This window comes from Antennarius striatus, chromosome 8 (assembly GCF_040054535.1).
Source record: "Antennarius striatus isolate MH-2024 chromosome 8, ASM4005453v1, whole genome shotgun sequence".
NCBI classification, from domain to species: Eukaryota; Metazoa; Chordata; class Actinopteri; order Lophiiformes; family Antennariidae; genus Antennarius; species Antennarius striatus.
The window spans coordinates 12,387,545-12,439,595 of NC_090783.1; the positions used below are offsets into that span (position 1 = coordinate 12,387,545).

General features: G+C 43.6%; 2 protein-coding genes across 2 annotated transcripts; one reads left to right on the plus strand and one right to left on the minus strand.

The window, feature by feature from the left end:
* Positions 1-11,055: 11,055 nt before the first annotated feature.
* Positions 11,056-50,759, minus strand: fbxo8 (F-box protein 8). The gene is given in 6 exon segments (XM_068322335.1): positions 11,056-11,243; positions 42,419-42,510; positions 43,959-44,114; positions 45,377-45,468; positions 50,375-50,524; positions 50,655-50,759. Coding segments are annotated over 6 exon segments (783 nt in total).
* On the plus strand, positions 27,234-29,273 carry LOC137599672 (uncharacterized; the record flags this gene model as incomplete). Its single annotated transcript, XM_068320674.1, has 2 exons — positions 27,234-27,739; positions 28,898-29,273. Coding segments are annotated over exons 1-2 (882 nt in total), but the record flags the coding sequence as incomplete, so codon positions are not given.
* Positions 50,760-52,051: the final 1,292 nt, after the last annotated feature.

The window sequence follows — 52,051 nt, forward strand, 5'->3', positions numbered from 1 at the left end:
CTCACAGGAGAAGATGAAAGAAAGAAAAAAAAAAAAAAAAAGGTAGCACAGGCAAAGCTACTGGTGGAACGGGGGATAAACGTTGGCGGACTGTTTGTACTCGTTTTGCCGTTGTCCCAACCAGCGACTACGGTCACACTGTCGAACGTCCCCTGTTTCATCAGTGATAACTTCCTGGTTAGAAGAAGAAGAAGAGTAGCGATGCGAGCGGAGTCGAAGAGCGTGACGACAATCGTGCATGTTGCAACACCACAATCAAGTGCAATTCACCATGCCAATCCTCCAGAAAGCAGTGGCTGTAAGTGTAGATGTTTTTCTTTATGTTTAAGTATTATATTTGTGGACATTTTGTGGAGTTTATTTGTATTTAGAAACTTTATTTGTATGTGTATGAGACAACCTTACAGCTACCTACTTACCTGTTATGTGTACATTAAGTTAATTGCAAATTGTTTAAACTGTTTATAAGAATGTTTTACATATATTTTTTTTATTTTATTTTATAGTTTCACTCCAATTCAATGTGTCACCGCCAGTAAACTGCTGTGTGGAAATTTATTGAAGGAGCAAGGTCGCTCACTTCCTGGCTCTTGAAAAGGAGTTTGGCTGGCTGTTCATGTTAATTCATGTTAACTCTTGGGAAGTAGAACACAGGAAGAGAACAGTATATTATATTTTTCCAAAAAGTTGTCTAGCTGATTGATGAAATTTTTTTCTAATATTTTTGAAAATTGATCTAGTAAAGAAACCAGCCTAAAGTTGTTTACTTGTTGTTTGTCACCATCTTTGTAGACTGGAAGGACTTTAGCCAGCTTCATTTTATCAGGGAATATTCCATTTTTAGAAGAACTGTTACAAATGTAGGTAAGAGGCTTAACTACAGTGTAGATCACCTCTTTAATCATTGACATATCTATATTATTACTGTCTGTAGATTTCTTGCTCTTACATTTTCTTACTACCTCTAACACATCACTCTCACACACTGGCCCAAGATACATGGAATTTGGATTATTTTCAATGCCAAGATTTTCATTTGCCTCCTGTGATTGTGGTATTTGCCTTGCTAGACTTAGGCCTACATTAAACAAAAAATATTTAAATTCATTGGCAATTTCAATTGCATCACTGATTACTTTACCTTTATTTGTTTTCTGTTTTAAGAGATGTTTAGGGTTGTGTTGGTCAATCACTTCCTTAATGACTGACCAAGTTGCCCTAATATTTGTTTTAAACCTTTGGAGTTGCAGACTGTAGTAGATCTGTCTCTGTTCTCTTATAATTGATGTCAGTTTGTTTCTATATTGTTTGTACTTTCTTTCATTTTCTGCTGTTGGAAAATGAATGAATTTTTTATATAGCATTTTTTTCTTTCTGCATTTCCAGTCCACTTGTCATCCATTTATTTTGTCTGCTTTTGTGTTTCACTTTAATTTTCTTAATTGGACAATAATAATCAGAAATTGACATAAATGTGTCAAGAAATAGGTTATATGAGTTGTTAGTGTCTTCCACATAAACCTCACTCCAGTCATGGTCACTGAGTGCTGCTTTAAAAACTTCCATTGCATTGGGATGTCTTATTCTCTGTAACTTATAAACTTCTCCTTTCTTTATCTTTAAATTAAATTCAAATATGACAAAAACTGGCAAATGGTCACTTATATCTGTCAGCAATAATCCACTCTTACATTTTTGGTCAGTTAGATTAACAAAGATATTATCAATCAAAGTTGCACTGCTGCTGGTTATTCTACTTGGTTTAGATATTAAAGGGTACATTCCCATACTGAATATATTATTAACAAAATCTGTTGTTTTTACATGTTCAGAGGATTTAAGCAAATCAATATTAAAATCTCCACATACCAGCAGATTTCTGTTTTTTATTTTAGAATACAAAGCTCCTCGGTGGCAGGACCACGGGGGTGGATGAGATCTGTCCGGAGTTCCTAAAGGCTCTGGATGTTGTGGGGCTGTCCTGGTTGACATGCCTCTGCAACATTGCGTGGACGTCGGGGACAGTGCCTCTGGATTGGCAGACTGGGGTAGTGGTCCCACTTTTTAAGAAGGGGGACCGGAGGGTGTGTTCCAACTACAGGGGGATCACACTCCTCAGCCTCCCTGGCAAGGTCTATTCAGGGGTTCTGGAGAGGAGGGTCTTTCGGGAAGTGGAATCTCGGATTCAGGAGGGGCAGTGTGGTTTTCGTCCTGGCCGTGGAACAGTGGACCAGCTCTACACCCTCCGCAGGGTCCTTGTTGAGCCACATTTTGTAATAAATGTCCAAAATGTAATAACTTTTTCATTTCATTTTGTAATAAAGCCGCATTTTGTAATAAACGGCCCCAACGCATTTTGTTATAAATTTTGCCGCATTATGTAATAACTTTTTACATTTTGAGAAGATTATTGCAAAATGCACTTGCAACTTTTTTTATTTTCTAGGAAATGTAATAACATGGTGCATTATGTTATAATACCTATTATTGTTGTTTGTTAAACAATGAATTTATACAAGAGTGACTATTGTTATTTTTTATGCAATTTACCTTGGAGCTATGTAGCCCAATAAATCTATGTATGACAAAATATCCCAAATATAACTTTAGTTGCCTATTTGAAGTTTGGAATTATATAGGCCAATAACTTGTGGCCAAATTCCAAGCTCTACATGGTCTGTCACTCAGCCAGGGAGGGGAGGATGGGCTGTAATCTGATTTGCTACTCCATCAGTTCTACAAAGATCATGCACTGCTTGCATGCTTAATTGAGACAGCCAACAGAGTTCAACATGTTACCAGGTATGAAAAAACTGTGTCAAATATTATCTGTATAATTGAATATATGGAAGTTTAAAGACAATTTGCAGTTGATCTAAAGTTGTGTAGATGTTGTGCCCTTGATAAGAAATCATATGACTGAATTTAAACCTGCATTGTCCAAGTTATGCTCAATGCATTAAAAACAGTTTGTAAAGTAAAACTGAAATCTATGCCTCTAAGTACATATTGAAAGTTAATAACTTAAAGCAGGACACATTTGAAGGAAAACTGTGCATGTGCAAAAAAATTACACCCACGCACAATAGTACACTGCTCACAAAGTGAACATTTAAACAACACATCCTAGATCACAATGAATGAAGCATTCTGGTTAATGTATATATTATTTACATAGTGGAATGAGTTGGAAACAAAATACTATGTGCATCAGTAAGAAGGACCCACTGCACCAGCATATGGTCTTACACTGGGTGGAACCCTTCATTTTTTAAATTATTTTGAGTAGACAAGTGTACATTATAGGGTTTTTTAACAGGAGGAATGAAAAGTTATGAACCATTTATATTATAATGTCAATAAAACTTTGGGGTTGAACTTTTTTATGTCATTGTAAAAACTTAAACTGTACATTGCAGATCTTAATTTGGATAACACATAACTTGTTTTGGTCTAAAATGGTTTAAGATGAATGTAAAACTTTACAGTTCCAAGCTGTTTCAAAGCTTGCCTCTGTTCACCCCTCTCACGTGTCATTCGGTGGGTAGATCTTCATTGTGAACAACAGCTTTGATAGTTGTGCTTCACCCTTCACTGTAAGTCTAATTACGTAGTTTAATTTAGCAATTCACTTCTTAGTTTAGCCACATGGAGAATGTTGGATAAGAGACCAATACCTTCCCTGTGTGAAGTCACTGAAAACCATTGGCTGAATGAGGGAAGCTGAATACCTAACATTCCATGCCATGAATTAACAGTCAGAAATTGTAAGCATCGAAATAGCTAATAAAAGGCTAAAAATGTTATAATAGGGGTGAAAACAATACATTTGTTAAAACCTTGTTTTTCAGTATTGGTACAAAAGCTTTGTCCTCTTGATAGCATCCTTTACTGAGACAAATCTAGGGCTATAAGATAAGATCAACATTCATAAAGCAATTTGAATTACGGTACTGTGATGCCGCAGATGGTGGTGGGTTATCAAACTTGTAATTATTAAAATACCTTCTTAAATATTGATTCAAGATAAAATATTTTAGTACGTGAAATGAAATTCCACAAATAAAAGTGCAAAAAAAAGGCACAAAATGCAGTTTAGTTTTGGGAGTTAAACATTTTCCCTCTTTTGTCACCCTTGTAGGTCTGCCAATTATAACCCTGACCTGCACCCTGCAGGGGCTCGTTGTAGGCCATGGACAAAAGCAAGCAATGACCAAGAAAACGTACAACGTCATAGCTAGCAAGTTGAGAGGAGAGTTTCATGTTCCAGTTTCTGAACGCACAAGAATTCAACAAAATCCCTTGGGTCTATTCTCCCAGTGAGGATGGGCAGACTGCTGTGTGCCGGCAAGCCAGTCGTGCTAGAGTCTTAATGTTGATTGTATTGTTAAAAAGGGTCTAGATGATACTAAGGGTTCTGGAGCAAGAAAGTTGAGCAAACGACTGAAAATGCATCATAGTGGCATAAGTGACAGAAAGGTTCAGGAAATCGTAAACAAAATGAGTGGTGCAAAGTTTCTGAATAAGCCCCCTTTGATGACCAATCAAGCCAAAGAAATGCAAGATCAACACCAAATGGATCTATTGGACATGGGAAAAATGAAAATTAGTTATGGTGAGGCTTTATACCGTTACATTGTCACAGTGACGGATGTGTTCAGTTGTTACATGTGGCTGAAACCATTGAAAAGAAAAAGTAGTGTTGAAATTGCCAAACACCTTAACAAGATTTATCGTGAACATGGACCTCTCAAAGTGTTACAACACGACAAAGGGACTGAGTTTAAAGCGGTGAAAATTCTAATGAGATCTCTGCAAGTGAAAATAATTGAAAGCTCAGCATATCATCCACAAAGCCAATGAAAGGTTAAGAGGACACATAGGTGGCTAAGAAAGAAGATCATGTATGATCTGGTGAAATTTCATGGGAACGGAGTTAACTGGGTCAAGCACCTACCTGTATATTCAAGAGTGCTAAATGTGATGTTAAAGAAGTTTTAGGGTGGAGGTCTCCATTTGAAGTATACTATGGATGAAAAAGCAACAGCATAAGGCATCCTTTATGCAGTTCTCTATCTTCTGTTCGGAAGGAGTCTGTGAGGAATCTACATTCAAATTTACCATCCTTGAGACATCGATAAAAGTTTGATACTAAACGACAAAGGGTGAAAAGAATGGCAGGGAACACCTCTGAGCACTGTGCTAAACTAATGATCAGGCGTGCAGTCAAACAAAACCTATCACAACACTACAATGTTAAGGATGCTGTTTTGATCAGAATGAGGGATGGTGCCCATCGAGTCTCCAAAAAGTATCACGTAAGGCGTGGTAAAATTGTGAAAAAAAATAGAAAGCTCTCAAAATACAAAGTGAGTTTTAGGGACCCAAAGACCCTCCGACAAACACAAAAATGGTTCTTCGTGTCGGATATAACTAGTGCTACCCGGCTGCGAAAGAAGACACACTCTAAAAAACACAAGACAGCACCGTCAAAGAGAGGCCACTTTGGTTTCAGTACACACACACACACAGACTAGAGGAATTTATGTCCATGGAGTTAAGCATTCGCTATGACCCTGACCCAGATGGAAATGGTCAGTTTGCAGCCATGGCTGACGAGCTATCCACCCTTGGAATATTTACATCACCAGAAAACTTAAGAGATGAAATTGTCCAAGACCTCAGGAATTATCTATACAATGGAAATGGAACACTCATGTTCAACTTTATCGAGGGCAGTGACTGGGATGGATACTTGGAAAGAATGGGCCAAACTGGAACCTATGGTGACCACATTACATTGCAAAGAGCATCTGGAATCTTCAAGGTCCAGTTTCTTGTAGTTTCCTCTCTGGGAATCAATGCCTCAGCTATTGTATCAGAGTCAAACGTGTATTGTCACAACCATCCCGTGCTAGTACTTGGTCATGTGGCAGAGAGGCATGGAGAACATTATCTGAGTTTGGAGGGACCAGTCACACCATTTATAGAGCATGTTTTGGATGCTCAAGCAGGACAGTTATATGACAACAACACACTTTCACCACTGCAGCCTGCCTTACCAGATGAGTCTGACCCACCTATCCAGCCTGATGAGCCTGAGGACCCTGTTCTGACTACACCCCCTGTTCAGCCTGAGGACCCTGTTCTGAGTAGACCCCCTGTTCAGCCTGTCCTACCAACTGAAATGTTTCAGTCTATTATCAAAATGACCCTTGAGGATGATATGTCAATGCTTGGGACCTTTAACAGAGTGTCTCAACATTTTAAAGACGTTGCAGATCGATTCCATCCATCAATCTATCTAAGGGAAACATTAAGCCAAAGCCTTGGGTTGGACATCGTTGGAAAGCACACAGTTAGTGTACAAAGGTTGTACAAAGCAGCAGGGCACTTTAGTGGTGTGGCATTAAAACTCAAGGAGCTGTTTGGGAAACATTTCAAGTGGTTTATTGCTTGGCCGGTAATTAGACATATTAGACATGGACAATTTGAAATTATGGATATATTTTGGAAATAGAAATTTTGTTGTTGGTTTAGCCTTTTGAAGCAATTTCATATTTGTTTAAAATTAATCTTAGTGGAGAAATTTGCAGGTCACAGCAGCTCTCTAAACAAGCAGAAGACACTTACGTTGGTAGAACTTATATTCATTGGTTCATTTTTATTTTAAATTGGTCGCAAGCCTGCATGTGTTGGTTGCATTTAGTGTTGTTGAAAGGTTCTATAAATGAAGCTGTTCTTTACCTATCCATCAGCCTTTCTATTTTGTATGGGCATATGTTAATGTTTACGAATAGATAAAATTTTTATACCCAGAGTTTTGTTCTGTATTATAAAAAGCATAATAAGGTTTGTTGGAAGTTTATAACTATTCTTGATGTGGTTTTGGTATCCAATTAAAAAAAAAAATCTGCACTTTACAGAATATTCTCTGTTAATGCAACCTTTGAATAGTGTACTGATAGTAATTGCTAAGTACTGCTACTAGGCTAATACAGTGATACTACTAATAAACCTAGCTTTTACAAATACTTTAAAGTAAAATAAAATGCAATTAACAAACAAATAAACTATGCTTTAGAATTGTTATTAGTATTAGTAATGCACCATGTTATTACATTTCCCAGAAAATAAAAACGTTGCAAGTGCATTTTGTAATAATCTTTTCAAAATGTAATAACTTATTACATAATGTGGCAAAATTTATTACAAAATGCGTTGGGGCAGTTTATTACAAAATGCGGCAGTTTATTAAAAAATGAAATAAAAAAATTATTACATTTTGGACATTTATTACAAAATCCACCATTATTACAAAATGCGGCTCAACAGTCCTTGAGGGGACATGGGAGTTCGCCCAACCAGTCTACATGTGTTTTGCGGACTTGGAGAAGGTGTTCGACCATGTTCCTCGGGGGGTTCTGTGGGGGGTGCTTCAGGAGTATCGGGTACCGAACCCCTTGATAAGGGTTGTTCGGTCCCTGTACGACCGATGTCAGAGTTTGGTCCGCATTGCCGGCAGTAAATCGGATTTGTTTCCAGTGAGGGGTGAACTCCGCCAAGGCTGCCCTTTGTCACCGATTCTGTTCATAACTTTTATGGATAGAATTTCTAGGCGCAGCCAAGGCGTTGAGGGTGTCCGGTTTGGTGGCCTCAGTATTGCGTTTCTGCTTTTTGCAGATGACATGGTACTGTTGGCTTCATCAAGCCGGGATCTCCAACTCTCACTGGAGCGGTTCGCAGCCGAGTGTGAAGCAGTTGGGATGGGAATCAGCACCTCCAAATCTGAGACCATGGTCCTCAGTGGAGGACCATGGTGGAGTGCCCTCTCCGGGTTGGGGATGAGATCCTGCCCCAAGTGGAGGAGTTCAAGTATCTCGGGGTCTCGTTCACAAGTGAGGGTACGATGGAACGGGAGATCGACAGGCGGATCGGTGCAGGGTCTGCAGTGACAAAGCTCTTGATTTACTGGTCGACCTATGTTCCTGCCCTCACCTATGGTCACGAGCTGTGGGTCGTGACCGAAAGAACAAGATACAAGCGGCCGAAATGAGTTTCCTCTGCAAGGTGTCTGGGCTCTCCCTTAGAGATAGGGTGAGAAGTTCGGTCATCCAGGAGGGACTCAGAGTTTAGCCGCTGCTCCTCCACAATGAGAGGAGCCAGATGAGGTGGCTCGGGGGTTTAGTTAGGATGCCTCCTGGACGCCTCCCTGGTGAGGTGTTCTGGTCAAGTCCTACCAGGAGGAGGCCCCGGGGACAACCCAGGACACGCTGGAGAGACTATGTCTCCCAGCTGGCCTGGGAACATCTTGGGATTCTCCCGGAGGAGCTGGACGAAGTGGCTAGGGAGAGGGAAGTCTGGGCTTCCCTGCTTAAGCTGCTGCCACCGCGACCCGACCCTGGATAAGCGGAAGAAGATGGATGGATGGATTTTAGAATACAACTCTAAATTTTTTTTGTTGAATTCATCAATGCATGATCCAAGAGTCCTATAAATACAACTAATCAATATAATTTTCTTTACCTTTTCATCTCTAATATCAACTGTTACACATTCCATTAGGTCATCAACCGAAAAAGTAACTGTTTTCATGATTTTACACTGTATACCCTGTTTCACAAATAGAGCAACTCCTCCCTCAATTTTGTTATTCCTATTTTGCTTAAATAACTCATAATCGTCTACACTATCATTCAAATCTTTACTTTCACAAAGCCAAGTCTGATAAGGCTACAACACTGAATTCAGACTTAAAATTATTTAGGTAATCCTTCATTTTGTCCATATTTTTATAGAGGCTCCAGCTGTTGAAGTGAATCAAAGAAAACTGCTCAGTCATTGTATTAACTTCATCTTTGGAGTAATATTTGCAATTCATATTTAAGTTATTTGACAGGTAAGAGTCAGGATCAATGTCAGTTTCCAGATCATACGATTTGTAGTCTTCAAATGAAAATGGTTTAAAGTCTGTTTGGTCCTCCATTTTATTAGACTAGGTACTTCTTTTTTGCAAGGCTACCAGGTTTTTTTCTTAGCCAAGCAGGTCATTTTACTTTCTATCTTAGTTTTACTTGAATTTCTCCAAGTCTTCCATATCTTTTATAGTCAGTATTTTTGCCTGCTCCTGTGTTCCATTTAGTTTGATCATTACAGCTTCTAGTCCACGTGTCCTGGATCTTCTTTTGTTTCTTCAGCATTCTTGCCTGCCATGCCAGCTCTGCATTTTTACTTGGTAGATGTTCGTTCACATATACTCCAGAGCCCTTGAGATTTTTAGTTAACTTTAGCACTTCAACTTTATGTTTTCGGTTAACAAATCTTAATATTATCTTAGGGCTGTTTTCCTGCTTCTGAGGAAGAGTGTGGCATGCAGAGATGTCTTACTTTCAAGAGGGATGTCTTTACTCTGGAAGAAGTGTATGACTTGTTGTTCAAGAGTGTGTAGTTCACCTGTTGGAGCATTCTCACCATATTTTTCTTCTGCTGTAGTCCTGGCATAGCTGTGATGTCTTGTCACCAAACCAGTTATCAGCAAGTCATCCACTCTTCTTTTTAGTTCTTCAATCTTATTATCCTTCTCCTTGATTGTATTCCTCAGTTTTCGCACTTACTCAATTAACCTCACCAAGTCGTTCTGCTTCACCAAAGTACTCAACTCCTATGACATGAAGTTAAGTGATTTTTTTCACTTCCTCCATATCCGCTGCCATCTTCTTTGCCATCTTTAACTTAAATCAGGCTTTGTTGTTGAGACTTTGTTGATTAGTCTCACTTTCGGTCATCTTGCCTCGCGTCTGAATGTCTTAGCAGCGGAGCTGCGGAAACCATTCGGTGTTCCTGTCCCAGTAACGTCCAGTCGGTACCGTCCAGTCGAATATCGGAGGTGAATGAGAACGTCTCAGTCTGCCTCTGAAGCTCCAGACGCCACTTGAAAAATTCCCTCGAAGACAAAATAGCCCCAGTGGTGCATCGGCGCTGTCATACACACATTATACTGGGCTGGCAGGAATGTCTGAATTGAGTCCAACCAGGAGCAGCAAACATGCGTATGATTGATACAGAAGGATCCGAGGCAGTCCGTTCACTCTGCTGCTCACTCCGTCATCAACATGAGAAATGTCCATCTGTGATGTGTGGGTTGTCTCCAGGCTCCCCCCACCAAAAACATGTAGCTTTTGTGAATTGATGGTACCAAATTGCCCATAGGTGTGAATGTGTGTGTGCGTGGTGCACTGTCGTGACCTGAGTGTACCCTGCCTCACAACCCCATCCAGCTTGGATAGGCTCCAGCACCCCACAACCCATGACAAAGTGGGTATTTGACAATGAATGAATAAATGTTTTCATAGGGGTTAGTTTGCCTCTAACTTATGGTTACAAGTTGAGTGTTATCTTGGTTTAGTTCTTACTTTATTAACCACAAAGTAGACTGTCTCATAATTGTGATCATATTGTGAGCTTTTCTCACAATATGATCACAGTCTGACTTAGTACCTTCCAGTCTTACAGTATATTTCATTAATAAGACAGTTATGTGATCAATTGCATCTGTATTTCATACAGAAAATAATTCCTAAAAACTGAAGCTCACTTTCACTATCAAATAGATCAATTAAAGTTTCATATATAAAGTTTCATATACATACACAGATAGCAAGGACAAATTGGAACAAACATATGCACAAAATCACACATGGTAGGCACTTTTATAACATCCACATTAGTTAGTCTACTTGCAAGTGTGACAGCACCTATATTGATTAAAGGAACCTGTGCTGTAGCAAGTAAGCACTCCACTGAGTGCCATTTCAGTATTAGACTGTTTCCAATATTATATCTGATACAGCTCAACTACACACAAGTTCATTTCAGTGTAATAATAATAATAATAATAATAATGATAATCACAAAATGTATACAATACATTTTATTTGTGGTTAAAATTGTTAATATGAAAATCTATTTGAACTGTGAATTCTCACTTTGAAGATGTGCATCAGAAACAAATTTTATCTTCCGTGCAGAATTAGTATTTCTACTGAACAGCTGGAGCTATGCAGCAACATGACCAATCAGGTATATGTTGTCATAGAGGTGGCCGACAAAGTCATCTGAGACCATATGTGCAGCCCTGCGAGTATTCCTGATAAATTCCCTTTTTGACATTTTGTTTTTGACGTGTGGGCTTGTCAGGTCAATGGACAGCAGGATCAGACTGTAGCACAGCACATACACCTCATCTGCAGAGAGATGGTAATAAACAGTGATCCAACAGGGCACAGAATATATAATTTATGAATTTAACTGACTTTTATTGGCTTTTCTCACAATATGATCACTGACTTAATACCTTCCAGTCTTACAATACATTTCAACTGTATTTAATACAGAAAAGAATTCCTGAAGACTCAAGCTCACTTTCACGCTATCAATTGATCAATTAACCTCTTTTTAAAAAGTACTGCAAAAAGAACCCTCATGGATGGACAAAAGAGTAAAACAATAAGCACATTAAAGTATGTTGTACATGTTATGCTTAAATCATATCTAAATTATTAAGACACATAAATGCATATTGTATTTTGTAATTATGTAATGTCATGTCATGCAATATTACACACGTTTTTGTGTATATATTTCCAGAGTTACTGTGAAACGACAAGGCTAACTTTAATAAAAGCAGCTATATATCAATCTTTACCTTTGGTTTTGAAGCCAAATCCTACGACTAACTTCCTGCTATTTTCACTTTCCCTTTTATTTTTATTTCATGTTATTTTATTTATTTTTTTTATTTATCTATTTATTTATTATTAATTTTATTTTGTTATGTTAATTTATGTTATGTTTTAGTTTTGTTTGTTTTCTTTATTCTGTCTATATTTTTGTTTTAGTAATGTCCTGTTAGTGTTGTATGTGTCTCTTAGTGTAGTGTATGTCTTGTGGTATGTCTGGTGGTGTCGATGTTTCTTTTTCTCCTGGTGTTTATCTGGGATTTTTCCTCCGGGATTGATTCTCTCTCTCTCTCTCTCTCTCTCTCTCTCTCTCTCTCTCTCTCTCTCTCTCTCTCTCTCTCTCTCTCTCTCTCTCTCTCTCTCTCTCTCTCTCTCTAATCCTACTAGTTATGGATGGGTCAAAAGAACTGATGTTAACAGCATCAGGCACAGTTGTCTGATGGCTTGCTGACATCAACAAAACCCTCATTAGTAATAAAAGTGTAGTCCATTGCTAAAACTGGAGTAAAGGATGATTGTAAAATGAAACCTTAATAGTTTTTGCTTCATTATGAGCTAATAGGTCAGTTGTTAATTAGCTCCAAAATCACTAGTAACATACAGTTTTTGGCCTTCTTCTCTTAGGTTTAAATGTTTTTATTTCAGTTTATGGTAGGGCGGCACGGTGGCGCAGTGGGTAGCGTTGTCACCACACAACACAGCGGGTCCGGGTTCGAGTCCTGCTCTGTGAGGACTTTCCGTGTTCTCCCCGTGTCTGCGTTGATTCTCTGGCTTCTTCCTACCTCCAAAAAACATGCGCTTGAGGTTCATTGCCTTGTCTCAAATTGCCCGTAGGAGTGTGTGTGTGCATGGTTGTCTGTCTTTGTGCGTGGCTCCGTGATGCACTGGCGTCGTGCCTGGAGTGTCCCCTGCCTCACACCCTATGACAGCTGGGATAGGCTCCAGCTCCCCTTTACCCACTGCGGCGGATAAAGCACAAGAAAATGAATGGATGGATGGATAGTCTATGGTAAACACTAGGGTTGAGTCGGGTACTCATTTCAGACGAGTATCTGGTACGGATAACGCATTTTTGACGAGTACGAGCATGATACGAGTAAAACTCGTCAATACTCGTGCTTGCGCTGAAGGAAAATCCTTCACACTCTGTGATTGACCAGTCACACACATCGCCCGCCCCTCCCTACAGAGACACGTAACTGTAGCCAGAGCTGTCGCTGCGCCACCCTTGCACACACAGACATTTACTGATCTCTCCTGCATTGCTTCACTGTAGCTCACATTGCTGTCCTTAGGTTTTCTTCAGCTTGCCTCTATTTTGGTCTATTTAAGGTTACTTGGTGAACTTGTTTCTTGTTTTGTTTTGTTGCATGTAGGTGGTGCATTTGACCAGACAGCTGAAAACTGCTCGTGTCATATCATCATATCAGTCACTTACGGCAGCGTAGAGCTGCCAGACCAAGAAAATAAAAACCGGGAGGACTTTTTCACATTATTTCATGATAGTATCATGTTATTTCGTGATAGTATCACATTATTTCGTGATAGGATCACGTTGTTTCGTGATACGTATCACGTTATTTCATGATAGTATCACGTTATTTTGTGATTTTTATTTTCTTGGTCTGGCAGCTCTCTGGCAGCCCGTATTAGAACTCTGCTTAGCCCGTATTAGAACTCTGCTTTGTCCCCGACCACGAACTCTGCCTCTCGGACTTGTACCTCTGGCTGCCTGCCTGTTTCCCGTAAGTCCTGTCCGTATTCCCCTGTGTCTGCACGCCGCTCGTCCCGCTCTGTTTCCCTGGACTCATGCACCGGTCTTTCCCGTGTTTCCCTTGTGTGCCTTTGCGGGAATAAAGACTTTAGTTCAGACGCACCTGGTCTCCGCTTCTGTCTCGGGCGTGACAATAGGATCTGACCAGAATGGAACCAGCGTCTGAACTCTCCGCAAAGGACCGTCTTCTGCGCGCCGAGGGTCGCCTGGACTAAGTCTCCGCCGCGATGACTGCGCTGCTCCAGCAAGTCCAACGCCAGAACGACCAGATCCAGGCTCTGCTGCAGCGGGAAGTTCCGGCGAGCGCTGCGCCCAGCGCCTCCGTTGCTTCGGGGCTTTCCCCCAGTGTCATGGCCCCACCCCCCGGGGATCTCCCTGCTGCGTCACCGGAACCGCGTGTGGGTAACCCAGAAAGGTTTGACGGGGATCCTGCTCGACTCCGCCCCTTTCTGACAAACTGTAGACTTTTATTCGCCCTTCAACCTCGGACTTTTGCCTCTGAACCAGCACGGGTGGCCTATGTCATCACCCACCTCACGGGCGTGCTCAGCTTTGGGCGACAGCTGAGTATGAGCGTCAGTCTCCCGCCTGCTCCTCCTTCCATCTGCTCTCGACGGAGATGGTCAAGGTGTTTGAACTCGGGTCTTCGACGGCGGAGGCATCCAGAGAACTCATGTCGGTTCGGCAGGGGCGGAGCACGGTGGCGGATCATGCCATTAACTTCCGGACTTTAGCAGCACGCAGTTCGTGGAATAATGAGGCGCTGGTGGACGCTTTTTACCACAGTCTGGCGGATTATATTAAAGACGAGCTGGTCTCCCACGAACCCCAGACCACTCTCGACGGGGCCATCGCTTTGGCGACGCGTGTTGATCAGTGGATCCAGGGTCATCGACGGGAGAAAGGGGGGCCAGACTTCTACGCTCCCCAGCACTCGCCAGTCCAGCACACTCGGCACTGCCACACCCGAACCTGCCGAGAGACCTGATGAACCCATGGAGGTGGGCCGGTCCTCACTCAGCGCTGCGGAGCGTCAGCGCCGGTTCTCCGCCAACCTGTGTCTGTACTGTGGGGAGGGGGGACACAGAGTAGCGACATGTCCATTAAAAGCCAGAGCTCACCGGCAGTAGGAGGGGTCCGGATGAGCTCAGTCACTACCCGACCCTCCCAGACTTCTAACCCCCGCAACCCCCTCGTCCAGGTCCGCATTCACCTCCCTGGTAAGCTCCACAGCCTCTCCGCCCTGGTGGACTCAGGGGCCGAGGCGAACATTATGGACTCTGAGCTGGCCCGCCAGTGGAACCTGCAACGCCAGCCTCTACCCACTCCTGTTCCTGCCCGGGCGCTGGACGGTCACCCCCTGGGTATCGTCACCGATGTCACCGCACCGGTCCAGATGTCCATTCCCGGAAATCACCAGGAGGCCGTTCAGTTTCATCTGCTCCGGTCACCCGGCCAGGCTATTATTCTCGGATACCCCTGGCTCCGCCGACACAATCCCCGCATTGTGTCGACTGGTTAACGGGCTCCATTCTGGAGTGGAGTAAAGATTTCCACCGGACATGTTTAAAGGCGGCAATACCAGACTCTTGCAAACCTCAAGTTGGACCACCTCCCGATATCTCCAAGGTTCCGGATGTTTATCATGATTTAAGAGAGGTGTTCAACAAAGCCAAGGCTACCTCTCTGCCCCCACACCGGCCCTATGACTGTGCCATCGATCTGCTTCCTGGTTCTACTCCACCCAGGGGTTGCCTGTACTCCCTCTCTGTTCCAGAAAGGAGGTCTATGGAGGACTATATTAATGAATCCTTGGCTACAGGCATCATCCGGCCATCGTCTTCTCCCGCTGGTGCGGGGTTCTTCTTCGTGGGGAAGAAGGATGGTTCTCTCCGTCCCTGTGTTGATTACCGAGGACTGAATGAGATCACGATCAAGAACCGGTACCCTCTTCCCCTGCTCTCTTCTGCTTTTGAACTCCTCGAGGGGGCCACGGTCTTCACTAAATTGGACTTACGCAATGCCTACCACTTGGTCCGGATCCGGGAGGGAGATGAGTGGAAGACTGCGTTTAACACCCCCACTGGACATTATGAATACCTGGTGATGCCGTTTGGACTTACAAATGCACCGGCGGTCTTCCAGGCTCTGATCAATGACATTCTGAGGGACATGTTGAATCAATTGGTGTTTGTTTACCTGGATGACATTCTAATTTTTTCCCGAACTCAGTCAGAGCACGAGAGACATGTCCGTCTGGTGCTCAGTCGTTTGCTCGAGAACTCATTATTTGTTAAGGCAGAGAAATGTGAGTTCCATGTCAAATCCACTTCCTTCCTGGGCTATGTAATTGCAGAAGGAAATATACAAATGGACCCAGCCAAAGTCTCTGCAGTGACCTCTTGGCCAGTTCCGGATAACCGTAAGAAGCTCCAGCAGTTCCTGGGGTTTGCGAATTTCTATAGACGTTTCATCCGGGATTATAGTACCATTGCAGCCCCTCTCACCACTCTTACCAGTATCAGACAGCCGTTTTCCTGGACCCCTGTGGCTGATAGGGCGTTTAACGCTCCCCAGACCCGTTTCTCCTCTGCGCCAATCTTCCTCATGCCAGACTCTGAACGCCAGTTCGTCGTGGAGGTGGACGCTTCTGATGTGGGGGTGGGAGCGGTGTTGTCCCAGAGGTCAGCAGAGGACAAGAAACTTCACCCCTGTGCGTTTTTCTCTCGTCGATTGTCGCCAGCTGAGCGCAACTACAACATCGGGAATCGAGAACTGCTGGCGGTAAAACTGGCTATGGAGGAATGGCGTCACTGGCTGGAGGGCGCTTCTGTCCCGTTCCTGATATGGACAGATCATAAGAATCTGGAATATATTCATTCAGCGAAGAGACTCAATCCCAGACAGGCCCGGTGGGCCTTATTTTTCACCAGGTTCAACTTCTCCTTGTCATACCATCCTGGTTCTCGCAACGTTAAGCCTGACGCACTTTCCCGTCAGTTTTCGGGGAATGACACCTCGTCCCAAGACAGCGCACCCATTCTTCCCGGCCCCTGCGTGGTTGCTGCTCTGACCTGGGATGTCAAGGAGAGGGTGAGAGAGGCCATTCGTGACCAGCCCGGACCCAGCGCTTGCCCCGCTGACCGCTTGTTCGTGCCAGAGGACCTGAGGACTCCAGTCATCCAGTGGGGTCATGAATTCTGTCTGGCCTGCCACCCCGGTTCCACCCGTACGGCCTTCCTTGTCAGCCAAAGGTTCTGGTGGCCCAGCCTGAAAAAGGATATCCTGGACTATGTACGAGCCTGCCCTATCTGCACCCAGAATAAATCCGTGTTTCGCCCCCCAGCTGGACTTTTACAACCCCTGCCGGTGCCCAGTCGCCCAGGGTCCCATATTGCCCTGGACTTTGTTACGGGACTTCCTCCCTCTAACGGCATGACCACCATCCTTACGGTGGTTGACCGATTCAGTAAGATGGCACATTTTATTCCCCTGCCCAAATTGCCATCGGCAAAAGAGACTGCCCAACTGGTCCTCCTGCACATCTTCCGACTACATGGACACCCTAAGGATGTAGTGTCAGATCGTGGTCCGCAATTTGTCTCTGCTTTCTGGAAACAATTTTGTCAGCAGATGGGGGCCACAGTTAGCCTCAACTCCGGTTTCCATCCCCAGTCCAATGGCCAGTCTGAGAGGGCTTACCAGGAGCTGGAGAAAGCACTCCGGTGTATGGCGTCGCTGAACCAATGCTCCTGGCACAACCAGCTTCTGTGAGTGGAGTACGCCCACAACTCTCTCACCAGCTCTGCCACCGGACTCTCCCCATTCCAGTGTGTGTATGGGTACCAACCACCGCTGTTCTCCAACCAGGAGGGAGAGGTTACCTGCCCGTCAGCGTTCGCCTACGCCCGACGATGTCGCCGTACCTGGGTCCGTGCCCGCTCCGCCCTGCTGAGGTCATCGGCCAGCTACGTTACGGGAGCCTACCACCAGAGAACCCCCTCACCTGCCTACCTAGAGGGCCAGAAGGTCTGGCTCTCCACCAGGGACCTCCCGCTCTGGGTGGAGTCCCGCAAGTTGGCTCCATGGTTCATCGGGCCATTCCCCATCCAGCGGATCATCTCACCAACTGCCGTCCGGCTCCAGCTCCCTCCGACCATGAGAGTGCACCCGACCTTCCATGTCTCCAAGGTCAGGCCAGTCCACGAGAGTCCGCTGGTTCCTGCAGCTCCTCCTCCCCCACTCCCTCGTCTGCTGGAGGACGGGCCTATCTACTCCGTCCGTCGCCTATTGAAGTCCCGTAGGAGAGAAAGGGGCCTACAGTACCTAGTGGACTGGGAGGGTTATGGTCCTGAGGAGGGGACATGGGTTCCTGCGAGATGGATCCTGGACGGGACTCTCATCACTGAGTTCCACCGCCTGCACCCTGACCAGCCTGCTGTTCGACGTGGCCGACCGAGGGGGGCTGGCCACAATTCTCCGGTTCCTGCCGTTCCTGCTTCCGCGGGCCCTGGGGATTCTAGGCAGGTCGACGAAGGTGGTCTGGATTCGGACCGGTCGGAGGAGTATTAGACTGTTCTGGTTACTTCCCCCCCACCCGCCCGGCACTGTGGATTCTGTTTTTGGGACTTGGGGAGCCGTCCCTTAGGGGGGGGTTCTGTCACAAACCGGCTCGGGGTCCGCCCCCAGCCTCGCGGTGGGTTTCCCGCGGCGCAGATCCCACACCTGCGTCCAATCATCAGACGCACCTGCCACCGTTTTACCCCGAAACACAGACTATAAAGACCCAGCTTGAACACGGACCCAGTGTCAGATCCTCTGTGTTGATGCCTTGTTTGTCGCCAGTTCATCCTGACTCCTACCTTGACCCCAGATTGCCTTTGGACCCCGACCTGCCTGCCTGGACCCGTATTAGAACTCTGTTTTGTCCCCGACCACGAACTCTGCCTCTCGGACTTGTACCTCTGGCTGCCTGCCTGTTTCCCGTAAGTCCTGTCCGTATTTCCCCTGTGTCTGCACGCCACTCGTCCCGCTCTGTTTCCCTGGACTCGTGCACCGGTCTTTCCCGTGCTTCCCTTGTGTGCCTTTGCGGGAATAAAGACTTTAGTTCAGACACACCTGGTCTCCGCTTCTGTCTCGGGCGTGACAAAAGCATTGCCATGAAACCAAGAATTTTGACCTGTAAAGCAGAAATGTATTTTTTGCCTGAAATACAGAAGTGTCACAATGAAGATATGTTGGATACAATAGTTTTAAACAAAATAATGTTAAAGCCACAGCTGCAACTCTCATTCCTCTCTGCTGTCTTCTGTGTCTAGCTGGCTTAATGGCTGCCTGGCTGACAGGCAGGCTGGTTCCCTCGCAAGGGCCCATAGAATGACTGCAGTGCAACCAGTGCACTTTTTTTCAAGTGGGGTAATCATTGGATGTCAGAACCAATCCTGTATTTCCCTGTGGAAGAGATGAAACAGGGCCGACTAAACAATGTATCTAAGACTGCAAATATCAGACATCGGGCAGCAGCCGATCTGTCTGGTTGGCATAAACACAGCGACTGTCCAGGAAAACTGGTTTTCTCAGCCTTGATTAAAGAAAGAAAAAAACTTTCCTATACAGTAAATATGTTAAAATTCTTCAATTGACCTGCCTTGATGATCATATATTACAATTCAGTTTTGGCTGAGATGATTGCATGTTTGTTTATAACTTGGTTGTAGGTAAAGCTGTTTCTTTAGCACCACTCTCGCCCCTGCTCTCTGTCTCTCTCCCTTCTTCTCCTGTTCTCTCTCACAGGCCTTTGTGTGGTGGATAATCGGCAATCGGCTACCTCTGTCTGCTTGCGTGGCTGGCGATAGCACAAGCTGTACAGTGGTCCTGTTTTCACAATCCATTAGGGGAGTGCTGGTTCTGCCTCATTTGGTTCTGCTGTGGTTTTGGGGTTTTGCCAGAGTAACCTTAAACTAAACTTTTTTTTTCTGGTCTGTCCTCAGAGTGGTGGATCCTCGGCAATCGGTGACCTCTGTGTGCTTCATCGGCTGGTGATGACTCGCTCTACTGGATGGATCAGCGTGCCTTTGTCATATATTTATTATTGTTACTGTTATTATTATTGTGTTGTTAATCTGTACATGCGGTATCTATTGCTTCGTCTGTCCACTCCTGGAAGAGGGGTCCCTCCTCTGCAGTCTTCCTGAGGTTTCTCCCATCCATTTTTTCCCCTGTTAAAAGGGTTTTGGGGGGAGTTGTTCCTTATCCGATGCGAGGGTTGCACTGCTTGCAGTGCACAAAGGTCAGAGAGATATCCATGTGCAGATTGTAAAGCCCTTTGAGACATTCTTTGTGAATCTGGGCTATATAAAAATAAATAAACTTGAAACTTGAAACTTGAATCTTTATTCATGCAGTGTGTTGTGATATGCCTTGCTAACATTGTCAGTCCTACCAAAAACACTTTGTGTGTTTTATACCACCTAATTGAAAAACTTTTCTACCTCTGAAATATACTACCATTTGCTGGCAAATTTAATGTTGGCTATTTTCTTTTTCAGTGGAGACAACAGATGATTACGGCCAGGAGGTAATTAAAGCTGTGTTTCCTGACAATCTGGTAGTTGATCCTGATGGTGTCATGGACAATGAGAGATGGCTCTCAAAACAGACTGGGGAGCTAAGCTAACGCAGTCTAATTAAGCATGGGATATTTTCAGAGATGTATGTGTATGTATTTATTGATGAAGGAAGCTTTGTTTTACAGATTTTAGGAGTTTGTAGGGTTAAGGAGGACCACAATGTACATGTAGAGACCTGAAAAAATGTGTTTTTCATAATAGGAAAAAGATATTTAACTATACCATTGGTGGAGGTAAAATTCATTCAGCAGAAGTAGAGATGTCAAAGTTACAGTACGGTACTACAGTTTTTTGTTTTTTGTTTTTTTCGTTTATGTGTTGTTTTGTTGTGTGTAATTGTTTCTGGTAAGGAAAACAATACTAAGGAAGTAATATGAAGGAATATTACTTTCATATTTAGAGTACCAATGGCATTTATTTTGAGTAACCGTCAAACTGACTTTGATTTGGACAGAAATGATGTCAAATGGCGATTATAGAATTTAGGAACAATCCAGTTTACAAACAGCGTCACAGAAAAAAATGTTTTTAGACTGAGGATTACCTGTGTATACACACACACACACACACATATACATAGAGTGTACATTTTGCTATGATCACATGACAGCAGAAGTATGAAGGATTGATTAAAAGTATTGTGTGGAACTCCTTTGAAGATCCCATAATTATACTGTTTTTAATTAATTTCACCCAGCTGCCAGATGTCCAACTACACTGTATTTGAAATGTATTGTCCCAAACTGATTGTTGGTCCTTAATGTCTTCCATTTAAAAAATTGCTTTTACAAGCTCCCTGGCGAACATTTTGCTTGTCTGGACTGGATAAATGTTAATGGCCAGTCCCAGTTACAAATAAATTCCCCTTGGGGGATTAATAAAGTTGATTTCATTTCACTAAATTTCATTAATGAACTCCCTCTGGCAACGCTTGCTACACGCCCCAGTTGATGTAGTGCGCATGCGCACATACATGCATATACGCAAGCTCTGGTGTTTTTACTTTTACTCACTTTTTTACAATGTATTTCTCTCCTATTTTTCTCTTGTTTTTCACTTATTATGTAACTTAATTGTTCTACCGTAATTATGGAGCTACTTACTCAATCACTCGAATGTAACTCCGTGGCCGCATTGTGTAAACATGAGATCAACTGATCAAACTGTGACCGACTGGTAAACACAAGGAGGATTTCTGGAGAAAAACACACAGTGATTGCAAAAGGAAAAGAGGTCAGCAGAGGAGACAACGGATGAGTATATAATAGATAATAAAAGCTGTGTCCCCCAACAATCGTCACAGACAATGAGAGATGACTTGCCAACAAGAAGGAGTCTAACAGGATGCAATCTGATTTGCTTCAGTGAAATGCGGTTATGATCCCAGATGAATATGCTTTTCAATTAAGGGCTTCAGGATACAGACAGGAATGGCATCAGGAGCACTAATAATAAATGTGGAGGTCTTGTCTTGTTTTCATGAACTACATTAATAATAATAATCCACCTTTAATAGTCCACACAATGGGGAAATTATGTTTTCCTCTCCAGTTTTCTGTACATGCATATATACATATGTGTTAGTCGGCATACACACACAAACATTGTACACAGGCCCCTGAACACAACACACACTAGGGGCCTGTAGGCATGCAGTTAATAACAAGGAGTACAGGGAGGTGGAGGGACGGGTCGCAACTTCGGGGGTGCGCCCCAATGAGCAGCTTGTGGGGGGGACGGCGCCTTGCTCAAGGGCGCCTCGGCAGTGGCTGGGAGGTGAGCTGACACCTCCCACTGTCAGCTCACACTCCGAAGATGTCTGGCTGGAGCGGGAATCGAAGCGCCGATGGCTGGGCGCTGTCTGGTTCCAAGACGTCCGCATGTATGGGGAGGGTTCATAAACGTTTAAATTAGCATAAATAATAAAATAAGTAGTTTGTCGTATATCGCAGAATTTTGTTTTTCACTGGTGGTCCTGGAATGCATTAACCACCAGTAATGAGGGATTTGTCACAGTTCTGTTCTTTTTGTATTCTTGGCAGGTCTGGGTTTGTGTTAAGCTCGTTGTTTCCTGACAGGTCAGCTGTGGCAGGGGTGTGGTTGACTCTGACGAGGCACACCAGTTCCCACTCTACTCATCTGCCTCTACTCCAAAGGCCTGGTCTTCCCCAAAGAAAGTGCCTGATAATTCCATCCTGTTTCAGTAATGCGAGTGCTCTTAGTTGTCTCTCAGCTTGCCTGCTATTTCCTCATTTGTGGATTTGCGCCTTTTTGCTCTGCTGTTTTTGGTTTTTCTTTGCTCACTCGTGTTTTCAGCTTAAGCAATAAAACTGTTGATTTTTACATATGTCAGTCTCTGCTCCTTGGCATACAGACTTCAATGACCCCTAACAGAATTATCTGGCCACCATGGACCCCACTGAGACTGATGGCATCCTGCAGGCCTGTCAAGGGGCCAAGCCTGTCAAGGGCCCAAAGCCTGTCAAGGGCCCAAAGCCTGTCAAGGGGCCTGCCTGTACCCTCTGAGGGCATGTTTCACATGCCCTCAGAGGGTACAAGGAATCTCGGGAGAAGGTGGAAGTGGATAGGTTGGGAGCACACAGATGCAGGCCCCGACGACGTTCCAAGGAGAGTGCTGAAGGATTGTTCCTTCCAGCTGGCAGAGGTGTTAACAGACATCTTTAACACCTCACTGCAGCTAGCAATGGTCCCCACCTGCCTGATGTCTGCCACCCTCATCCCCAAAGGCCACTAAGTGAAGGACCTGAATGATTATCTGCCTGTGGCCCTCACCCCGATAGTCATGAAGTGCTCTGAGAAGCTGGTTATGGCACACATCAAGGACTCCATAGACATAACGGTGGACCCCCACCAATATGCCTACAGGAGGAACTGCTCCACCGATGACGCCATCTTCTCTGTGGTCCACACATCCCTCACCCATCTGGAGAGCAGGGACTCATACATCCGCCTGAGGATGGTGGAGCATGCACACGCAGCGGCTCCTCTCTCCCGATACATCGTTTTTTTCATGTGTTTTGTGTCTTATCTCTCTGTGTGTTTGTCCATCTTTGTGATGTCTACTTGCCCCAAAGCGCTCATACTCCCGTGAGTTTCTGCTCGAAGTGCGCAGAACAACCTTTTTGGACTTAGACCCAGCAGATTCAGAAGTGTCTGCTCAACCACAGACCCCCAATCCTGCTCCCAGCCCACAGTGGAAGTGCCACAGGCGGAACATGCAGAAGCAGAAGCGGGACAAGCACGGGCTAGGCTAGCAGCTAGCTCTCACCGGCCGGCTATCCCGACCATCACACTCACCAACCTACGCTCGCTGGACAATAAACTGGACTACATCCGCCTGCTCCAATCATCAACTAAATCTGTGGATGAGTGTTGGGTCTTTGTATTTGTGGAAACATGGCTCACTGACAACATCCCGGACTGTGCCATTCAGCTGGACCGACTAACGTGCTACCGGGCTGACAGAGCGCTCGTCAAGGTGGGAAAGACCTGAATGATCTCTACCATTTCATTAGTGAGCAGTAGACAGCCCACCCAGATGCCTTCATTATTCTGGCGGGGGACTTCAACCATGCAAAGCCCAAGAGTGTGTTTCCAAAATTACAAAGACGTATCAACTTTGCCACCAGAGGAGATAACATCCTGGAGAATGTCTACACGACACATAAAGATGCCTATAAAGCCCGCGCCCTCCCCCACCTTGTAGCATCAGACCACACCACTGTTATGCTAACACCGGCATACAGACCGCTCGTTAGAGTCGTCAAACCTGTGAAAAGGCAGATATGGGTGTGGCCTGATGGGTCATCAGAGGCACTCCAGGACTGCTTCTCCACCACAGACTGGAGCGTATTCACAGACGCAGCCACACACAACAACACCACAGACCTCCAGGAGTACAGGGAGACCGTCATGGCATACATGAGGAAATGAATGGATGATGTAACGGTCACCAGAACGATCTCCGTTTGAGCCAACCAGAAGCCTTGGCTGACAGGGGAAGTCCATAGGCTCCTGAGGGCACGGAACGGTTTCACTCACTCCCATCCACATGAAGTGCTTCGAGCGGCTAGTCATGCACCACATCAAATCTGCCCTCCCTTCAACTCTGGACCCTTTTCAGTTTGCTTATCGGTCTAACCGCTCGACCGATGACGCCATCTCCACTGCCCTACATTCAACCCTCACCCACCTGGAGACCAAAGACTCGTACGCCAGAATGCTGTTCATTGACTTGAGCTAATCATTCAATCATCCCCCAGCAGCTCATCCACAAACTGGACCAGCCAGACTCAACACCTCCATACACAACTGGCTGCTGGACTTCCTGACAGGGAGACCGCAGGCAGTTCGAGTCAGCAACAACACCTCCAGCACCATCACGCTGAACACAGGAGCCCCCCAAGGATGTGTTCTGAGCCCCCTCCTCTTCACTCTGCTAACCCATGACTGCACACCGACATCGAGCTCCAGCCTCTTCATCAAGTTTGCAGACGGCACAACTGTGGTGGGTCTCATCAACAACAACGATGAGACAGCCTACAGAAATGAGGTGAGCCACCTGGCTATGTGGTGCAAGGACAACAATCTCCATCTGAATGTGGAGAAGACGAAGGAGATTGTTGTGGACTTCGGGAGAACACGCATCCAGCATGCTCCACTAACCATCAACGGTGCTGCAGTGGAAAGGGTCAGCAGCACCAAGTTCCTGGGTGTGCACATCTCCGAGGACCTGTCCTGGGACCACAACACCGCATCGCTGGCTAAAAAAGCCCAACAGCGCCTCTACTTCCTCCGCAAACTGAGGTGAGCAAGAGCCCCAACCCCCATCATGCTCACCTACTACAGAGGCACCATTGAAAGCATCTTAACCAGCTGCATCACAGTGTGGTACGGTGCCTGCACCGTTTCCTGCCGTAAGACCCTGCAGTGCATCGTGAAAGCAGCTGAAAAGATCATTGGTGTCTCTTTCCCTTCCCTCACAGACATTTACAACACCCGCCTCACCCGCAAATCCATCAGCATCGCAGGTGATCCCAACCACCCCTCTCACAGCCTTTTCAGCCTGCTGCCATCGGGGAAGAGACTGCAGAGTCTGGGGGCCAGAACCAGCAGGCTCAAGGACAGTTTCTTTCACCAGGCGGTCAGGAGGCTCAACTCCCTCCTGCTCTGCCCCCTGCCATAGCCTTGAACTCTACCTCACACTGCCCTGCCCTCCCCCCAGCACCTGAATACCTATCTCTCCCCCCATCAACTCAGGGACTATGCACACGTCACTTCCCCTATGGGATTAAAGTGTGTATTGAGATGTTTACCATCCCTTGTGTTTCGTCCAATACTCCGTGCTGTACTGTCTCTTTACTGTCTGTGTTGTACTGCTTGTGTTGTCCTGCCTGTGTTGTCCTGCCTGTGTTATACTACCTGTGTTGTCCTGCCTGTTGTACTGTCTGTGTTGTACTGCTTGTTGTACTGCCTGTTTACTGTGGGTCAGAGAGGACTGCAATTTCATCTGTGCTGTATGCCGTGTGTATATATGGCACATTTGACAATAAAGCTGACTTTGACTTTTTTTCCTGGACTTCACCTTGATATTTAACACCATCATCCCACAGACCCTGGTGCAGACGCTGTCAGAGCTGGGACTGTCTGCAACCACAGGGAACTGGGTGCTGGACTTCCTGGCAGACAGGTTACAGATTGTCAGGATACACAACACCATCTCCTCCCCCATCATCCTCAGCAATGGCTCCCCACAGGGCTGCGTGCTCAGCCCCCTCCTGTTCACCCTACTGACATATGACTGCTCAGTGAAACACCCGAGCTGTCACATAGTAAAGTTTGCAGATGACACAGTAGTGGTGGGATGCATCCAGAACAACTATGAGTCCAAATACAGAGAGGAGGTGGAGCACCTGGTGCACACACAACAACCTCTGCATCAAGGTGGGGAAGACCAAGGAGATGGTGGTGGACGGCAGGTGGAAAAGACACTCCCCTCCCCCCCTGCACATGGGAGGAGCAGCTGTGGAAATGGTCTCCAGCTACAGGTACTAGGGGTTTTATCTCACCAAGGACCATACCTGGAGCTGTAACACCTCCTACATGCTCAGGAAGGCCCACCAGCGACTCTACTTCCTCAGGAAGCTGAGGCGTTTCTGGACTGGGGAGCCCGGTCCTGAAGGCCTTCTACAGGAATGCGGTGGAGAGCATCCTCACCACCAACATCACTGTGTGGCATGGCAGCTGCTCTGCAGCAGACAGGAAAGCTCTGCAGAGGGTTGTGAAGGCTGCACAGAGGACTGTATGGGGTGGCCTACCTACCACCACAGAAATCTACACGAATAGGTGTAGAAGGAGGGCCATCCACATCATAGCAGACCCCACCCACCCAGCACACAGTCTATTCCAACCTCTCCCCTCAGGCAGGAGACTACAGAGCATCCGGAGCAGGACCACCAAGCTGAAAAACTGCTTCTTTCCAGAGGCTGTTAGACAGCTGAACTCCAGTGGTGCTCTGTAGTCACCCTCACGACGCCCCGTATGTCATCACAAACCGTGGGGATGTAGTGCAATATGGTGCCTCTTCTTTAAGTCCAATAGACTGAGCATCCACACACCTTAAGCTGTTACACTGTACATAAAATTACTGTTCAGACACTGTATATATTTTACATATTTAACTTTTTTCTTTGTTTTTCTTATCTTATCTGATGGGCTACCTGGGACCTTCAGAGGGGTATTTCATACCGTCCCATGTGAAAACGTGTGTCAGCATGACAAATAAAGATTCTGATTCTCTCAGCTGGTTGGCTGCACTTCCTGTTGCGGTAAGCGTTTTCCGTTATTACCTGTTGTGTTTGTTTGACTGTGGCGTCTTAGTTCGCTTTCGTCACACAATAACTGTTAATATCTTGTGTCATTTTAGACTTGTAGAGTAAGCTAGTTGTTTCTCTCCATCTCAAAACTTGATAGCGGAAACTCTCATATATTTCAGCTAACCTTTTACAAACTGTTTTATTAAAGTAATCTTTCGTACTTCAGAGCTAGCTTAGTTTATCTTTGTTGCTAACTATGGCTACGCTTCCCTCTGTCCACTCTCCTCCCTCTCCTCTCTGCTGCTCAGTGTGTCTGATGTATAGTTTTTCCCCTGCTTCCTTCAGTGAAAGGGGCATCTGCACGAAGTGCAGTGCTTTTTCTCGGATGGAAGCAAGACTTAGTCAATTGGAGGCACTGGTTCGCTCCTTAACTGAAAATATAGCTGTGCCACCTAGTCAGATAGCTTTAGCCGGAGCGGACCCACCAGCTCACGCTACCCACTCTCCAGCTCAGGTTAGCCATCCTCCAGCAGCCCCCGAGCAGGAGCAGTGGGTGACTATTCGTAGGAAACATAGTGGCAGGCGAAAGCCTCGGGTTCACCACCAATCCCCGCAACCACTTGATATCTCGAACAGCTTTTCCCCACTCAGCAACACACCCGCTGAGGAACCTACTCTGGTGATTGGCAGCTCTGTGGTGCGGCACGTTAAACTAAAGACACCAGCAACCATAGTCAAGTGTATCCCGGGTGCCAGAGCGGGCGACAGAATTTATAAAAGTAGGACGGGGGCTAGAGCCTTTTGCTATCAAGCCCCTCTATTGTGGAACCACCTCCCTACCTCAGTTCGGGGGGCAGACACCCTCTCACTATTTAAGACTAGACTTAAAACTTTTCTTTTTCATAAATTTTACAATTAATGGCAACTTAGGTTACTACGTTTATATTCATATAGACCTACACTGCTGGAGACTCAACATCCAGACTCACTGAGTTCCTCTCTCCTCTCCCTTCTCTCCAACCATCTCTGTTACTCCTCCTCCTCTCTGACCTCACTCTCCAAGTCTCCAATCACACCGTACTAACTAAACTTCTTCCCTGGAGTCTCTGTGCTCTATGTTCTCCCAGGTTTTTCTCAGGTTCACCTTTCATCCGCCCATCTGCTATGGACCTGCTCTTCCCATCCCACCAGTACCACCTAATTATCGGCTGGGGTCCGGCTTCCTTTTTCCTCCGCGTCACCATACTGTTCCACCCCTCATCCACCCATCCGCTGTGGACCATCTGCTGTGGACCTGCACCTCCCATCCACCAGTATCACCCCTCACCTAACCATTGACTGGGGTCCTGCTGCCTGTCTTCCTTGGTGTCATCTTACTTTTCCACACCTCATCCGCCCAGCCGCCGTGGACCTTCCTCTGTGGACCTGCACCTCCGAGCCCACCAGTATCACCCCCATCTCTCCATGTGCTGTGCACCTTATCCTCCAAGCCCACCAGTACCACCCCTCAACTATCCATCGGCTGGGGTCCTGCTTCCTTTCTTCCTCCGTGCCGCCATACAGTCATCCACGCAGCTGTAATTGTGCCTTGACTTTAGCAACCTTAACCATATTGATACTGCCTCTATCTGGCCTATCTGTCACTCTCTCTCTGTCTCTCTCTCTCTGTCTCTCTCTCTCTGATGCTGTTCTTGTCTTCCTTTTATTTCTTTTCCACCCAACCGGTCGAGGCGGATGGCCGCCCAAAAGAGTCTGGGTCCTGCCCGGAGTTTCTTCCTCATGGAGGGAGTTTTTCCCCGCCACTGTCGCTTATGCTTGCTCTGGAGGGTTCAGTTGGGTTTCTCTGTCTGTTAAAGTGCTTTGAAATGTCTGCTGTCATGATTAAGCGCTATATAAATAAAACTTGATTGATTGATTGATTGACATTGAGTCATTTTTGAAACTTCTGGCTAAAGATAAACGTACATTTAGTAAGATTATAATTCATGTCGGCGGTAATGACACCCGGTTATGCCAATCAGAGGTCACAAAAATTAATATTCAGTCGGTGTGCTGCTACGCAAAAACAATGTCGGACTCCGTAGTGTTCTCTGGTCCCCTTCCCAATCTGACCAGTGATGACATGTATAGCCGCATGTCTTCACTCAACCGCTGGCTGTCTAGGTGGTGTCCTGCTACTGACATTCAGTTTGTTGATAATTGGCAGACTTTTTGGGGAAAACCCGGTCTCATTAGGAGAGACGGCATACATTCCACTTGGAATGGCGCTGCTCTCCTGTCAAAAAATCTGACCACGTTTATTTCTGCCCCAAAACCATGACCCAGAGTTGAGACCTTGGATGCAGAGTCGCAGTCTTAAACAAGTCTCTGCACTCCTAGACCGGTCACCCACTGTACCTTCACCCACTGTAATGTTACCCACTGTAATGTTGCCCACTACACTTTCACCTACTGTATTGTCACCCACTGTACACACCATTGAGACTGTGTCTGTCCCTCGACCATTTAAAGTTAATTCATGCAAATTCAAGTCATTTCAAGTCCAGAGGAAAGCAGCTGGACACCCAAATTTAATTAAAATCAAAATCACGACTTCAACAGCTCCGGAGTACAAAACAATAAAATGTGGTATCCTAAATATTAGATCTCTGTCTTCAAAAGCTGTTTTAATCAATGACATTATATCAGATTATCAAATAGTTTTATTCTGTTTAATGGAAACCTGGCTAAGTGAGGATGAGTATTCTTCCCTAAATGAAGCTACTCCTCCTAGTCACCTAAATTATCAGATCCCTCGAGTCTCAGGCAGAGGGGGCGGAGTTGCATCAATTTTTAATTCCTCGCTAGAATTGAGCCCTAAACCAAAAATTATCTTCAATTCATTTGAAAGTCTTAGTCTGAGCCTATCAAACCCAATCCAGACACTACTTCAGCCCCTATTATTTGTCATCATCTATCGTCCTCCTGGTCCATACAGTGACTTTCTATCTGAATTTGCCGATTTCATAACTAGTTTAATTCTTAAAACTGATAAGGTCATAATTGTTGGTGATTTCAATATTCACGTGGACGACAGTAATAATAGCTCAGTAGGGCATTTATGTCATTAGTAGACTCCATAGGCTTTAGTCAGTGTGTACAGGAACCTACCCACCAGTTCGAGCATACTCTGGACTTAGTCTTGATTTATGGGATTGAAATTGAGGAGTTGGTCATCTTTTCTCATAATCCTATCCTTTCTGACCACTGCCTGATAACTTTCGACATTCGGCTATTGTGTAATTCTCTTCCTGCAAAAAACATTTGTACTAGAAACTTATCAGATCATACTATTTCTAAATTCAGGGAAGAAATCCCAAGTATGCTTAATCTAATTCCACTACTGAACTACACAGCGGGTCATTTTCTGAACTCAGTTAATGTTAGCCCATCTCAAATTGATGAGTTTGTTGATGTAACTTCAGACTCTCTGCGAAAAACCTTAGATTTAATTGTTCCACTAAAAAATAAGACTATAAAACAGGGGATGCGAGCTCCCTGGTTTAATTCTCATACCCACCAATTAAAGCAACAATCCCGACAACTTGAGAGGAAATGGCGTTCTACTAAATTAGAAGAATACCGCACTGCGTGGCATGATGGTTTACATAAATGTCACAGGGTGCGAACAGGACCCAAGTGCAGCACAAAGAGGCAAGACAGGAGTTAAGTTCAACAGTGTTTATTTTCAGGCCAGGCGGAGTGGGAGTCGAACCTGGGTCTCCCAGGCGGCAGGCAGGCAGGTAACCGATAGGCCAGCGGAGCACACTGGAGACACAATGGATCACTCCAGAGAAAGGGAGCAGGCAGGAGACGAGGTCAAGGGACGGAAGGCTAGTCAATTTACCGGGGCTGGAACAGGAGGCAGAGTCGTTGGACAGGTGAGGGTCAGGTTTACCGGCACAGAGAGACAAGGCAGAATCCGTGGACGAAGGGCGGGTAGGTTGGCTGGGAGGCAGACGAGAGGCAGAGTCCAGGGACGAAACAGGTCGTGATCGGGCAGGCAATCCGGAGTAGCACGCTGGAGAGTAAGACATGGGTCGATTATAATCTGGCAGAGACTGAGTGTGAGACGTGGGTTTAAATACCGGACTGATTGCAGATGGGCTGTAGGTGTGGGTGATCAGCGGGAGGTGTGGTCAGGCTGGGAGGTGGGATAGTGGAAACTGTGGAGCAGACTGCAGGAATGGAGTGATCATGACACATAAATACAGGAAGGCACTTCGTTCCGCTGGAGCAGCCGACTATTCAACATTGATCGAGGACAATAGAAACAATCACAGATTCTTGTTCAGTACTGTATCCAGACTGACAAAGAACCACACTGCATTTGTGCCTAGTATTCCATCAAGTCTCCACAGCAATGATTTTATGAATTTCTTCAATAATAAGATCCTGCTCATCAGAGACAAAATTAATGGCGTCCTACCCTCAAACTCTGGTACTTCTTTAGGTCCCTTAGATCCGGAAAACACAAAGCTGACTCCTGAACCCTTTGGTTCTATGGATGTCTTTTCTCCAATACAGATCAGTCAGCTGATTAAAATAGTCTCCTCAGCTAAACCATCTTCCTGTCTGTTAGATCCAATTCCAACTAAACTCATCAAAGAAGCCCTACCTTTACTCGGCAACCACTTCCTTAATATAATTAACATGTCTTTATCTACTGGATATGTACCACGGTCCTTTAAAGTAGCTGTAATTAGGCCACTTCTCAAAAAACCTAACCTGGACACTACTGTTCTAAATAATTATCGACCCATCTCAAATCTCCCGTTTTTATCTAAGATCTTGGAGAAAATAGTCGCTAATCAGTTATGTGATTTCCTTAAATCCAACAGTTTATTCGAGAATTTCCAGTCAGGTTTCAGGGAACATCATAATACGGAAACAGTACTTGTCAAGGTTAGCAACGACCTTCTAACCGCTTCAGACAGAGGACTTGTTTCTATACTGGTTTGCTTGGACCTTAGTGCGGCGTTTGACACAATTGACCACAATATTTTTCTGGCACGACTGGACCAAACAATTGGTATTAAGGGATCAGCACTGATGTGGTTTAAGTCCTATTTAACTGACCATTCCCAGTTTGTTCACGTTAATAACAACTCCTCTCAGTGAACTACAGTTAGTTATGGAGTTCCTCAAGGCTCGGTTCTTGGTCCAATACTGTTTATCTTGTACATGCTTCCTCTGGGTAATTTGATAAGGAAACACTCCATCAACTTACATTGTTATGCCGATGATACGCAATTATATCTCTCGATTAAACCTGATGAAGTCAGCCGGTTGTGCAAATTACAGGCGTGTATCAAAGGGATTAAAGATTGGATGACCAATAACTTTTTGCATCTCAATTCTGATAAAACTGAGTTTGTTGTGCTCGGCCACAAAACTGTTAGGGAGTTGGTGCCAAGTGATGTAATAACCTTGGATGGCATCACGTTTGAGGCCAGAACCACTGCGAAGAACCTAGGTGTAATCTTTCATCAGGATCTCTCGTTTAACACACACATTAAGCAGGTTTCTAGAATGGCCTTTTACATCTCCGAAACATTGCTAAAATCAGGCATATTTTAAAACGGAGTGATGCAGAGAAATTAATCCACGCTTTCATCACTTCCAGACTAGATTACTGTAACACACTTTTTTCAGGCTATCCCAAAAAGTTGCTGAAGACTCTTCAACTAATTCAGAATGCTGCCGCCCGTGTTCTGACCAGGACCAGTGCCAGAGACCATATTTGTCCTGTGCTGGCTTCTCTGCACTGGCTTCCTGTAAAAGCTAGGATAGATTTTAAAATACTCCTCCTCACTTACAAAGCCCTTCGTGGCCAGGCACCGACCTATCTGAAGGAACTTTTAGTTCCTTATAATCCATCTAGAGCATTACGCTCTCAACATACTGGCCCACTGGGGGTTCCTAGAATTTATAAAAGTAGGACGGGGGCTAGAGCCTTTTGCTATCAAGCCCCTCTATTGTGGAACAACCTCCCTACCTCAGTTCGGGGGGCAGACACCCTCTCACTATTTATGACTAGACTTAAAACTTTTCTTTTCATAAATTTTACAATTAATGGCAACTTAGGTTACTACCTTTATTTTCATATAGACCTACACTGCTGGAGACTCAACATCCAGACTCACTGAGTTCCTCTCTCCTCCCCCTTCTCTCCAACCATCTCTGTTACTCCTCCTCTTCTCCGATCTCACTCTCCAAGTCTCCAATCACACCCTACTAACTAAACTTCTTCCCTGGAGTCTCTGTGCTCTATGTCCTCACAGGTTTTTCTCAGGTTCACCCCTCATCCACCCATCTGCTATGGACCTGCTCTTCCCATCCCATCAGTACCACCCCTAACCTAACCATCGACTGGGGTCCTGCTGCCTCTCTTCCTTGGTGTCATCTTACTGTTGCACCCCTCATCCGCCCAGCCGCTGTGGACCTTCCTCTGTGGACCTGCTACTCCAAAGCCCACCAGTGTCACCCCCATTTCTCCATGTGCTGTGGACCTTCTCCTCCAAGCCCACCAGTACCACCCCTCAACTATCCATCGGCTGGGGTCCAGCTTCCTTTCTTCCTCCGTGCCGCCATACAGTCATCCACGCAGCTGTAATTGTGCCTTGACTTTAGCAACCTTAACCATATTGATACTGCCTCTATCTGGCCTATCTGTCACTCTCTCTCTGTGTCTCTCTCTCTCTCTGTCTCTCTCTCTCTGATGCTGTTCTTATCTTCCTTTGATTTCTTTTCCACCCAACCGGTCGAGGCGGATGGCCGCCCAAAAGAGTCTGGGTCCTGCCCGGAGTTTCTTCCTCATGGAGGGAGTTTTTCCCCACCACTGTCGCTTATGCTTGCTCTGGAGGGTTCAGTTGGGTTTCTCTGTCTGTTAAAGCACTTTGAAATGTCTGCTGCCATGATTAAGCGCTATATAAATAAAACTTGATTGATTGATTGATTCTGATGAATGGAGGGGAGGAGATGGCTTGTGCTACAATGTGGTGTTTGAGCTACCAGGGTGTTTATGATACGGTTGAGATGATGACATGACTTACAATGTCAGAGGGATGTACCTTGTTCACCATGTACATGTACCCCTGCTATCAGTTGTTGTTTTTTTTACTTTTGTAGTCTTTACCTGTTCAGTTGAATATTTCTGCTTAGTTGAATGTTTAGACTATCTTGTTGCATATTATGTGTCCTGTATTGTCAGTGTTTTTCCTATGTGTGTTCATTTATGTAGTATTTATTTATGTACATTTATGTTTGTGAAGAGTAGATGTGTACAATTTCCTCCGGGATTAATTAAAGTAAGTAAATAAGTAAGTAACTGATTAAGTAAGTATTGATGCCCCTCCAGTATCGATACCAGAGGTGTATTGACACCCGAGGGATAAAATTAAATAAAGATAGATACCAAAGGGTAAAGATGGATACTTTATTGATACCCCTCGGGTATCAGTAAAGTATCAATAAAGTATCTACTCATTTTGAGAGCTAAAAATAGCAAAGCAAAAAAGCATGAGTAAAGTCATCCAAATACAAGCTGACTTTACTCATGCTCATAAGTAGCTGAAAATAATGTAAAAACAAGATGCGTGTGTGTGTGTGTGTGTTTTCGCTATGACACTGAGGATACACTGTATGTGAACACACAAACACACACACACACACACACACACACACACACACACACACACACACAGGCAGGCTGTACATACACAGACCAAAGCAAAGCTAACTAGTTAACCAAATGCAATCTGACTTCAACAGCTTGTCTAGAACTTTCAGTGAATAATAGCTCTCAGCCACGACTTTACTACACACTGCTATCTTAGTCTTAACACAAAATTCCCCTTGGGGATGAACACGCCCTTATTCTGGGAGAGGGGAATGTCAATGTGCAGACGAACTTGGGATAATGTCAGTCATCCCTGTCAATCACTCCTATTGTTACGTCACAATGGGTGAGAAATTAACCAGGATATTTTTAGACTCCTGGACCTTATTCTAGATATTAAAGTCAATACATAACTTGTTTGTTTTCCAGATTCTAGGAGTTGATAGTGATAGGAAGGGCCTGAAAGAATGTGGGTTTTTTTTTCATCCATAAACCATAAACATGATCGCTTGGTGATGCTATATGATGACACTGCACACAAACTGCAGACTTACTCAACATGAGCTAAAACTTTGGTTCTGATCTCTGTGTCAGGTAGGAGGCTTACTATGAACTTTGGCTGTGACAACTACAGTTTTTTCCGCATTCATCCATCCATCCATTTTCATCCACTCATCCGTAGTCAGGTCGCGGGAGAAGCAGCTTCAACAGAGGACCCCAGACTTCCCTTTCCCCGGCCACATCAACTAGCTCTTACTGGGGAATCCCAAGGAGTTCCCAAGCCAGTGTCAAGATATAAACCCTCCACCTGGTCCATGAATTTTCTCCTGGATTTTCTCCGAGGTGGTATCATAGCTGGACATGCCAGGAACACCTCCATAGGCAGGCACCCTGGTAGCATCTGCACCAGATGCTCAATCCATATCAGCTGAATCTTTTCTACATGAAGGAGCAGGGACTCTACTCTGAGCCTTTCATGAATAGCAATGTATCTCACCCTATGTCTAAGGGAGACATCAGCTACTCACCTGAGAAAACCCATTTCAGCCACGATCTTATTCCTGTGGTCATGACCCATAGCTCATGACCATAGGTGAGGTAGACGCAAAGATTGAAAAGGTAGATGTAGAGCTTTGCCTTTTCGTTGCAGTGTGATAACGCGACTGCAATACTGCTCCTGCTACCCCAATTCTCCATCTAATCTCAAGTTCAATTCTTCCTGCACTTGTGAACAATACCTCGAGATACTTAAACTTCACTTGGGGAAGGACCTCATTTCCCACTCAGAGAAGGCAGTCCACTGGTTTACTGCTAGAACTATTGCCTCTGGTTTGGAGGTGCCTATCGTCATCCCTGCCACTTCAAATTTGGCTGCAAACCGGACCAGGTCCGCAAACAAGACTATATCATCTGCACAAAGCAGTAATGCAATCTTCACCCCACCAAACTATAAACCATCGTCACAACAACTACGCCTCGATACCCTGTCGATGAAAATCACAAACAGAATTAGTGACAGAGCGCAAACCTGGCAAAAGCCAACAGCCACTTGGAACGAGTCTGACTTAATGCAGAGAACCGTAACACAACTCTCATTTTGGGTGTACAGGGATTGGATGACCCTGAAGAGTGGCCCCCTCAACCATACTCCCGTAGTACCTCCCACAGTCTATCCCCGGGGACCCAATTGTATGCCTTTTCCAAGTCCACAAAACACATGTGGACTGGATGACCATACTCCCAAGCCCTCTGCAAGAGTAAGGAGATGGTCCACTGTTCCACAATCCACAATTTATACATGACTTGTGCTGTTTGAAAATGAACCAGGTCTATGAATTTTAATGTGTCTGATTTTAAGAATAATGAATTAGTATCATCTTTATAACCGTCGTTATCAACTATTCTTATGGCTCTCTTATGTATTTTGAATAGTGATTTTATTTACATTTGTAAGTATTGCCCAAGACCTCTGCACAGTAATGTAAATGTGGTAAAATAAGTGAGCAGTAGAGAATGTGGAGTGATTTGTGGTCCAGAAAGTGCTTTGCTTTGCTCAGAACTGAAATGCTCCCTGATAGTTTGATTTGTATATGTTTTACATGAGCCCTGTTATCTATTTTATTGTCAATTATTACCCCAAGAAATTTGTTTTCATATACTTTTTCAATTTCAAACCCATCTACTTCTATCTGTGCTTGTGTGTTGTTATTACAATTTCCAAATAACACAAATGTAGTTTTACTTAAATTTAATTATGATTTTTTTCTGTCAAACCACAACTTCAATTTGTACATTTTAGTCCTGATCTTCTCCAACACCTCAGGTAAATTACCCTCCAGAATAAAAAAAATATCGTATCATCTGCAAACATTACTAATTCTATCCATCCATCCATCCATCCATCCATCCATCCATTTTCTTCCGCTTTATCCGCTGCAGCGGGTCACGGGGAGCTGAATCGGATCCAACACTGACCCCTACAAGACGTAGGAAGTAATGTCCAAGCATGACTTATATTCCCCCAACTTCAGAAATCGTTTTTTGTTACTTAAATAACAAATCAACCAATGTAACACTAAGCCCCTGATCTCATTCCGTTCCCATTTGCTGATAATATGTTATGGTTAACACGAACAAGGCAACATCCAGCGATGCCCCGGAATTCCACCTACTTCTTTTACATCCGGTGCACTCCAGTGCACTGGCGTCGTGCACTGAGTGTTTCCCACCTCACGCCCTATGCCAGCTGAGATAGGCTCCAGCTCCCCGTGAACCGGTACAGCGGATAAAGCGGCAGAAAACAAATGAATGAGTGAATGTTATGGTTAATTGTGTCAAATGCCTTTTTAAGATGTATGGATACCCCAACTGAATGTAGTTTATGATCTATTATGTTGGTGATCTCCTCGATTGATTCTGTTAATGGTGGTGTTCATCTGTTTGCTCTGAATCTATAATGTCGGTTGGAAAGTAGCTTATATTTGGTAATGACACTATCTAATCTGTTGTTGAATAGTTTTTCTAAGATATTCAAAAATTGTCGTAGTAGAGAAAGAGGCCTGTATTTGTGCAGTGGTGTCTACCCCGATTTATACAGCGACACAACTTTATCTATTTTTATTTTTTGAGAAAATGCACCAGTTTGGAATGAAACGTTACAGATGTTTGTTAGAGGTTGTGAAATCCTCTCAGTTACGTTTTTTTTTTTACATTTTCCTATCAATTTCATTTGAAACAGATGTTCTACATTTATATTTATTTACAATTTATTTTATTTCCTTTTCTTGCGCTATTGTGAGGAACATCCAACTTTCTCTATATAACATTATGATTGCATTCCTCATATGACAAAGTATCAGGATTTTTTTTTTTTTTGCCAGATTTGGTCCAACATTTACAAAATAATTATTGAAATTGTTTACCACATTACTGTATTTATGTTGTCCCTTCTGCTGCTATCAATAAAATATTGAGGGTAGCTCTGTTGTTTAAAACCCTTGGGAACCGATTAAAATGGCTATACCGCTTACCCGTTTGGTCACAAAAAGGCCGTTTCATAAAAGTGTAAAAAAAATGTAATACAGATTTTTTTTTTTCTTTCAATGCGTCTGATCTTTTCCATTACTTCAACCCTATCCATAGATATAAAGTTTATCATATTTATTATTATTATTATATATGTTTATGTGCATTTTTTTTATTGTGTGCGCCTTATAATTTGGTGCGCCTTATATATGAAATAAATTATAAAACAAACACATTATTGAGGGTGCGCCTTATAGTGCAGAAAATACTGTGTGTGTGTGTGTGTGTGTATGTATGTATTTATATATATATATATATATATATATATATATATATATATATATATATATATATATATATATATATATATATATTCACTTATTCGTGCTTCAAGATTTGCGGCTTCTTCTAATTATATGTAAATGCAAATTTCCCAAATCGGCGAGAGGCGACACAGCGCGGGCAGTGTAAGTTTCAGCCCATCGAGGACAAGGGAGAAAATAAGAAACAAGTGTCTCCCATGAACTGTAGTCACGTGAAACCATATGCGCATGTCATTGGCTGACAGCATCTGTCTGTGGACTGTTTTCTGAGACTCACGGTTCCTCCTGCAAGTTTACTTTTGCTTTGTGGAGTTTTGTCACTATGAAACCCTTGCAAAAATGTTTTAAACATGTAGGAAAAGGTAATACAGACATAAGGTGGTTTAATATTAGTATGGGGAGGGTTCATAAAGGTTTAAATTATACGTAAATAACAAAATATATTTGGTCGCAATATCTCGAATTTTCACCTTTTGCAGGTGGTCCTGGAAAACATTAACCGCGAGTGTTGAGGGAATACTGTAAAATTTTACTATAATATTCTTTCCTACATATATGTATAACATTAATTAGCTAATTTTTATATTTTTTATATTTATCTTCGGCTTCTTTAGTTGGCTGTTTCATGAATTTTCTATGTAGTTGTTTGGGTTTTTTTTCTTTTTTACAGGCATTATAAACCATGGTTGATTCCTATCCTCCCGTTTTTTGTAATATCGTTTTACTGGACAAGTTTTGTCATACAATGATGTAGAGGGTTGGAAATAGAATTTTGAAAAGTTAAAAGTTAGTTAAAAGTTACCCCCCTATTATTTTTTTTAATTAATTTTCATTAAGTCTATTACAAAGGGTTTCCATTTTTGAGGCATTCCATTTATGTTCACTTAATGTAACAATCGTTTGCTTTGCTTTTACATTGGTATTATGGTTTCAGTGTGGTTGCTATTTGGCACCCAAGCCACTAGAGGGAGCCTACGGGTTTGGAGATCATTATATGCTCCGTTCCTGCTGAGATTCCTCAGAATAAATCCAGCAGTGAACGGAGCAACATAAACAGAGCCTGTGTGTTGTTTTTTCTAATTTTTACAGGTTAGTAAAACTAAATATAATGATCAAAATGTGTCATGGTTCTGCAGTTATGTGTTCTGGAAGCATTATACATTATTATGCATCATTCTAGGATGTCGGGATGTGTGAGGGACACATACGGTTGTGAGCTGAGCCTGTTAAAGAAACCATTGGCTCCCTCTAAGCTACCTGATGGTTGCCTTTGTCTCCCTTTGCAACTTGTGATCTGCTTCATCTATGGTTTTATTCTAGAGTTTGGCCTCCAGCTTCCTCTTGTAGCTTCCTCTTGTTTCTCTCTGAGTTTGTGCTGCACTCTCCTCAGTTCTCCTTGGTTACCAGACCTAAAAACCCTCGTCTTATTTTTTAAGGAGTGCCTTCAGGTTGCAGGTAATCCATGGCTTGTTATAAGGAAAGCAGTGTACAGTCCAGGTTGGTATGGTGGTGTGTTTACAAAACCTGATGAATACTATGATGCAGTCTATCAAGTTGTTGATGTAACACCATGTGATTCACAGAGAACATCCCAGGCCGTAGTATCGATGCAGTTCTGCAGTGCGATGTAGTTTTCTTTTAAGGATAGTTGGTCCTTCTTTGTTAAATTCATTTCAGTTTATTTAGCACAACCATCTTGTCCCTTCCTCCATAATACCTCCTGCTCCTGGTAACATTTTACTTGAAGAATAAACTGCCACTCTTTGTGCACAATTATTTTGACTCTTTCAATGCATTGATTGTCGTATTATTGTCACTGTGGGGAGAGGCAGCTTTTGCACACTCATCTTAGTTGTGTTCCACAGAATGTTATCTTTCGGCAGTAGCAATAATTTCAGGTTGTAAGGTACAGTGCTAAGATCCTGTACCTCTTCCCTTTTCCCAAGTGTTGAAAAAATGTTGTTTCACACTGTATGTAGCTCTGACCCCATGACAAATTTCAGATTGTTCTTTGGATATAAGCCAGGGTCTATACAAATCAATTACCTGAGTATTTAGATAACTCTGTGTTGAATACAGTCATGAGGACTTGTGGGAAAAGCTTGAAGATTTCTGCCTTTCATTCAAGAGGCTTCTTCAAATGTCTTCAAGCTGTTCCTACAAGTTCAATTGATTTTATTCAAGCCATTGATCTACCATGACCCAGATGACTGAGAATCTTCACAAATACATTAAATTACATTATGGTGTGACATTTTTGCGATATTGCATACAGTTATGCTCAAAATAATAGCAGGTGAGTAAATGTCAAACTTAGTCAAATAAATTGCACTTTAATGAACACAAATGCATTGGAGACATTGTACATTCTATTTCAAAGCAAGAAAATTGGAAAAAGTAATTAAATTTTATAATATTTCACAGGAAGTCAAGTAATGTTCAAAAAATAGCAGTGGTGAGTTCAGTTAGGTAGAGTGTTGATTATGTGGGGAAAAGAAGGTGTTAACAGGTAGTTCTTATGTAAGGATAAAGGCAACTGATATTGCATTTTCTAGCTGTACATTTGTCCTGAAAAGCCGAGTAAAATTGGTCGTTTTTTTAATTAAGAAATGGATGAAAGGGGGGAAAACCTATAAAGAAGTGGATAAACTTATAGGCTGTTCAGCTAAAATGATATCAAGCGCTTTAAAACGGCAGCCAAAAAGAAAAGCAACTTCTTGGATCAATCGGAGAATAACCAAACTGGCAAAGGCTCAGTCAATGACCAGCTCCAGGAGGATCAGAGAAGATCTAAGGTTATACTTTAACAATCAGATGATGTTTATGTGAAGCCAGGCTAAGAGCAAGTAGCCTCTGCAAAGTCCCATTGGTTAAAAACAGACATCTGCTGAAGTGGTTACAATTGCCAAAGAACACATTGACTGGCCTGAAAGGAAATGGTGCAATATTTTGTGGAATGATGAGAGTCAGAATTTGTTTTTAGGTCTAAGGGCCAACGACCTGCAAACGCTGAATTCAAGCTACAGTACTCTGTGAAGGTGGCTAAGCATGATGGTACTAGCATCGTGATATGTGGGAGCTTTTTCATACTATTGAGTTGGTCCTATTTATTGCATACAAGGGATCATGGATCAGTTGGAGTCCATGAGAATACTGGAAGAAGTCATGTTGCTGTATGCTGAAGAGAAAATGCCCTTGAAATGAATATTTCAACAAGATAATGACCCCAAACACACCTGCAAACGAGCAAAATCATGGTTCCAGACAAACAGCATCCAACTAATCCACAATCAGCACAATCCCTGGACCTAAATCCCATAAAAAACTTGTGGGCTGTCATAAAAAATGCTGTTAGTGAGGCAAAACCAAGAAACGCAGAGGAATTGTGGAACGTAGTATAATTGACCTCGGCTGCAACACATGTTGACCGTTGCCAGAAGTTGGTCAACTCCATGTACCACAGGAGTTATAAGAAACCATGGTTATGCAACAAAATATTAGTGTAGTAAGTTAATTGTTCAAGAATTTCTTAGTTCATACGGTATAATTTTGAGCTTCCACAGACAGATGTCAACACTGCTACTTTTTTGAACAATACATTTTTTGACTGTGAAATATTATGAAATTTAATTACTTTTTCCAATTTTCTTGCTTTGAAATAGAATGTAAAGTGTTCCCAATGCTTTTGTGTTCATTAAAGTACAATTTATTTGACAAATTTTGGCCTTTATTCACCTTTATAAAGACATTGTTATTTTTTGAGCATAACTGTATATTCAATATGTCCTGGTATTGGAAAACTCAATCTTATTATATACCCCGAAAATTATAAATCACAATAATGCGAGTGTGTGTTTTATAATCTGTACATTACACAACACCCTCTGTCCTTTGGACAGGGTACATACTCACAATATGTGTGTCTTAACTAACCAGGACTGAGGCCCAGTTCTCGAAGAAGTCCGGGGTTACAGGTACAAAACCTGTGGCTGAACTTGGTGATGAGGGTTTCCAGATATTCACCCCTATATATTCACTTATTCGTGCTTCAAGATTTGCGGCTTCTTCTAATTATATGTAAATGCAAATTTCCCAAATCGGCGAGAGGCGACACAGTGTAAGTTTCATCCCATCGAGGACAAGGGAGAAAATAAGAAACAAGTGTCTCCCATGAACTGTAGTCACGTGAAACCATATGCGCATGTCATTGGCTGACAGCATCTGTCTGTGGACTGTTTTCTGAGACTCACGGTTCCTCCTGCAAGTTTACTTTTGCTTTGTGGAGTTTTGTCACTGTGAAACCCTTGCAAAAATGTTTTAAACATGTAGGAAAAGGTAATACAGACATAAGGTGGTTTAATATTAGTATGGGGAGGGTTCATAAATGTTTAAATTATACGTAAATAACAAAATATATTTGGTCGCAATATCTCGAATTTTCACCTTTTGCAGGTGGTCCTGGAAAACATTAACCGCGAGTGTCGAGGGAATACTGTAAAATTTTACTATAATATTCTTTCCTACATATATGTATAATATTAATTAGCTAATTTTTATATTTTTTATATTTATCTTCGGCTTCTTTAGTTGGCTGTTTCATGAATTTTCTATGTAGTTGTTTGGGGTTTTTTTCTTTTTTACAGGCATTATAAACCATGGTTGATTCCTATCCTCCCGTTTTTTGTAATATCGTTTTACTGGACAAGTTTTGTCATACAATGATGTGTGTCATACAATTTTGAAAAGTTAAAAGTTAGTTAAAAGTTACCCCCTATTATTTTTTTTAATTAATTTTCATTAAGTCTATTACAAAGGGTTTCCATTTTTGAGGCATTCCATTTATGTTCACTTAATGTAACAATCGTTTGCTTTGCTTTTACATTGGTACAGGTAGTCGCCGACTTACGACCGCGATTGGGACCGACAGATCGGTCGTAACTCGACTTGGTCGTAAATCGACTCTTAAGTAAAAATTCAATCCAGCAGCGCTGGTTCTTGGCTGGGGGTCGTCCGGATCGGCAGCTGGGGCAGCTGACGATCCGGACAGCTGGTGGGAGCGGGACACGATCTTTTCATAATCATTGTGAGCTTTGTCTGAATTGTTCGTTTCTTTTTCTCCTCATAAATTTCACAATATGGACGGAAAGCGTCGTTTGCCATCCGTTCAATCCTTGCAAATGTTTCTATGTTCTATGTGCATTTCTTCAAAGTGTGCACGGAGTTTATTTAACAGGGAAAGCCTTCTGACAAGCCTTTGGTGGTGAACATTTTTTGTTTCCACCTCTTCTTTCTCTGCTTCTCTTCTCTCTTCTTCCACTCTTTCTTCTTCCAGCGCAATCAGTTCTTCATACAGCGTGATCATTCGTGAGTTCTCCAAGGAGAGGTTTTTTGCCAGTTTCACTATTTTCTCTCGAATCTGATCAAGTTCTTCGTCACTTTCAAATCCAGCAGAAGATTTCACGTAACGCTTGACAGTTTTTTTTTTTTTTTTTATTCACCCCTCTCCTCCGGTGCATGGATGTGTCTGAAGAAATCTCGCAGAGCATTGGGGAGAAACTGGTTACTGAAGTTATGGAGGGTCACTAACTCATCCAGGACATCTCGTCTGCACACATAAATGTGTAAAATCAGACAAAATTAATATTCCTACACAAGAAATGAAAGTTGGTAATTATAGGATGCGGGTTTCAAATACAGTATTTTCTACACCATAAGGTGCACGTACAAGCCTTTAATTTTCTCAAAAATTGACGCTGCGCCTTTTAACTCCAAGTGCCTTATGTGTGAATTGAGTTCCAAAATCCTTAAAAATGTTGTGCGATTTCAGTTTGCACTTAGCTAGATTGACTGTTGGACCATTCCCTGCCGACATGGGGACATAATACCTCACTACATACAGTACACTGGCAGCGATAAACTAATTAGAGGACATTACGTAATACTATGTATAATATGTATGGTTACCTCTGCCATGCCCCTAGAAAGTGTGTCTGCTCTACCACTGGTACTCTGCAAAACAACACCTGTTTGGCTAAGGACCCATCAAAAATGGTGACAGCAAAGTGACACGCTTACGAGCTATAACTCAGTGTACAGACTCAGTTAAACAGTTGTGAATGGGTATAGAGCAGCCGCGAGAGTCATGGCTTTTCCACGCTTCCCCGTCTCAGTTAATCTGCCACTCCATGTGTGCTCATATCGCAGCCACTGTGAAAAACCAAGCGAAGCAAATTAATTTGTCGCTTGCCATCATCCCTTGAGGATTAACAAAACACCTCCAACCGCTGGACATTGGTGTAAACAGAGCATCCAAGGTGAAATTGTGAGTGTTGATATCAGGGTGTTAATTTAATGGTAAATGCGCCCCTTTATGTTAGGCTCATAAAACTGACTTCAACATCCTAACCTCACCGCTGGAACCGGCGTATTTCATGGCAAAATTGCCCAGCTGTTGAATTCGGATACAGAAGACGAGGACTTTGATGGATTTTTGACAAAAGATCAATCAAAAAAATATGTGAGTGTATTTTTAAATACATAGTAGAATAAAGTTCAAGCAAAATCACTGTTTTGCTTCAGTTTGCTTGTTTTGGCATGTGCCCAATAATATTGAGACTGTGCATTACAACTTGGTGCGCCATATGGTGTGGAAAATACGATACTAATAGAAAATGTCAGCAGTAAAAGTATAATTCATCTCATCAAACTCGAAATAAAGACTACTCAACACTTGAAGTTAAAGCATTAAATACTTGCATTTTGAATTTACACATTTTTTCAGGCCACACTGAGTATCCTGTGTGTGTGTGTGTGTGTGTGTGTGTGTGTGTGTGTGTGTGTGTGTGTGTGTGTGTGTGTGTGTGTGTGTGTGTGTGTGTGTGTGTGTGTGTGTGTGTGTTGAGTCTTCTGGTGTAGAAAATGAACTTAGCCAGCTCGGCTGCATTATCCACTAGTATGCCTTTAGACATAAAATAAGTGATACCCTATACACATGGAGACACACACACACACATAGAAAGGGGGAGAGAGAGAGAGTTTACTTTTTAAATGATATTGACAACAGAAACCACACAAATGACTCGAAAGTTTGATCAAAAGCTTACACACAGTACCTATGAGATTTTGGCCTGATGACATGCACAGAAGGTGACACAAATGGGTTTGAATGGCTAAAGGTAACCATCCATACCTTTGATTTGTGTGCAAAAACTTAACTGAATTCATGGGCACATCGCAAACACTCTACCTCTCACTATATATTTGAATACTTACAGCCCCTTGTGTTAGCATGCAAATATATGTACAGACCCATGTTCAGGGGCCTGTTCGTATATCTGTGTGGAAAAATAATTTACCCATGGTGAAATTATTTTTCACCTAGGGAAAAAAAATAGAAATTTAGACTTTCTTTGTTGTTGCAAAGAAAACATAACTGAATTTTATTCTCCAAAATAATCACGTGAATCACGAGTGACAGTTAAGAGTATACAGTGCACGCTCGCACATTCGCGCATCAACACTCGCGACTTCACATCATCATGGATTTTTGGTAGGTAGTCAAGTGATACCGTATGTATATTCTATTGGCTGACAGCATCCGGAAGTGCGCTATGTTCCGTGACTCTCGTAAAGCAACACACTTTCATGAGACCATAAAATGCGTTAAACAGTTGATAAGAGTGTGGGGAAAGGTAATACAGATAGAAGGTAATTTAATATCAGTATGGGGAGGGTTCATAAACGTTTAAATATGCATAAATAATAAGATGAATAGTTTGTTTCTATATGGCAGAATTTGTTATTCGCGTGTGGTTCCTGGAACACATTAACCGTGAGTAACTAGGGCGCTGTACTGTATATTAAAAATAGACATATGTATTTCATTTTTTTATTTTTTTGCAGTACAATGTGCTTATCAGGGGATTCAAGTGATTTCCATCCATCCACTTTCAACCGCTTATCCTGGGCCGGGTTGCAGGGGCAACAGTCTCAGAAGGGATGTCCATACTTCCCTCTCCCCAGACACCTCTTCCAGGTTCTCTGGGGGGATCCTGAGGCATTCCCAGGTCAGCTGAGAGACATAATGCCCTGATTAATTTTGTTTGTAGGACATACTCGCAACAGCTCTCCAGGGAGGTGTCCAGGAGGCATCCGGGACAGATGCCCGAGCCACCTCAGACAGCTTCACTCGAGGTGGAGGGGCAGCAGCTCTACTCCAAGTTCCTCCCTGATGGCTGAGCTTTTCACCCTATCTCTAAGGTTGCGTACTTAGGAAACTAATTTCAGCCGCTTGTATCCGGGATCTTGTCCTTTCGGTCATGACCCAAAGCTCATGACCATAGGTGAGAGCAGGAACGTAGATTGACCGTGAAATGGAGAGCTTCGTCTTGTGACTCAGCTCCTTCTTCACCCCAACAAACCTATACAGCAACCGCACCATTGCGGAAGCTGTACAGATCCATCTGTCAATGTCACGTTCCATCCTTCCCTCACTCGTGAATAAGACTCCAAGATACTTCAACTCCTCCACTTGGGCAAAGACTTTCCACTGACCTGAAGAGGGTACACTACCCTTTTACGGTCAAGAACCATGGTTTCGGTTTTAGAGGTGCTGATCCTCATCCCACTCACGTTACACTCAGCTGTGAACCCTCCCAGTGCACGCTGAAGGTCCAGTAGGACAACATTGTCCACAAAAAGGAGGCAGTCGTTGGACAGGCGAGGTTCAGGTTTACCGGCACAGAGAGACAAGGCAGAATCTGTGGACGAAGGGCGGGTAGGTTAGCTGGGAGGCAGACGAGAGGCAGAGTCCAGGGACGAAACAGGTCATGATCGGGCAGGCAATCCAGAGTAGCACGCTGGAGAATAAGACATGGGTCAAATACAATCTGGCAGAGACTGAGTGTGAGACGTGGGTTTAAATACCGGACTGATTGCAGATGGGCTGTAGGTGTGGGTGATCAGCGGGAGGTGTAGTCAGGCTGGGAGGGAGATGAAATCCTTTGGTCCCCAAACTGGACTCCCTCCGGATCCTGGCTGCGTCTAGAAATTCTTTCCATAAAGATTATGAACAAAACCGGTAATAGAGGGCAGCCCTACTGAAGTCCAACATGCACATGGAACAGGTCTGACTTACTGTCGGCAATGCAAACCAAACCCTGGGTTCGGACAAACAGGGACCAGACAACCCTCACCCTTGCATAATTGCTGCAATTACAAATGCCAAAATTCCCAAGTGCAACCCCCTTTTTATTATCAAACATGACATGAAGCACTTTTCTGAGCGAGGTTTTCTATATGAATTATTCTATTATGATTGGGAAAAAATTGATCTCGTTGATGACGTTGAAAATGCTTGGAAACTTTTTTATGATTGGTTCTCCAATATTGTACTTAAACACGCACCTGTAAGGAGATTTAGAGTAAAAGGTCGAGATAATGCTTGGTTCTCCGCCGACCTTACAAAGTTACTCCGCGTGAGAAATCAGGCTTGGGCAAAGGCTAGAAAAACAGGAACAGAGGCAGATTGGCTTTATTTTAGGCAACTACGCAATTGTTTTACTTCATTTATTAGACGAGCCAAATCTATATTTTATTTGTCTGCAACAACCGATAATTTAAATAACCTTGAAATTTCTAGAAAGTTATTAAATCCATTTCATCTACTGCTCCTCGTAATGAATTGCCCCCTTGCATTATTAAGGACAAAGTATCTATCTCTGAAAGGTCTGTCATACTCAAATGTTTTAATGAACATTTCATCGCCTCAGGTTTTCTGTTCAACCAGTCCCCACCCTTAAAACACTCGCCTTCCTCGGATATGACAGATGAGTTTATTTTTAATGGTCAGTCCTTCCATTTTGTTCCTATTTCTGTGGATGAAGTTCGTAGAGCTCTCCTTTCACTGGACACTAATAAACCTGCAGGTCCAGACAATTTGGAACCATAATTTTTAAAACTTGCAGCTGATTTTATTGCAAAACCTTTAACAAGCATTTTTAACCTCACTCTCACTCAAAATGTCATCCCAAAAGTGTGGATATCTGCCCATGTACTACCGCTATTAAAAGGAGGGGACCCTACTTCACTCAACAATCATAGACCTATTTTCTATCTGCTCTGTCGAAGGTTCTTGAAAAGTTGGTAAGTAATCAATTGAAGGACTTCCTGAATGCTAATAACACTCTCTCCCCGTACCAGTCTGGATTCAGAAAACAACATAGTACCATCACAACATCCTTAAAGTTTGTCAATGATATAATTGAGGCATTGGATAATAAGAAATTTTGTGTTGCTCTTTTCATCGATCTTTCAAAGGCCTTCGACATTGTTGACCACCTCATCCTAAAGCAACGGCTGCTCAACATTGGGCTGTCCGAGCAGGCTGTTGGCTGGTTTGAAAATTACCTCTCTGAGAGAAGTCAGTGTGTTAAATATGATAATATTCTCTCTAGTGAATTACATGTCACATCAGGGGTCCCCCAGGGTTCTGTCCTGGGTCCACTTTTATTTACTATTTATGTTAATAACCTGGGTGAAAACATTCCATATACACAGCTTCATTTTTATGCTGACGATACTGTCACTGCAGTGGTGCTTCCCTTGCTCAATCTCTCAAGTATTTGCAGGCTGCTTTTGATACTGTTCAACTACGCCTGCTTGGCTTAAAGCTTGTGTTGAATGCCTCAAAAACTAAAATGATGCTGTTCTCTAACTCCAGGATGAGAGCAGATTATCTTCCTACCATTAAAACCCTGCATGGCAGTCAGATTGACCTAGTGACACAATACAAGTACCTAGGCATTTTAACTGATGAACATTTAACTTTTAGACTACATGTAGAAACTCTACTAAAGAATTTTAAGCTTAAACTAGGCTTTTATTTTAGAATAAAATGCTGTTTTTCCTATGCTGCCAGGAAAAAAAGGTTGAGGCTACGTTCCTCCCTTTGCTTGATTATGGTGAACTGCTATATATGCATGCCCCTGCTCAATGCTTACATCGCCTGGACTCTGTGTACCATGGCTCCTTGAGGTTTGTCACAGGATGCAAAGCTCTCACTCACCATTGCACCCTGTATGCCAAAGTTCAATGGCCTTCCCTGACCATGCGCAGACTTACACATTGGTACAATTTTATTTATAAGTCTATCCTTGGTCTGTGCCCCTCTTACGTTTGTGGGTATATTTTATTTAAAACCAGTAACTATTGTTTGCGCTCCAATGACATCCCTTTATTGACTGTCCCTAAGGTTCGCACTGAACTTGGCAAACAGGCTTTTATGTTTTCTGCTCCTGCAGCCTGGAATCATTTGCAGTCGGAACTACAGTTTCAAAAGCTGATCCTGATCAGGGATTTTAAAAATTTGGTGAAGGGTATGGAGGCAGATTCCATTGGAGTCTGTAACTGCTTTCCTTCTTAGACTTTGATGATTTTTCCCTGTTATTGTATGTTTTATAATGTATCTGTTTAATTTAATTGCTGTAACTGGTGCTGCTGCTGTCTTGGCCAGGGCTCCCTTGCAAAAGAGATTTGTAATCTCAATGGGATTCACCTGGATAAATAAAGGTTAAATTAAATTAAAAATTAAAAAAGGGCCCTGAACCCCATACTCCCGAAGCACTCTCCACAAGATACCATTAGGGACACGATCAAATGCCTTCTCCAGATCCATAAAACATATGTGGACTGGTTGGGCAAACTCCCACAAACCATCACGCACTCGATGGAGAGTGTAGAGCTGGTCCAGTGTTCCGCAACGGGACAAAAACCACATTTTTTCTCATGAATCTGCAGTTTGACTGTTGGTCTAATCCTCCTCTCCATTAACCTGGAATAGACTTTCCCCAGGAAGCTGAGGAGTGTGATCCCCTTATAGTTGGAACACACCTTCTGGTCCAAGCACATCCAGAGACTTGAGGTACTTGGGGCGAATCTCATCCACCCCGGTGCTTTGCCACCAAGGACGTTGGCAGCCACCTTGGTGACCAGCTTGGGTGATGGAAGAGTCAACCTGTGAGACCTCGGGTTCTGCTTTCTCTGTGTAAACCATGGTAGCGGGATTGAGGAAATCCTCAAAGTATTCTTTTCACTGCCCAACAAAATCCTCAGTTGAGGTCAGCAGCTTTCCGCCTCTACTATAAACAGTGTTGGCTATGCACCGCTTTACCCTCTTGAGGCGCTGAATGGTTTGCCAGAATTTCTTAGAGGCTGGCCTATTGTCCTCCTCAATGGCCTCCCGGAACTCCTCCCAGACCCGAGTTTTTGCCTCCATGACTACTCAGGCTGCAGTATGCCTGGCCTGCCTGTACCTGTCAGCTGCCTCCATTGTCCTACAACAAGATTTGATAGGACTCCTTCTTCAGCTTGATGACACTCTTAACTTCCTGTGTCCACCACCGGGTTCGGGAGTTACCGCCACGACAGGCACCGGAGACCTTGCAACCACAACTTCGAGCAGTCACTTTGACAATGGAGGTGGAGAACATGGTCCACTCTGACTCATTATCCCCAGCCTCCTGTGGGATCTGAGAGAAGCTCTCCTGGAGTCTGTCCGAACCCCTGCTCTGTCAGCGGATCCAGCTCACCACCAGGTGGTGATCGGTCGACAGCTCTGCCCCTCTCTTCACCTGAGTGTCCAACATATATGATTGACTTTGTTGTCAAATCATCAGACCTCCAATCATCGACCCTGACCTAGGTTGTCCTGGTGCCATATGCACTTCTGGACATCCCTGTGGTTGAACAAGGTGTTCATTATGGACAAACTGTGATGAGCACAGAAGTCCAATAACAGAATACCACTCATTTACAGAACAGAGAGGCGATTCATCCCAATCACCCCTTTCCAGGTCTTGTTGTCATTGCCCATGTGAGTGTTTAAGTCCCCAAAGAGAAAAATGGATTCCCCAGTCAGAGCACTATTCAGTACCCCTCTCAGGGACTCAAAAAAGGCTGGGTAATCTGTACTGCCGTTTGGCCCGTAGGCCTAAACAACAGTGAGACACCTGTCCCCAACCCGTAGGCACCGGGGTGAACTCAAATATATGATGGCTGAGCTGATGGGCTGGTGTGGGCTATAAGCAAGCCCAAACTAGCCCGTTGCCTCTCACCTTGGGCAACACCAGAAAAGTGGAGAGTCCAGCCCTCTCAAGGGTCTGGGTTCCAGAGCCTAAGCTCTGGGTGGAGATGAGACCGACTACATCTAGTCGATACCTCTCAATCTCCCTCACAACCTCTGGCTCCTTTCCCACCAGCGAGGTGATATTCCATGTTCCTAGAGCTAGACTCTTTGTCTGGGGATTGGGTCGTCGATTGTAAGGGTGATGACTGCCACCCACAATCCACACTGCATCTGTCCCCTATGGTTTCTTCGGCGGGTGGTGAGTCCACCGGAGGTTGAAGGTTCAATTGATTTTACGAGTTTCAAATTTGTGGCGGGTAGACGTAAAGCGGAGTAAAATGACCTAAACCTGATTTTTGTTTTTCATTTGTTTTCATTTTTTTCAAAATATTGGAAAACCAACAAATAATCCAGATTGATTTAACTTGAATGACCTGTAACTG